At 42.2% G+C, this 71,421-nt stretch overlaps 6 protein-coding genes across 8 annotated transcripts in view; 2 read left to right on the top strand and 4 right to left on the bottom strand.

The window, feature by feature from the left end:
* The first annotated feature begins 40,762 nt into the window (after nt 1–40,762).
* Nucleotides 40,763–44,003, top strand: LOC127780459 (disease resistance protein RGA5-like). The gene is made up of 2 exons (XM_052307365.1): nt 40,763–41,592; nt 41,859–44,003. Exons 1-2 carry the CDS (start codon nt 40,763–40,765, stop codon nt 43,816–43,818), a joined length of 2,790 nt encoding a protein of 929 aa, XP_052163325.1. The 3' UTR covers nt 43,819–44,003.
* A 1,709-nt stretch (nt 44,004–45,712) lies between these two features.
* Nucleotides 45,713–47,080, bottom strand: LOC127778845 (uncharacterized). Its single transcript, XM_052305478.1, has 4 exons — nt 46,802–47,080; nt 46,270–46,428; nt 46,040–46,127; nt 45,713–45,852 (listed from the first exon to the last, which is right to left on the bottom strand). Exons 1-4 carry the CDS (start codon nt 47,021–47,023, stop codon nt 45,842–45,844), a joined length of 480 nt encoding a protein of 159 aa, XP_052161438.1. The 5' UTR covers nt 47,024–47,080; the 3' UTR covers nt 45,713–45,841.
* Nucleotides 47,081–49,739: 2,659 nt separating this feature from the next.
* LOC127780213 (uncharacterized) lies at nt 49,740–52,462 on the bottom strand. The gene is made up of 3 exons (XM_052307152.1): nt 52,450–52,462; nt 50,225–50,977; nt 49,740–50,156 (listed from the first exon to the last, which is right to left on the bottom strand). The coding sequence occupies exons 1-3, from the start codon at nt 52,460–52,462 to the stop codon at nt 49,975–49,977; spliced, it is 948 nt and encodes a 315-aa protein (XP_052163112.1). The 3' UTR covers nt 49,740–49,974.
* Nucleotides 52,463–54,233: 1,771 nt separating this feature from the next.
* On the bottom strand, nt 54,234–59,606 carry LOC127780954 (uncharacterized). 3 transcript variants are annotated; one of them, XM_052307947.1, is made up of 14 exons: nt 59,432–59,606; nt 59,193–59,318; nt 58,887–59,088; nt 58,578–58,652; nt 58,399–58,491; nt 58,261–58,301; nt 57,717–57,830; nt 57,151–57,265; nt 56,867–57,057; nt 56,679–56,795; nt 56,303–56,383; nt 55,933–56,168; nt 55,639–55,678; nt 54,234–55,504 (listed from the first exon to the last, which is right to left on the bottom strand). In XM_052307947.1, exons 2-14 carry the CDS (start codon nt 59,223–59,225, stop codon nt 54,929–54,931), a joined length of 1,914 nt encoding a protein of 637 aa, XP_052163907.1. In that variant the 5' UTR covers nt 59,226–59,318; nt 59,432–59,606; the 3' UTR covers nt 54,234–54,928. The 3 variants fall into 3 exon arrangements, with proteins under 3 accessions (XP_052163907.1, XP_052163909.1, XP_052163910.1); XM_052307949.1 differs by having other exon boundaries at nt 59,193–59,291; XM_052307950.1 differs by having other exon boundaries at nt 59,193–59,278.
* A 4,067-nt stretch (nt 59,607–63,673) lies between these two features.
* On the bottom strand, nt 63,674–65,584 carry LOC127778670 (uncharacterized). The gene has a single exon (XM_052305291.1). It carries the CDS (start codon nt 65,582–65,584, stop codon nt 63,674–63,676), a length of 1,911 nt encoding a protein of 636 aa, XP_052161251.1.
* Nucleotides 65,585–70,480: 4,896 nt separating this feature from the next.
* LOC127778580 (uncharacterized) overlaps nt 70,481–71,421 on the top strand; it is a 2,361-nt gene continuing 1,420 nt past the window's right edge. The window contains exon 1 of the mRNA XM_052305198.1: nt 70,481–71,421. This exon is cut by the window's right edge and continues 1,420 nt beyond it. Coding sequence (XP_052161158.1) covers nt 70,481–71,421 — 941 coding nt within the window.

Raw genomic sequence — 71,421 nt, 5'->3', positions numbered from 1 at the left:
CGGTTATGTCTTGAACTTGGCACCGGACTTGCGAGAAGCGACGCATGTACTCCCTTATCGACTCCCCCGGCCTTTAGCGAATGCTTAGGAGGTGTTGCTGCGTCTTCGGCTCCTCATAGGTGCCTCGAAAGTTAAGGACAAAAACATCGCGCAATTGCTCCCATGAGTAAATGCTATTGGCTGGTAAATTGAAATACCAAGAACGGGCAATGCCGTCTAGAGCGAGATGTATTACCTTCGCTTTGGTATTTTCGTCACCATGAGCCGCTTCGATCGCTGACTCGTAGATGGAGAGGAACTCCTTCGGGTCAGTTTCGCCTGAATAGCGCGGGACGGGTGGGAACTTGAACTGCGGTGGGATTGGACGAGTCTTGATTCCCCCACTCAGCGGTAGCCCCTTTTCGCCTCCCGCCCTATTTACTGCACTTTGCTGCGGGTATGGTGTGGCGAACGGCAAAATCGCAGCTTGTGCGTGAGGTTGCGCCATGGCATTCGACTGCCTGGCTCCAACTGGAGGTACTTGCTGAGCCGCCATGGATGGGTCAAAAATTGGCTGCGACCACGTCGTGGCAGCTTGGATTGGTGCTTGGTTTGTTCCGAAGCCTGGAGTTGGAGCTTGCTGCCAAACGGTTGGTGCCTGAGCAGTGTTGACGAAGTCGAACTGCGGTCCTTGATTCCATGGCGAAACTCCCAGGGCCGGCTGAATCGGTGGCAACCAATTAGGCGCACCTTGACTTGTATTCCCCTCCGGGTGGGCCGTTGGGGTTGTACTTGAAATGCAGTGGGGTTGGTTAAGTTGCTGAAGGAAATCTTGGAGTTACGCCTGCAGGGCCGAAGCCCCTTCCGCCACTGTTTGTGGCGCTTGGCCAGGTGGTTGATGGTGTACTTGGGCAGCGACTGGTTGAGCTTGCAGTTGCACGTGAGGGGCCGAATGCACTGCTGCGGCCGATTGCTGCCCGGCGAAGTACACCGGTGCCTGTGCGGCTTGTGGCGGAAAGGGCTGGGTCGTCACTTGCGGATGGACTTGAGATGGGACATAACCTGCCGAATACTGAAGGATTGGAGCCGACATGGCCTTGGTCCGCCTTGCCGCCTCGTATGCTTGTTGTTGTTCTTGCATTTGGCGAAGCATGTCTTGGAGCCGTGTCATGTTCTGCCGCATGGCTTCCATGTCGGCTTCGGCTTGTGCTTCGGGGTCAGGGCTGACTTGGGCCTGCACAGCGGCAGGCGCAGTTGGGGCCGCTGCCGGCTGCGATGGAGCGGCTTGGGGCACCACCAGTTGGCTTGTCGAAAGGATCTCCGCCCTGGTCTGGAGTGCCCTTGCCACCGCAGCCGCCTTCGCCACGTCGGCCGCGTTCGGCACTTGCACGGAGGTTGCAGGGGCCGAAGGCGGTTGTGATGGCGCTTGTCCTCCTCCATCTTCGGTCACGGGTGCCGAAGGCTCTGCTCCTTCCTCGGCGGCCATGTCCGGTCCGGCGTCGCTTTCCTTCCGCTTGGCAACCTTCTCCTTCACGACCCTCTTCGGTGGCATTCGCTCTCAGTGGTTTCGCTCGGAGGTCCCCACGGTCGGCGCCTGCTGTTGTCGAAATGACAACTGCATACGTTGAAGGACGTGGTTACTCAATAGTGGTTGGAAGGAAACGAAGTGTATTGAATTTTGAATTTCCTTTTGGGATCCCCACATTACATGGCCCTAGGGGACTATTTATAGCCCCATTAAAGGTTCTTACTACTAGGGTTTAGGTTGTACAGGGGAATTTACATGATTACCCTTACGAAAGGGACATTTACAGGGGTACATAATGTTATAGGGGCTCATAGGCCCCTGATGGGCCGTCTGGCGATCGCCGGCCCTGTAGCCCTTAGGCTTGATGGGCCGGAAAGGCTTCCTCGGCCCTCGCGGGGGCGAACTTGCCATGACAAAGTCGTCTTCCTTCGACAGATAGTCTTCGCTTTGCACCCTTCGCCTGAGACGCCTCTGGCCTGGCAAGGCACTCAGTACGACTCTTCGCCTCATGCCGTTCTTGCTCCATAGCCTTCGCCATAGGTTTCGGCAGATTTAGTCGAAGGGCCTCATGCCATCCGCCAACATTAACATCTAAATGAATATAGACAATGCTAGAAAGTCTTATATTGTAAAACGGAGGTAGTATAAAACTTGAAAAGTGGATTAATATGGGTTTCTAAATTTTTGAAAAAAATACGCTGTTTAGGCATAGTTTGGAAAACATATACATGGAAAACGAGGGACATAAGTTGAGAAGTTTAGGCTAAAGAACACAACCTTGGACTCATAACTACCAAACTACACATTTCTCATGTACTACATGTGGATCGAAAAGAATCCCTCCGCTGATATTTCATATAGCTTGGACTCATAACTTCACAGGAATATAGTCCTCTTTAGGTCAAGTTTAGTTCCAAACTATTTCTTCAAACTTTCAACTTTTTCATTACATCAAAATTTTCCTACACACATAAACTTTCAACTTTTTCATCACATCGTTCTAATTTCAACCAAACTTTCAATTCTGGCGTGAACTAAACACACCCTTAATTTGTATGTCCTATCAATATATTTTTTAAAAATGGAGACAATGGTTGCGTGCCTAATAGAAGAATATGGAGATACAGACCATTTCCTTTGTATAAAAAAATTAAATGTAGAAATACTCTACCTTTTGAAGTTTAGTTATGACATACTCAAAAGCCTATTCTACTGCAGTGAGGATATAGCTGCTGTTTTTTCTCTTTTTTTTTTTTGAAGTCTTGCAGAGCATCTATATATAGCTGCTGGTACCTATAGCAAGGGCATTGCCTCGTCATCAGTGGAGCAAATATGTGCCAAATTTCTACTTGAGAGTTGCAGATGATAGGGATTGGAGGTGTTGGGAGTCGAATTGCCTCCATGAGGCTAAGTAAGTGCTCAGAATTTGTTTCAGTGCTAGAAGATGAAGTATTGTGAGCATCGATCGAGAGTGGTGACTAGAGCACTGGACTAATGCGTGATGGCGACTCGCTTTCCTTGGCCCCCAGAGTCCTTCTGTAGTCTGTAGACACTTATGTGTGGATGGCTTCATCGCTTCCTCTATCGATTTAGTTGGGCAGCATATCGATCGATCATGCCACAGATATGGATCTCTGATCTCCTGTCCACAGGGATGTATGGAGGAGCAGAAAGAGCAGAGACAAGAGACAACTACTGAAACAAGGAGCCCGGTAGATCAAAAGAAAATTATCCCTTCGTTTTTAAATATTTAATGCCGTTAACTTTTTTAAATATGTTTGACCGTTCGTCTTATTTAAAAAATTTAAGTAATTATTAATTCTTTTTCTATCATTTGATTCATTATTAAATATACTTATATGTATACATATAGTTTTATATATAGCGGTGCCTTGCTCTATAATTGTCTCTAGGGCATATCACCAACACCTAGCTCTCCTTCCATCCCATTAAAAAACATAAAGGAGTGAGGGAAGGTAGTTCTGGTGAGTCCTAAGATACATGTGCAAATTGGCCTAACTATCTTCTCAATCTTAATTATCTAAAGGGATAAGAAAAAACTCTCTCCGTTAGACCATGTGACTTATGAGATAATAAAATACAGCTTCTAATAGCATGGGACCATAAGAACAATGAGCAAATTTTGTATCTATCAAGTTAGGCCATATGACTTGGGAGGTGTTGAGAATTGAAGTGTCTTCTCGCATAGCGTTTGCACTAAGAGCAAGGCTTACAAGCAAGCGAGATTAGCCACTACACATTGTTTCAATCTGACGTGGGAGAGAAAAAGCAGATGTGAGAGAAGGATGCCGGCACTTCCACAGTTGCCCACTCGGCACAAGGGCCTAGGCATGATGTCAACTTGGACCATCAAGAGAAAGGAGGTATAGGCTGTGTGTTTAGTTCGTGTGTCAAAATTTTTTTTAAGTATACGGACACACATTTGAAGTATTAAATGTAGACTAATAATAAAAGAAATTATAGATTCCGTCTGTAAACTGCGAAACGAATCTATTAAACCTAATTAATACATCATTAGCAAATGTTTACTGTAGCACCACATTGTCAAATTATGACGTAATTAGACTCAAAAGATTCGTCTCGCTATTTACATGCAAAATATGTAATTCTTTTTTTCCGTCCATATTTAATGCTCCATGTATGTGTCCAAACATTTGATGTGACGGAAAAGTTGAAAATTTGAAGAAAAACTTTTGAATCTAAACACGGCCACAGTGCAAATGAGTTGCATCAATGTCCCGATAGTGGCAACACTCTTAGCTCTTCTCTATATCATGCAAAGAAATATATAATTGTAATTTTGAGATAAGAGATTGGGGGATTATGAATTGAACTTCCATTGAGTTGGGTCTCAATGGCTTATATAATGTGTGCATAAGAGATGAAATACCTCAAAACTGTTATGTTTTTGATGGACCTGCTCCTAACTTGGCACGTGCTCTTTTGCATGCTGAGTTGTGGTGTTTACCCGAGGCTCGTGGACTATTTCTTTTTTATTGCACAAGAGCTGGGTGGTTTGTGCCGTGGTCATTTTTTTTTCTTTTGTGTGTTTGGGATTGCGTTTGCGGATACGCATGGTTCCTAGAATTCAATGTGCGTGTTTGGTTTTGTACCTGTGGTTCTATCCCATCTTTCTTCTTCTTAATATAATACTCCCTTCGTTTCTAAATATATATGTTTGACCGTTTATCTTATTAAAAAACTTTTATAAAATATGTAAAACTATATGTATACATAAAAGTATATTTAACAATGAATCAAATGATAAAAAAATAATTAATAATTACTTAAATTTAAATTTTTTAATAAGATGAACAGTCAAACATATTTTAAAAAAAATTAACGGCGTCAAATATTTAGAAACGGAGGGAGTAATACTCAGATCTCCTGCACCTTACAGAAAAAAAAATATCTCTAGTGCCCCTAGATACATATACATTTAAAAATAATTAGATCATAGATCATCACTTCACTGTCTTGGTAAGTTAATTTGGATAATCGGTAGGATATGTCTATTGGAATTATCGTTGTCACGTGATGTTTTAGTATCTTCCATATATGAAGCCTAAGAGCATTCCAGCAGCTCATTCAAATTTGATCCTCCATATGCTTATATGGATGGCCATCTAAAAAGATTCCTCATCCATATTCCTTCTCAGTCCAACAGATAATCTATACTGCATCTTCCATATCACACCCTCCTATATTTTACTAATATTTTTCAACTAACCATACATTGTATGTATTATTTTTTAAGAACTATATTTTAAACAACTAAATTTTAACAGTGTTATTTATTCCGATAATCTAAATAAGTTTATTTTAATGGTCCGGATATTTTTTTTCTCCTCTTCTCTCTACTCCTTTTCTCTCCTCTTCCCCATTCCTCTTCTTCTCTCCTCTTCTATTCCTCTTCTTCTTCTTCTCTCCGCCCAGCGTGGAGGCGGAGGCTGGCGGCCGCGGTGGCGCGACGGGCTAGCGGCACAACAGGCGCGGCGGCCGACGGGGGCTGCGGCGTGGCGGCATGACGGGTGCGGAGGCGCCACGGCTGACGGGCGCAGAGGCGCGACGGCCGGCGTCGGTTGCAGCTTCCAGATCTGCTATGTCTCTCCCTCTCCACCCTCAGTCCATAGTGAAAAATGCACATCCGGCCGGCGACGACGACGAAATCGGGGAGGTCGTGGCGGAGGGGAGGTCAATCCGGACTCTGGATGGGGGAGGGGGATGCTGGCGGTTACAGGATGTGGATGATGGTGACGTTTCTCTCTCCCTGGATGGAGGATAGCTAAATTTGGATGCTGGGATGGAGTATCTGCTGAAGCTCATTTTTCTTCTCCCAACCTCTATTTTGTGGATAGAGGACTGGATGGAGTATCTGCTGGGGATGCTCCAACTCAACTAGCCATAGTATAGAACCCGCCATTTGCTTTGTTTTGAAAAAATGGCATGACATTCTCATTGATTCGAGGAGTTTTTCTGCATGTGAAATCTCATCTTGTATAGAGTTCAAGCATGCTAATTTAATTAAGGCCATTGCCTGTTACTCCCTACATCTCATAATATAAGGCATGGTTAAATTTGGCACAGTCTTTAAAACTAATCTTTAACTTATAATTTCTCATATATTATAAGGTTTATTGCAACAAAATTATAACCATCTTAAAGTAAATTTAAATATCAATCAAATGATACTAATTTTAACAAATAAAATTTAATTTATATTGTAATAATTGTTGGTCAAATATTTTCAAAGTTAAATCTTGAAATGTGTGCACGCCTTATATTATGGGATAGAGAGAGTATATCTTTTTTTAATTCACATTGCCTGGTATATCTAACTAGAGATCAGAATTGTGGGGCGGTACAAACCATATGAAGTTCTACAAATTACCAAATTAAGGTTGATACGAATAGTCAGGTTAGAATTATATTTTATCTTTCCAATACATAAAAATGTACTTTCTGCCTCTGTAATTAATGATGTATGAGTTCTCCAGACCATATGTAGGTTTTTTTTTTCATACTAAACAATGCTTGTCCAAAACAAAAGGGCTACCCTGCCATTTGTGCATATATATGGAGGCACGCACTCCTTCTGTAGTTGGTTGAGTGTAGCTGGATATGAGTATTATCTACATTTCAACCAACAAAACGGGAAATTATATAGTCTGTTTGTGTTTTGTTGATCAGTTAGTTTGATCATATGGATTGGTAGATGTCGGCGATTGCAGACTTGTAGTGATTCCTTGATCCACATTTAATTTACTGTACGCCGACGTGTAGAGCCCACAGGCAACCTCCCTTCTGCTGATGGTTATGATTTCGGTTGCCACGCTATGGGCCAGTTTGGTCATATGATCTATGAGACTGCTTGCTGCTTTCTGAAAGTAGAAAAAAAATTGGAAAAATATTTTTTTTAATAATTTGCGTTTATAAACTTGCATGAAAAAGTTTCACACAAATATACCTCTCCCGCACGATGGTAATGTGGGATTGCACCTTAAGCGCGGCGTGGGTGTGCGGGATTGGAGGCCACGTCGGTCACGCTGGGTGGGTGCGCGGTACCGCGTGCCGAACGGGCGGCACCCGTTCGGTGGTGAGGAGTGGGCGAGCAGGAACGTGGTGGAGCGCGGGACCGTGTCGGTCCCGTGGCTCTGAATCACGGGAACGGAGGAACACGCAGCGCCTGCTTCACAAGACCTGCTCGGTACCGTGCGTTTAGCCGGCAAGACCATGCTGGTCCCGCGCCTCGGTTCTGCGGGATTGTGTTGGTGCATATTCGGTCCCGCGCTATACCCCACTACCGCACTTATGGCGTGGGACCGACCCGGTGCCACTCTCCCGGTTTGCAGGACCAAGCCGGTCCCACTCCCCTGTTCCGCCCCACCTAATCCGCAGCCACTTCCGCGCCCCCACGCTGCGCTTTTCTCGCGCTCCCGCGTGCCCAATGCGCCAGAGAGATATATTTTCACTAATTCTCCCCACTCATGTATATAAACGCAACTTATTAAATATATATATATATATATATTCAAATTTTTTCTGCTGAAAGTATATGCCTGAGAGCTACCTGCTCTTTAGTTTTGATAATATTTAACTGTCTCGCTGCCAGCTTGGCATGTTAGACATGGTGGTGTTTGCCGTAGAGAAAATGAAAACATGCATGATTAAGCTTTCATGATTGCTTGTACTACAAACTTATTTTGGACAAAAAAATATTATAGTGGTATGCACAAAATTTTGTTTGCGCCTATGTCATAATTAAATCACGCCTAAACGTCTTGCGATGATATGTATTCACTACCACCTTGATCTAGACAGCTAAATCAAGATGGGTTTCGTAAGATTAAATCAGCTAACGGAGTCAATTTAGATGAAACAAGGATAAACACAAGTCTCATGAGTAAGCGGAAGGTTTACGGGATAAACCTTCATAGAGATTTCGCATTCTCACAGTGAAGGCAGACGATTTAGACACAAATCAACAAAGATAGACAAAACAAGACTAAACCTAAGCAAAAAAGTAGTCGCGATATTGAAAAAGTAATTTAATTGGCTAATTGTGTTGAAAGTGGATTGTGTACTCAATTAAACTAGCCACTTAGTCGTGCGTTGCACGACTTTGGGTGCCCATAATGTACAATCATACTTAATTTTGATTTTTTTTCTTTTACAGAATCATACAACTTGATAAACTATTAGTTAGAACTATAGATTCAGCTCAAGCTATATTTGAACTGAAGGTTCAAATAATATGTCCAGGATCAACCTCTTCCCGTATACCATCAAAAGATGAGAATGTTTACTCAGCAATATGATGCATAAGGCATAAAATAGTCAAACCTAACGCAATACACATTAGCAAACTAAACGGCAATCTAGCCCATGATTTGAAACCAACACAAATTGCTCAAAGATCATTTGACCTCTGAGTATCCCAAGAAAATAACATAATAAACATCCCAAAATAAAAATGCACAATTTTGTTATGAAGTGTAGTAAAAAATCCAGAGTCATCACAATTAGTGTAGTTTGTCTGTTTGTGCATTGTTGCCAACCAAAAACCCTTCAGCCCAAAGCTAAGGAGGATTTCTCAACTCTTCCCTGTAGGCCTGAGAAAGTAGATATGATTGACATTTACTAATTACATAGGCTAAATGCAAAGTCAGAAATTACACTATTCAGGTGATTGGTGTACAACTAAAAAGGTGCCATCGATGTTTGTTGTTAATTAACAGGTTAAGGTTAAGGTGCCATCAGGCCTCATGAACACACCAGAGAACCAATAACATAGTGACCATGAGCTGTTTGCTTGGTTTTTAGCTTCAAAACTCAGAAGGCAAAAATATTAAAGTGAACAGGTAATAATAGATATTCTATCTGCTTAGCATTTAATTGTGTCCTAAACTTCTAATACATCGATGTCCTTGATTCGCATATGTGCACAACAAACTGACGCAGGGCAAGAAACCAAGTGTCTTTTACTGTCATCGAAGGCACATTAATGTCAAACCAAACCTTTAGATCATTGCTGATGATGCTAAAAAAAAACCATCGTCCAAGAAAGAATCATTTGAGTTGGCTATCCGCCTTTAAGATTAATATTCCCTTGCTGAACAAAACACAACAACAATCCTTTTTTTTAACAGAAACATAATTGTACATGTGTTTTTTAATATATTTTTATAGCATTGCTCTTTGTCAATCCATCCTATTACTGATATTTTTTTGACCTTATATGTAGTTCCCGGCTACAGTGTGAGAAAGCAAAGATAGGAGGTGATGGGATTATCTGAGTTTGTGACTTACCAAAATATTTAGTTGTGATCCGATGCTATTTTGGAGCTACGATTGGGATTGGGATCATGGGATGGGGATGGGGATGGGGATGAGAAAGTGAGTGGAGGGTGCGTGGAGGCGAGGAGGTGGCGGCAATGGGTGAGGGGAGGAGGCGGTGGACTGTGCGAGGAAGAAATGCCGGTTGCAGAGAGGGGGAGGGGAAACGACGCCGGGGGCGGAAAGGAGAAGGCGACATCGTGGGAGTCGGGGTGGATGGAAAGGCAGATGAGGAACTTCGCCGGATGGTAGAGGGAGGATCTGAGGCGGTGGGGTTGCGCAAGCGACGTGGATATGGAGGGGGCGAGTGGGCGCGGTGGAGGAGGAGGCAGAGGAGGCAACGGCAATGGGGAGGCGGCGGCGATGGGTTTCGGGAGGAGATGGGTTCTGCGCTATTTTTTTTTCTTTTTCGTATCCTCTTACTTGCTCCGTGATTCTCTTTATCTTTATATACGTACACGACGCTTCGGCTCCATGGCCCATGGGCCGTTTGCCACAATCTGGAGGATTCTACCATTGACCAGATTTTATTTTTCAACTCAACTTTACTTTGCATCTGATGGCAGCTATTGATTTCCTTGTGTATCCAACGGTCTGTGTTTAATTGATGACGTGGCACAATCAGGATTGGAGAAACTTTAGTAATTTCACTACTTTAGATTGGCCTTGGCCTTTGTAAAGGAGTTGGTCTTGCCAAACACTACGTTTAAGCTTAGTTCGTGGTTATTGCGGTGTGTAATATATGGCGATCCCATGCCTTAGTGGGACATATATAGTTTAGTACTACCCACGAAAGACGATTACTTTTTATGGCATACTATATAATTTTGTTCATGCACATTAAACAGTCCTCTTTTCTGAATTTAAAGAAAAGAACACAAACTGAGTCCTCATATAGTTTGGATTCACACATCGATGTGAACATATATAGTTCTTGGTTTGTGTCGCCCACCACATTGTGTTAATTGGAGACATTGGTTGGGTGCCTAACACAAGAGGCTAGAGATGCACTCCATTTCCATTGTCTAAAAACAGTAAATAGTGGTGTACTAGGTGCCTTTTGAAGTTTTGCAAAGACATAGTCAAAAGCCTTTTTTTTAAGGGCAGTGAACACGATAGATGGTGTTACTTCTCCTTTTAGTAAGGCCATCTATAAATATAGCTGCTGTGGTACCAAGCGGCGAGGGCAATGCCTGGATATCATTGGAGAATGTTTGATTGGATGATAGGGATTGGATGTGTCGGGAGTCAAATTGCCATCATGAAAGAAATTGATCGTTCGGTAGTTGTGCTAGAGCTAGAAAACTAGGAAATTGCACTGTTTCATATATTGGCGGTGGCTCCTATCTATTGATCCACTCATACTACCTCCATATTTCAATATATATCGTCGTTTACTTTTCTTTTTATCAACGTTTGAGCATTCGTCTTATTCAAAAAATTTTGTAAATATAAAAATATTTAAGTCATTCTTAAAGAACATTTAGTAATAAAACAAGTCGTAATAAAATAAATGATAACAAATGGTCAAACATATCTCAAAAAGTTAATGACATCATATATTAAAAAACAGATATAGTATATTGCACAAGAGGACCTTTTTTTTGGGGGGGGGGGGGGAGGGGGAGGGGGAAGCACGGTAGGGGAAGCCCCCACAGTTGTTTAAAACTTTATTAAAGAAAAGTAATTACAGCTGGTTCAACCAGTTTATAAAACTTGATCTCTCATCTAAACTTAAACGATGAACAAGAAGGGATAAATCATTCCTAAAAGAATGTCATCCAAGAAGGAACAAAAGGTATAATATTATCAAAGATGTAATCATTTCGCTGTTTCCAAATATTCCAGGATGCATATAAAACCTTCTCCAGGAAATGCGAAGATCGGTAGGAGCTCCTTGTTTGATTTAGCATATTTTCAAAAGACAAATAAATATCCCAAACTATTCCAAACTGTGCCTAACACACAGTACTAAAAGAACAACTGAAGAAGTGGTGAAAAAGAGTTTCTATTTGGCCAGAGGTGCACAGGACACAATTTAAATCACTTCCAGCAAGCGCACATAATTTTCTATCAAGCATATCCCGAGTGTTTAACCTGTCAATCATAAGGAGCCAACCAAAAACCTTAACTTTCATAGTACACTTACTCTTCCAGATCCATTTTAGGTAAGCAGGAGGCTGCACATGCAGAAAATTTGTAGCATAAACCTTTCTTGATGAATACTTATCATTACCCCAAATATAAGACCAAATATCAGGTTCATTAGACAGCTGTTGAAAAGGGTCATCAAAGATTAAAGAAAGATATTCCTGATATGCCTGTTCTGACAAGGTAAGTCCTTTAGGGAGGTCATATGAACTGAATCCTTTTGATTCTTTGCAAAAGAGAAAGCTCTAGGATAACTGGTCTGTCTTATCTAGTTGTTCCAGAGATCAACCCAAAACAAGCAGGTTTTGCCATCACCAACTGTGCATTGAGAGAGACCCCTAAAGATATCAACAAATTGAAGAGCATCTCTCCACCAAAAAGAACCTTTAAGGTATAAAGCATGTGGGACCTTATCAACATAGTAAGAGGACCTCAAGGTGACCCAAGGGATAGGATGTCTATTATAAAATTTATGCAGGTTTTTAATTAGTAAGGCATTGTTCTGTAGCCTGAGATCAATAACTCCTAACCCCCCTTTAGATTTAGGCTGACAGACTTTATCCCAAAGAACCAAAGATTTCTTGCTAGAATTGATATCAGATCCTCTCCACAAACAATGTCTTCTTACCCTATCAATAGATAGAATGATAGATTTTGGCAATGAAAGAGTACATATATAATATGTGGGCAAAAAAGAAAGCACTGAATTGATCAGAGTCAGTCTATCCCCATAAGAAAGGAGAGCAGAAGTAGCACACAACCTTCTTTCAACTCTATCCACCAGAGGACTGAAATCTATTACCTTGGGTCTAGAGATACCCATTGGTATGCCTAGATATGTAAAAGGCAAGTCTCCTACCATGCATCCAAACATTTTAGACAGATGCTCAACTTTCTCTCTGGCTGTACATTGAGAGGAATCATGCACGACTTACTGAAATTGATTTTGGAACCTGTTGAGGTTGTCCTCACCCATGTATGTAGCAAAAAATCAAGGATGCTAGAGTGCATATTACTTCCCGGGCTCCTGAAAATTCAAGCCCAACGTGGTGCTATAACTCTGCGAGACAAAGGAGCCTGATTGATACTCCCTTTGTCCCTAAATTTTTGACGCCGTTGAATTTTTTAAATATGTTTGACCGTCCGTCTTATTCAAAAAATTTTGTGAAATATATAAAACTATATGTATACATAAAAGTATATTTAACAATGAATCAAATGATAGGAACATAATTAATAATTACTTAAATTTTTTGAATAAAATGAACGGTTAAACATGTTTAAAAAAGTTAACGGCGTCAAATATTTAGGGACGGAGGGAGTATTTGGTAGTAAATGCTGTCTGCCAATTTTCTAAAAGGGTTACTCCATTATAAAATTCAATATTTGTAATAAAATTATTATCTTAGAAAATTGGCAGTAAGCAGACAATGTTAGGCTCATGGTGAGATGAATAATTTTGGGGAGAAATAAATGGCAGGTCGTATAATGAAAGATTCAAAAGGAGAAATTAAAAGAGGAGAGGAGGAGAATTTATATGCAATTGCCATTTTTTCCATTGATTTAAAGCTAGGAGTGACAGCCTAAAGCTAGGCAGGTTTTGCGTTGGGCTGAATGAGACACAATATACAAGGGCCAGCAAGGAGGCTCATATTGCTTGTTATGATGTGGCCACACTCCATATAACAGGTGGCAAAACTTTTGTTGTTTTTGTTTCGTTTGCGGTAGCAGCTCTTTGTAATTCAGCTACTTCGGGCTAGGATGATATACTTTTTTAGAACTAATAAGACTTGCTCCAAATAAAATTCAGAAGTGATTCTAGCTAGGGTTTTTTTTTGGGTGTGTGGCTCACAATAACTGTGCAGTTATCCTACTTGTTGAAGCATAGCTCAACAATTTGAAAAGATGGCTCTGTTTCATTAACTTTCAAAAAAAATAAATGTCTTTTCTTTTGAACACAAAGAAAATGAAAAAGTTTATATTTGTTCTTTACTGCAATTTACTATGTATATATTTTTTTTAGTTTCATATTGTATTTGCGGAGTATTTTTTTTACTATGTATATATTTATATATAACTCATAAATAGAGTTTGCACATGAAAATCAACGTACCAGAAAAACCAGATAGTATGTCATAAAATCATATATATCTATGCTTTCCTCATAATTTCGTTGCAACGCACGAATATAAGAATAGTATGGTCTTAAAGAGAGTCCCTTTTCTAGTGTAGCGAAGATAGGATAGCTACTTTCTTTTATTTATTTTTGAGAACACGTATAGCTGGACTTAGGGGTGAAAATGCATGGTACGGAAACGGACGGAAACCATCTTTATCGTTTTTGTTTTCATATTTTTTTCGGAATCGGAATCAGAATCGGAAACCCCGGATACGAAAACGGAATCGAATATTATCGAAATCGAAAACGGAGCGAAAACGAACTGGCGCGAATACGGTAACGAAAATTTATCGGAATAAAAAACCCCTCATACTGGTAAATCCAATTGAATAAATTATCTATGTTTAAAAGAGTAATGTTGTTGATAAATCCCAATGTAGGACAAAATATATTCTTATGTAATTTTAGATTTGCATAACAAATATTTTTTAAAAAAAAATAATAGCCAAACACCATGGTATTCACTATTCAGTGCTTAAGAAAAGAATCTAGGGTATTTCAGTCACAAAATTTCTGGTAATTCTGAAAAAATTTCCGGAAATTCCGAGAAAATTTCCGGAAAGTTTCCGACTGATTCCGAGTTCGGACGGAAACTGCCTTTATCATTTACGATTCCGTTTCCGAGAAAATATTTCCGAATGCGTTTCCGTTTCCGAAAAATTCCGAAAAAATTCCAACCGCCAGATTCCGTTTTCGAAAATAGGTCCGGAATCCGGAAAGTTTCCGTACCGTTCTCACCCCTAGCTGGACCTAGCTAACGAGGGCTTCGCTAGACATCATGGGAGAAAATTGGTGCCAATTTGTTAGAAAATTAGATAGTATAGGACTTGGAGGTGTTAGGAATCAAATAACACTGGACGTTCAGTAGTTGTGGCAGAGCAAGAAAAACTAAGAGATGTTAGGATGAAGGGCAATGGAGGCGTGTTATCCCTGTTGGACACAGCAACAGTAGCACGGAGTTGTCTCTGGCACTACTACACGATTGATTTCCCTGAACGCCCCCCCCCCCCCCCCCCCCCTTTTTTGTTTCTATGCAGTTCGTAAGTGGAACCGCACGGAAAATAAAGAACCGAGCGCTGGGGTGTCGCCCGCACGGGAAAATCGATTTTCCCGTGTGGGCGTCCTAAGCCAACCGCACACCCCGCACGGGCCCACCATTTAACCCACCTCCCACCGCCCGCTCCACCAACCACTCTCCCACTCCACTCCTCTCCTCTCCTCCCACTCTCCTCTCTCTCCTTCCCTCTCCCTCTCCTCCATAGCGACAGCATGGCGCGCGGCGGCAGGAGGAGAGCAGGCGGCAGTGGCCACCGCGGGCGACGGCGGCGGCGGCGCGCGCCCCTTCCCCTCCCTCCCCGTGCAGATCCGGCGGAGGGGAGGCTTGGGGGCGGTGGATCCGGCGGCGGCCGCCCCCTCCCCCTCCCCTCCTTCCCCTTGCAGATCCGAGGGAGGGGGCGGTAGCGCGCGGCTCTACTTCCCTCCCTTGCAGATCCGGCGGAGCGGCGGCATGCGTCGGCGACCGGCGACCGGATCTATCTCTCCCCCTCCTCTCTTTGTTACTTGTGTTTTTTGTATGTGATTTGTTCATGTGAGATGTGTTCTTCTTGATGTGTGATGTGTTCTTGTGATGTGAGATGTGTTTGGCGGCGGGCGACCGCGAGGGTAACTACGGCGGGCCTCGACTAGGCGGCGGCGGATTAGGGTTAGGGTTAGGGTTTCTTCTTTCTTTTTTTTTTCTTCGTGCGGGCGCGCCACCCGCACGCGAAAATCACGATTTTCCCAGACGACTGGGTGCGTGCGGGCTGCCTACCCGCACACGAAAATTGGCTAACCCGCACGGAAAAATTGGCGTTCTAGTAGTGCGGTGAGAGCGGCGTAAACCTGTCCCTGCTGGACACAGCTAAGGCATCGTGGGAAGGAGGCCGAAGCGCCGAATTCGTGCTGATGCGCCGGCACGTCGTGGACGACGGGAGCGTGCGACGCAGGATGGAGGCCGAGGTGCCGAGCTATTTGCCGCGACAGCGAATGGGACTTGGGGTTTGTTTTGTGTACAGCGCACTAAATGGGCCTTCGTAGGGCTTTATTTTCTGTTTCGGCTGTGAGATAATGGGATGCAGACATATGATGGTGTACTCAGGGCCTCATATGGGGATACGGGGACAAGGACCATGTGAACATCCCTAATCCCGCCCCCACACGATGAGAAGACTTTTTTGCCCATCAAGAACCCCGTGGAGACTGATTTAGTACTTATAGACCTTTAAGTAGGGATGAAAACGGTTAGAAATGGTCGGAATCGGTATATTATTTTATTACTTTTTTCGAAAACGAACGGAAATGGTTGGGAAATTTCCATATTTATGAATTCATCTATTTAGTGTCAACTTCAATGCCACGCTGACAGAAATTAAAAAAACTAAATTTTGAAAACGGTAACATCGGTAAAATTATTATTATTATATTAGTTTTGCGGAAAAGGTATCAGTACGGTCAGGAAATTTCCATACCGTTTTCACCCCTACCTTCAAGGATGTTTTTTTCCACCGGGTATATCGGGGTTATGGGCCCCATTATCATCCCTAGTCCTATCAGGAACATTGTTATTGATCATTTCTTCAATTCATTTGGCATGTCAGCATGATGATCCTCCTACCACTATATGACGACTTCCCTCATCACCCATGTATTTTTGAATTAAGCCCACATTGCCGCTTCTTAAATTGGTTTTAGTTGTAGTAAGCATGGCATGTGGTGTTAGCTCATGACGACATGAACAATTTTGGGGAGAAATAATGGGAGGTCGCATAAATGAACAAGAAGAGGAAGATAATCTATAAAAAAAAAACGTTGTTACTTTGCAGTAGCCCATTAGCGAAATTGTTAATTCTGCATTGTGTTTCAGCAAAATGGACATCCAAGTTAATTTGACGCGGCAGTCATCTGATAGGCAATAGCCAAATTTGCCATTTAATTATTTAAACGGAATTAATAAAGGGCAAGTGCATATCGTTACAGCCCAAAGTGGCGCAGGTTTAGTTAGTGACAAGCCCGAATGAGATTACTATATATAACCTGTTAGGATGTAGCCACACCCCCGCTTTAGATGGCAAAAGTTTTGTTGATTTCGTTTTGTTTGTGGTGCTAGGCATAGGAGTTGTTGGGAATTCAGCTAGTTCAGGCTGGGGATTGTCTGCATCTAACAGTAGAATTTGTTTGGTCTGGCCTACCACAACTATGCAACATCCCTCCCATGTGCTCGATGAACGTCCGTAAGGGCTCAATGCCACTGTTTTCTCTACTCACTAGTATGGACTTGGGGATAATTCAACACAAGCTATATAGAAGGTCATTACGAGTTTCGTTGATCATATCCAAACTGTAGACTACTTGTACAGATGATTATGAAAATAATAGTACTAATTAAGTTTTCATGTATTGATTTGGTATTCTTTAGCATGAAATATTTGTTTATTGGTGTTTATGTATTTTATAGGAAATTATTTGGATGTTTGAAATTCACCAATTTTATCTTGTACTACATCCAATTTTCTGAAATATTACTTAGTACATAACATATAAAGGTTCAAATTGTGATATATTTCACGTTATATTTTCTGTCAATGTCCCAAGGTTGTATTTTGATACAAGGTAGTAAATGATCATTGACATATCATTTCGAGAAATACGGACTGAAAGATCTTTTTTATGCTGAAGGTTCTATCTATCTATCTACCTTATCCTTATCCATCTCTCTCTGTCTCCGTCATTCGACATGCTCCTTGCCTCCTCCACCTCTCCATCCGCCTCCCCTCCATTTCCCACGCCCCCCCTCCTCTCTCTCTCTCTCTGTTGTGTTACAGTTGGTGTGTGGTTTTCTCCTTGGGTTGGTGGGAAGCATGGTGGCGCCATGATCCAGCGGCTTCTTCGTCGAAGGGTGACGACGACAGGAAGCATGGTTGGCCACGACGACGGCGACAGCGAGTGAATTTAAAACCAGTGGGTGCTTTAACCCTAGGAAAATAAACCTGTCAGGGTTACAGATAAGGCATACCTCCTATCCTACCGACAGAGTATACCTTCGTGTACACGGATCATCCCTATGAATGTCATAAGGAACCCGTTCCAAATTATGGAAAATATCCCTACGAGTCAAGCGATTTCCAAAGTCCTACTCGGAAGGGATAGAATTTCTGTTATACCATATCAGATCAAATATCCTCAAATCTTTCTTGGGGTCAAGATGATCCACGGTATAAATGGGACCCCCAGGAGGGGTGAAAGGCATCCAATTCTAGCGCCAAACACACCCACCAAAGTTTATGGAGCTGGAGTATGCGGAGCCAAGTCGCCGGGAGATCTCGTCGAATTCCTCGACTACGATCTCGTCGGTATCGTCTGTTTCGACTACTCTCTTTGTAATTTGTTCTCATCATCATCAATTCCATATAAACTGGACTATGGCTATTACCTAATAAGGGGCCTAAACTAGTATAATCTTTATCTTTTGTTTGCTTGATGTCGTACTACGTAGACCCTCGTTCCAACGTACCCCAATACTCTACTCATCCGGTCCGCGAGTATCACTCGTCGAGAGAACCATTGGTACAAACTCCTAATGGGCGTCAGCTCATAGGTTTTGATTTATTTAAAACCGGCACTTATGAACCTTTTCCCACCTTTCAACAACTACAGGTGTCGGTTCTAGAGGGAAAACCAACACCAATACTATATGTGTCAGTTTTCAAAAAGAACCAAGCCGAGCCGGCGTCGATCTTATCTGACCCTCTCCCCATTCACCCGATCGACCTTATCCTTATCCATCTCTCTCTATGTCTCTGTCGCTCGACATGAACCTTGCCTCCTCCACCTCTCCGTCCGCCTCCTCCTTCTCCTCCTCTCCATCCATCTCCCCTCCACTCCCTTCTTTGCCTCCCCTCCACCCCTCGACAACGGCGACTCCTACCGATGCATCAAGCTGGCCTTTTTTGAATTTCTAGAACATCAAAGGTGATCGGTTCCTAAACCAGTATCTTTAATTCATCCTCATTAGTGCCACCTACGAGGTGATGGTTGGGAAATCCGATACCCATGTGGGGTTCCCAACCGGCACCTATTACCATTTATGTTGTAGTGAACGTAGGTATGCCACTGTATATTACCATGAATTGCTTTTCATGTGTGTGGTATATATGTTTGTGAAAATGACATGGTCGATCCCCATCATTTACTCTTGTAGTATTTGGTTCTGACCTCTTCCTAGAGCATTAATTTGCCATGCATAACGCTCAAACAGAACAGTATATATATAGCACTATAGCAGGCCATTTCTCTTTGGTTGGCCTCCATCTCCTCCAGAGAGCTCTGTCAACACTCTTATGTATCTATGCTAATTACTAGGCATCAATGAGTTAACCTGTCGGTGTTATCCTCCTCTTAGATTCTGTCCATAGATGGAAGAAATTTTGATCAACTGAGAATGGGTGGCATATGGAAGATTGCCACGATCCTGGGAAGATCAGCATACGCCGGGGCCATCAGTTGCACCTGTAATGCTGCTTACAGAAGAAAGATCTACCACTAGTACAGTATGCACATTGTAGATAGTTCTGTAACTAATTAACTCTATTTGCATCGTTCAGTTGAAATTCACAGCTCTTTGCTGCTGGTGAGTCCTACACCATACTTGTGTGAATTGGCCCAATCCGTTGTTATACGATAGCTATATGATTATGGGACATTGGGAATCATATATAGAAGTCGCCTCATGTACATCTTCTACTGGTACTGGAATTTAATCTGAATCACCACACCACCTTTGGGCAATGAAGAATACTTGTCAAGTTCATATTTTTCCGGTACTCTATTGGATCTTGTCCAACCATGTATATTCAAATCGAACAAATTTATTTAGTCATCTATTATCATGAAAGAGTGTCATTATTTGGATGTTCATGTCCCCCAATTGTGTCAACTGACAACGTTAGCTCTGCTATGCTGTATCATCCAAAGAAATATATAATTAGATCATAGGACATCATTTCACTGTCTTGGCAAGTTAATCTGGATATATAATCAGTAAGAGAGAGATGTGAATGTAATCCTCATTGTATGATATGATGGGAGGTGTTCTAATTGGTGAGATGCACTCCTTCAGAAGTTGACTATTAATATAGCCTACGTCTCAACTTTCCAAACCCTTCAAATATGGCACCACACAGTCTCCATCTCTAGCACACGCAAGGTGACAACAAGGCTTATAAATCAATCTACAGGTTACTGATCATCATGGTTGGTTCTTGTTCATATGGATTCAGAGGTGTCGGGAATTGAGGAGGTTACTAGATCTAGATTTTGTGTACGCTATGAGGAAGATGTGGAAAACAAAATCAAAATTACTGGACAATCACTAGGACACCTTGCAGAGTCCACTGACTACCTCACTTCTGCGCAATGCTGCAGGTTTGCAAGCCTGCAATGCTCTGTTTAGGAGATGACCAGAAGAGAGTGCCTGAATAAAATGCATGCCCAGGAAAGAGCCCTTCCGGATGAAAATATATGCCATCGGAGAGCTATTTTCTTCACGGTGGAATATTTGGCTTGAAAAAAATAGAAGTATTTTCCATCAAGATCACTACAACGATATATCTCTAGGTTGCAAATCTTATTGTGATTAAGGACATAGACCAAAGGCACTCTAGCATATTTGAACCACCCGCCTGACGTACTCTTTCTTTTTTCACTTGTCGTTTCTATTTCATCTGGACTGTTATAACTCGTTAAACCTGCTTTTTTTTGGTTTAACTCTTTTAATCCTTAATATATCCGGCATAGCTCCTTTTCGGCTCATCAAAATATAAAAATAAAAATGTATGCCCGAGAAAGGACCTGAACTTTTGATGATTTCTCTTTGCCTAGTTAGGCATTGTGATAGCGTTTAGTTGACTCCCCCCCGGAGAAAGTTCATACATGATTGAACTTTCATGGTTGGTTAAACAATTAACTACATAATTATTTTCTGAAAAATATAATAACGTTAAAAAATAGCTACACAAATCTTCTTTTACCCTTTTGCCTGAATCTGTTGGTTTTACATTTTGTGGTACAGACGTACCTTGTTACAGTGCTACCACCCAAATTAAACAAGAATAATGTAAGATAAGCAAATCATGGAGAACACATCATGTCCTACACTAGTACAGAAATAAAATGCTGATCCCTAGCCAAATTAATGAAGCATACCATAGCTCATCCTCCTCTTTATCTTGTCGTATTGCCTTCTCTCCTTATCATTATAGTCGATCATTCTCATTTGTTAGTTTCTCCGGTCAATCGACGGTTGGATATTTTCTAGTTAGAAATCCACTATTATTTTGTAGTGAAATTAGTTCATGCACTGGATTGATTAGCTCGAAAGTTTTTAACTAAATTGCACCTAATCATCATATTATTGCATTGCAATGCTTCATTAATTTGCATGTTGCTGCACTAAATCACATCTAATTACCAAATTATTATTGAATCCACGATGCAATTGAAAGAAATTAGAGAAACTAAAATTTACAGTTGAAAATAATATATTTTTTATTATTTTTGGAATTGGTATCGATATTGTCAGAAAACTAGTAGGTGCAGTTGGTGTGAGATTACGTGGAAATCTTGCAGATTTATCCACTAAATCATTATTGATATCTTCTCTTGAATAAATATATCCGAGGAATCAGAATAATGAGACTTAGATAAACGCAAAGTTCATGGGAGAATTTCGCTGACTCATTCTAAAATCTTTGATATAGAAAATCAAGCGCCCAAAATCAATGTAGAAAAATTGAACCAAAAATTGGGTGAATTGTACTCTTTTTTCCTTTGATAAATTTTACCCGCAGTTTCTTATCAAGGTTTTTAATTGCAAGCGTATACTATGTACTTTTTTCTCCAAATATTTCCTACTAGGTATTTATAGAGTTTTTATGAGAGATAGGCATCACGCAATAAGAGTCCAAGGAGAAGTGTTAGGAAACCGGCGACCCACGAAAACCTAGCCCGGTTACTCACTAACTGGGTTGGTATGCCTACAGATAAAGAAGAGGATGAGCTATTGAATACTATTGAATAAGAAGAGAATTAATGAAAAGAGTGTCTCACCCCTATATTTTGGGTCTCTGCTTTTCTAGAATTGTTGCGATCCCTTTTGGATTACTCTCTCTAGTAGGAGTTACATGGTACTATAGTCCTATGGAGTAGAAAAACAAGGGAAATAGTGCATATTTTTTCTTCGCTGGATTCTGTAAATTGAACACCTACTCGGTGCTAAAACTCTGTGAGACAAGGGAACCTATATATGGTAGAAATAAAATGTCTCTGTCGTTTTTTTTTTGTACTTTATTTTAAAATCAAATCTTCGTAAATAATATAATTATATTTTAAGTTTTGCTGGGAATATTCGAAGTAAGACGAGAATAATAGGCTCATGACAGCATGAATAGTTTCAGTAAATACAAAATAAAGGGATATTACACTATAAAAGGATTCAGAGGGAGAACAAGAGAAGAGGAAGAGTATTAAAGGGAGCCAAAGGCAAGAGCATCTTGTCACAGCCCAAAACTGCGCAGGTTTAGGCAAAGCCTCATTTGGCCTGAATGTGACACTATATTTGGCAAGGTGCCTAGGCTCATATTGCTTCATTGCTTGTTATTAGGGTGTGGCCAAACTCCCTACACATCAGGTGGCAAAAAAATTATTGATCTTATTTCGTTTGTGATGCTAGGAATAGGAGTTCTTGGGAATTCAGTTACTTCGGGCTCGGATGGTAGCTTGACTTGTCTGCAACTAACAATACTTGCTCTGATTAAAAAGGGGAAATCTTTGGTTCGATGCGTAACCAATGCAAAGTCCAATCTATTGGCTAAAGGATAGCTCAAAGTTTGTAAAAGGTTGCCCTGTTTTTTTTTTCTCCAAAATGAGAAAGAGCATTAATTCCACATGACATATAGATCAGGGCCATTATGAGTGTCATCTGCCGGAATTTTAAGTTTACAAAAGAGGACTTTGAAGCCAAGTTATCGTTTTTAGCATACAAGCTGTGAACTCAGGACTGAAGCAGAGTTTTTGCAAAGTGAGGCAAAGCTATATGAACTATATATATATATATAGACAGCTTGTATCGTTGGGCTATGTGAAAAAAATAACGCCATGTGAACGATAATTAGGCAAGAGGTGGCAGATCGACTGGCAGACTGAAAATAAATGCCATTTAACTCAACAAACCATTTTTCTTTTTCTTTTTTTTTTCACATCTCGATCACATTCTGGACATTTTGAAAAAAAAATCATTTCCCGTATCTTCATACGTGATCGAACTCAAAATTATATCATAGTTACATTTAAAAGTTTTTTACCCAGAAAACTTGCAACATGTATCTTTTAGCAATTCACTTAGAAGAAACTACTGCTCTCTCCCATCACGAGAGTCTTGTTTTAATACCGATGTACTGGTTATGGACCAATAATTTCTAATAATACCCCAGCGTTGCACGGTACATAACATGAAGAATTGCTATGGACAATCCTGCCTGGAAATAATTAGGAGAAAAAACAAAATCAACTTTAGCAAATCCAATTAAACCTGTGTAAAAAGAAAAATAACAAATAATTACAACAACTATGATCACCATCACAGAGTTTCTTATGCTGCTTGAAGGCTTTTGCACCATTGCCAATCACAAACAATTGTGTTTTCTCACTGCTTCATAAGCTTTGCAATTTTTTTTTTGTTGCCAATTGGATAGCGCAGATGGGATTAACCGAGCAATGCCATGTCTGCCATGAAATTGATTGGCCATCTACTAAGGTCAGACTGATCTCCGTCGATTCGAGGATAACTTTTAATTCCACTGGGAGTTTTGGTTTTTAGGTACATCAACCATTCACCTCACATGTCCTCTAGTTGACTTAGTTCTTGTTGTGCAATCCTACAATAATGTTACCAGATTTGGTGACATCACCTTACTCTACTTTATATCTCCAAAGATAGGACGTTTTTTTTACTATATATCTTGGTAACTAAATTCAGATAATCAGTAAGATATGTAATTTGGAATTATACTGGCATATCATATTTTAGTATTTACTATTTTGAAGCCTCACTCGCTCAGTATGGTATAGTGTAGGAGACATTATCTATTTGATAAAAATAACAATACACACCTCATTAATTCTAATTGTTTTAAAGAGTTTGTGTATGTGAATTCTTCGGATTTTATGCTGTCCACATTAGAAAGGTCATTGACTGGTATAGCAAACTAACTCTAGAGATCAGAATTGTGGATTGCTTCATCCCTACATCCATATGAAGTTGTACAAATCACGAAATTAAGGTTTATGAAATTATCATATATACTTGCTTAACGAGGTTGAATATAAATTACTGTAGCTGCATGACTGCATCTCATGATGCAGAGGTCAGGATTTTTGTTCCCACTATTTATGTAAAATGGTGCCCCCTGCCTTTCTATAAAGATCTTCCATGAGAATATATAGTTTTGATTTCTCAGACTAAACAATTCTTGCACAAAACAAAAGTACTACCGACCATTTGTGCATACTAGCTAAATACACGTGCTTTGCTACGGATAAAAGAAAACGTATTAATGTGTTACTCATCTTTTTTGCTATAGGGAATATTCATCTTGCTCTAATTTTTATGTGGCTATCCATTTAGATTTAATCTTTTTAATATTAAGAAGTTCAGGGGTTAACTTGCAAATTTATAATGGGAGTAGGTGTAGTGACAAATTCACTGTCACCATCACTGCCTTCTTTTAAATATGTATATATGTATGGATGTAAATGTGATCCTCAACTCCTCATATTGTATCTTCTCATGGGAGTATCTCAAATGAAGAAACCTGAACTCCTTCTGTAGTTGGCTATGTGTACCTCTACATTGGAACAAACAAAACATCTTCAAATATGGCACCAGGAGAGGGAGTCGATCCATTGCTAGCGCTTGCAAGGTGACAACGTACTTCTAGTGAGAACAGAGAAGTCCGTGTGTTTTTTTGTTACTTAGTTAGTTTGATTATATGGATTGGGAGGTATTGGGAAATGAAATGATTCGTGGCAAAGGAATCATAGTAGATCTTGCCTGAACTGGGAAGCGAAAGCAAAACTCCCCACGGGCTATTACAAGGCAATCACACATGCAGTCTACTGCCTACCTCCGTTCTCCTCGAGACTGCGCTTTTGCTTGCCTCTAAAGTCCTATTTGGCTGCAGAGGCCAGAAGAGCATGCCATGCCCCTGATGAAAATGCATGCCAAAGAGCTGCCTGCGAGCCTGGCCTGACATAGTAGTTTGGGCAGTGCTCGGTTCATGCCGGCGTTGAGAATACTAAAGCTCGATTGAACTTTGAATATTGCTATTGCTACAAATTATCTATTATATACTAAAAGTCCATTAAATTTCCTATAAACGCTCCTAAACCGCCAAGTGGCACCCTATAAACGCTCTCAAGTCGTCAAGTGGCACCATAATAAATAAGAGAAATCTGACCATCTATTTTTATTTAAATTGGTGGACCCATCATTTTGGATGGTTAGATTTACTTATATCTTAAAAAAAAACATCCGAACCATCATACGGAACAACGTACGAACGTACGTACGTATGTACTGTATACGTACTTCCCTTCTGTCCTTCCATATTTTCATTCATGTGTTATTTTCTATTTAATGAGAAAATAAAAACAAAAATACTTTTACTGGAAAAAAAACATAAATAGACCAACAACTAGCTAGGTCTAGCAGCTCTCCCTGCTTATAAATCGCTACGTGGTACTGAAAGTACTGAAAATTTTAAAAAATACAAAGCAACGGACCATCGATTTCTCCTTAAATTGATGGATTTAGATTGTTAGATTTTTTAATAAAAAAATTCCAAACCTCTCTCCCTCCCTCCCCACCCCCGTGCGGTGTTAAAATCCATTAAATATTCTATGAACACCTCTAAACTACTATATCACATTCTTAGATTAAAGAAAATCTTAGAAATTTCAAAAAAAAAAGACAATTATATACTAAAAGTTCATTAAACATCCTACAAATACTTTTAATTCGCCAAGTGGTACCTTACAAACGCTCCTAGATCGTCAAGTGGCACTCTAATCCAACCATCGATTTTTATTTAAATTGGTGGATCCATTTTTTTATATTAGAAGGTTAGATCTTTTTTTTTTTAAAAAAAAGAACACATTCCGAACCTCCCGTCACATACGTGCCAACGAGCTATGTTCATGAGAAATTATAATCAAAATTATTTTTACATTAAAAAATCACAAAGAGACTTCCACCTATTAGGTCTAGCAGCTCTCGCTCTGTGACTCTAAATATCCAACGAACGCTTCAAAACTGCTACGTGGTGCTATTAAATTAAATAAAATACTAGAAAATATTAAAAAAGAACAAAACATTTGGCTATCGATTCGTTAGTTTTCTAATAAGAAAAAACCCAAACCTTTCTCCGTCCCTCCCCATCCCCGTGCGGTGTTATAATCCATTAAATATCTTATAAATGCCTCTAAACTGCTATATGACATTCTTAAATTAGAGAAAAATCTTAGAAATTTTGCAAAAAAAACACCCAACCATTAGATATGACATAAATTGATGGAACATTATTTTCAATGGATTAATTGACACATTATTTTAGGTCATTAGATATATTTTTCTTTAAAAGAAGAGCACCCTAAACCTTCTTCCCTCCCTCCTTTGCGGCATACGGTGTTAAAAGTCCATTACACATCTTACAAATGCTCTTAAGACAAAGAAAATCCTAATAAAATTCTGACAAGAAAACAAAACATCCGACCATCGGTTTCAACATAAACATCTGACACATTATTTTTTGTTAGATTAATCATTTAGAAAAACATCCCAAACCTCCCTCCCTCCCTGCCCATGTACAACGTGCGCCATTCTTTTCTCTCTATTTTTTTATCTCTTTTACAATTAAAATTAAAATTATCTATATGGGAAAAAAACACAAATGGACCTCCATCTATTAATTATATCCTTTTGGGCATTTAACGACTTTCTGCCAACTTAATTAATTTCTCTTGACATACCTATACAAATTGACCTTGATACGTTTAATATGATGTTTTTAGGACATAAATAAGTATTTTTAAGAAATATGATCATAGCCTCCGAATTACACATATGATCTACGAAGTTACTAATCATAGCAGGTATTCATCTAGCAATATAGATAATAGGGTGAGAATAAAGGTGTGGTTGGTTGAACATCATACCGATAAGCATGTGGGTTGTACCCAAAGATTTTAACAGTGGAACAACCTTGCAGTGGCCTTAACAATAAATCAAGTCAGTTCCATATAGGAATTAATGACTATGTCCTGTTTTTTATTTTTTTTATAAAACTTGCTACAATACATTGTAAAGTCTTGACGACAATCTAGAAACATGTATTTGTTATAAGACAATACACTTTAGTGGTGATTCGCTAAATACATTATGACCATTACTTAAATATTTCAGGAGAGAAAATTTAGAACGTATGCCTTTACCCCATACTAGGTTATGTGTTCTTATATTTTTGTCCAAAATTGCAAAGATCAATCATTTCAAGGATGAATCATAGAATGAAACTATCCCCAAAGAAAAAAAATAAAAATGGATATGAAATAAATTGAAAATTGAACAAATGTTGTTGGATTTAAAACCAATACTTGATAAAAAAAATTCAAATATTTTACAAGGATGGTTAGAATGAAATATGTGTATATATATATATATATATAATTTTAAAATATAATAAAAAAATGATATTATTGGATTTCTTTTGAGGTTGTAAGATATTTTCTAATCAATTCAAAACCATATGGTCTCAGGTAATTTTATTTTAGAATTTATATATTGCAAGGGTGGTTATAAAAATATAACCAGCTTTCAAAGCACACAAAATAAGTTTAATTTTAGTTTAGAACATAATACAAGATATTTTAATAAAAAGCCACCTGCACATAATATATTCATAATAAAATTTCACTCACATTATACAAGAAGGTGCCCGCGCATGTGCGCAGGCTACCTTTCTAGTTTTTGTAAATAGTGGTATCCACAAGATAAAAAAAATGCATGTCCTAAATCATTTAGTTTTATTTTTAATACTACTCTGTGGTTGTTGTGATGTGTTACATTGTGTTTATTTTTGTTGTGGAAATCGAAACTTATAATCATTATACTTTTTTATATATCGAATTATGACTAGATGAAATATGTTATGCAACTGTTGTGTCCCGCACAATTGTTTCTTTTAAAACATTATTACTGCTAAAGAACAGACTCTCGTTCCAAGGCACGGAACATGCTCTAAGTATACCCCCTCCCCCTCCCCACACCGCATGTTGAAGACGCGCACGCTTGCCGCTGATTGGTTCGGCCGGTGAGCCATCTACAGCAGCGCCTCCGCCTCCTGCATGCACCTGCTCCGCAGCCCTCGTCCTGTCCTCGCCACACTCCTTAGATTCATCCCTACCACTGCAGACACCTCCCCTATGTTCACCTGGTGCCACCACCCTACCTTCACCGCAGATGAAAAGCACGAGCTAGAGGAATAGTGAGTGTAGCATGATGTTAAACCAAAGTAGTGTCCTCGTTACAGCACGAACCAGAACGCCAAAGGCTATGAACTCCAGTCTCCATGCGACTTTTCCCAGCGCCACCAATGCCGATCTCCATCCACATGACTTTGACCTGCTGCTCAAGGCGTCACTCCAGCTCAACCACCTACTCCCTCCGGCACCCACACTTTTGTCGGCCCCATGCCCGGACCGCCAGCTAAGGCCATTGTCGAGCCCCTTCGCCTCATCATCCATTGACTGCCACCATCGACCGTACGTTGTACAGCCATTGACCACGACACCACCCAGACTTACAATTGTTTGATGTAGGAGCAACTTCTATCTGTCAGAGGTGCAGTGTAAGACCAAAATTGATCGGTACCATGCCTGATACAACCTGGTGCCAACAGGGTTTCGTCTGGTGTCGATAGGTATCAGCTAGTATCAACGGGTATTAGCTGGTACCTACGGGGTACTAGAGCTGGTACCTACCTTGTATCATCTCGTCCGAACAGGATAACTTGGTGCAGTAGCCCCCTAATTAAAATCCATTATCTTTAAAAAAATATGACGCTAAGGTTGATTGATGGCGCCAAGTCTTGGCACGGCCCCAGCGGCGCTTCAAATTTGTGGTAGGTAGCGACAAATTGGAGCACGTGTTTAGGAGGCATGCCATGGTGAGTGCATAGTGATTGCGGTGAATACGACACTCCTATTTGCGTGCATGATGATTGCGGTGAATGCGACACTCCTATCCGTGTGCATGATGTGCGGTGAGCGCGTAGTGAGATCGCGTTTGGTGGATCATGGGATGGGACGATTCCGGTAGTTTAGTTGGTCTTTTCATTTATATGCAGAAGAGGCGTTTACTTATGTAATTGGAGCACTTTTGATTCTGAGGAGTAGAGAACCCAACAAAATTGCCCAATTTTGCTTTTGCAGACTTAGTTCTTTTGCTCCCCTGTTTTTGTTCTGTTCTTGTGCGTGCTAGCCAATTGCTTTTGTCAAATTCGCTGCAATTTCTGTGAGATCCTGCCAATTGCCAATGATGGTACCTACTTATCCATAGGAATTTAAGAATGGGAGGTGTTGAGAATTCATCAGTCTCGAGTACACTGGGATGAACTTAGCATGTGCACTTCCAACAGGATAGATACTAGATACTAGGAGAGTTACGGTCGTCAGCCCTTATTATGTGAGAGCCTCGAGATGAACGGTAGTCTCTGGTTGATCAAGACCCTGTTAGATGGTCCCTATTACATCAGATGTTTGAACACTAATTATAAATATTAAACATAGACTATTAATAAAATCTATTCTATAAACCTGGACTAACTCGCGAGACAAATCTATTGAGCCTAATTAATCTATGATTAGCCTATGTGATGCTACAGTAAACATGCGCTAATTATAGATTAATTAGGCTTAAAAAATTTGTCACGCGAATTAGCTCTCATTTATGTAATTAGTTTTACAAATAGTCTATGTTTAATACTCCAAATTCTTCCGAATTCATCCGATATGACAGGGACTAAAGTTTAGTCCATATATCCAAACACTACCCAAGATACACGCACCGATGATTCTTGTTTGCCGGTTTCTCCGTTTGATTCATGTCAGGACAATTTTCTAGTTGAAAATCGACAACTTTTTTTAGTCTCTGTATGATTTCCTTGAGTCGATGAATTTTCTGATTGACAAGATATTCTAGCTCAGACGAAATATGAAGTTGTGGCAAATCACCGAGCTAACCTTTATTTATTATAGTTAACTCCTTGCTAAATACGTGGATTATAATGAGAGGTATGGATGTATTGATGAGGGATAGAGGGGAGATTTTAAGCAAAAGTGCTTTACAATATGAGAATGACAAGTAATTTAGAAAAAAAAAACATGTGAATACTTGTGGGGGCACCCCAAGAAGGTCAAAGTGCCCCACGTATACGTAACTTCCAAGGAAGTTCATTTGCGCAAGTTGGTATAAAAGCACAAACTTCAATTATACATTATTCAAACCACAGAGGTCACAACACAACAGATAGAAATATAAACTATAAGTCTTATTCTCACAAACAGTTAAACTACTAGACCTGAGCATAGAAACAACGTGAGCATAGAGTGACCTAGAAACCGTAAACATGGGTCCTTCTAACAGATCATAGAAATCACCAACATCTACAGCATTATTCTCGTAATTTAAACCCATTTACGAGTACAAAAGTACTCAGCAAGCATGCTTGTAATAACAAATATAATACAGCAATTTAAAGAGCTATCATATTTAAATCGTAACCTTATTTACTTCGGAATGATCATCTTAATAACCATTTGATTTAAACATCATTATTAAACATTTAATATAAACATCATAATAAGTAACTTAAACAAATCTAATTACCTTTAGTGATATTATTAACCATTTTATCTGATAATCATTTCAACCATATAAATTAATAGCTAATTAGTTTAACTTGTGCCCTTACTCTGGAGTCACCCACATATCTCCATTAACCGGGAACATGTCATATTCGAATACAATACGACTCTGCAGCGTATCCCCATTTTTATCCACACGATACCCTAGCTGGCCGGGCTAAAAAGTAAGAGGAGCAATACTACTCCAAACTTTTCTCCATTCCACATAGTACGTCAAAAAGGATGTAAATATTGGTACTTGGCCCAAGGTGATCCTGGCGCGGAGTGTGTCCTTGTTAAGATTATAGGCATATAATGATTTAATATATTCCATAATAAATCATGGCATGGCAGATGTATACTAGCATTAACGCATCATTAGATCTACACATGTAAACTAAGCAGTAAAACATGAACAGATCAAATATGCGCAACATGTCGAACACGTACCGAGGTAGTGGAAAGACCGGTTGCTCGGCAGGAACTACTCGCGGTTGCGAGCGTCGACGAAGGCGCGCAGCACGCGAGCGGAGAGGAAGGCGAGCCGTCGCGGACGAACAAGGAGCAATCGCGCTAAGCGCTTCCCAAAAAACCTTATTGCTGCCTTCTCCCGGTGCAGGACGTCGAAGGCAGAGGTTCCGGAGACCTCCCGATCGCCGGTGCACGCCGGCGAGCGGGATGGAGTAGTCTACGAGCGACGGCGCAACACAGAGAAGGAGGCAAATACTAAATTGATTTCGCGTGTGTTGCATGAAGACAGTGGCTCGGTTTATATAGAGATAGGTCGCTTGATCAGGGCGCCCGCATGAGCTCCACTCCGCGTAACCGAACCGGATAAGTCATGCGTAACTTATCCGAACTCCACGTCGTTTTCACGCACCGGATTTTTCGGAATGTTTCCAACAAAACAGATCCGAATTTTCCTGCAGCAAAACAAAACTGCAAAAGGAGGCTGCATCTGCGCAAGGGTGAAGAGCCAATTTTGCGGACCATTTGACGCGTACGTCGTGCACGCGCGCCTGCCCTGCCCTGCCAGGCCAGGCGAGCAAGCGCGCGTGTGTTCCCCCTCTTCTCTCCACCACACATGCTTCAAGTGGCTAGGAGGGCATCCTCCCTTTTAAGGAGGTCCCCCTCTCCTAGAATAAGTAAGGTAGTACTAAAGTCCACATGCATGCCATCCTATGAGGTGGACTTTTGTGATTTTCCAAAGAATTAATCTTCGAGTGGGCTAAGGCCCATCCATTAATTCCAACAATCCCCCACCAAATCTCAAAATCCCACTGAGATTTGCCTTTTCCAATGTACTGTTTATATACCAGCGGTTCGATGGAGACCAATTAAGGTTGAACATCCATCTAGAACTCCAAGCTACACTTACTCACAACTTGAACAATGGACTACGCCTTGAATTGCAAGTCTTGTGCAAACAAGTTTCACTCAGAGTCTTATCTAGTACTAGACCGTCTGTAGACTACCCCTCGGGTGGAGCGTATAAGTCATACTCCTAGGTCTTTAGTAAGCTTCCTAGAAGATTCACCCAAAATCTTCATAGACTGCGACCAACAGTCAAGCTCACAAAGGTGAGTTCTTTCAAGAATGCTCTGCAGGACAGCATCTTCGCTAATTAAAGCCAACAGAACTCATTAAGGTATAGCTAACCTGCCTTGCAGCTCATAAGAGTACATGCATCTTCACTTAGAGAGGGTATATATTGGTACTCTCCTCTAGTTTACTAATGGTTTGTTCTTCCCAGGATCTAATTCACGGGATCTCCGATCACATAGACTGGGTTACCACCATAGTATAACTCACATGGGTCTCAAACCCATCTCCTTCGATGCATTGTCTATCACATTTCGTGATAGTCCCTTCGTGAAGGGATCTACCAAGTTTCTGGTTGTTTGGATGTAATCCAACGTTATAACTCGGGAGTTTATCAATTTCCTGACAGACTTCAATCGTCTTTTCACATGTCTAGACGATTTCATATTATCCTTAGAACTATTCACTTTGACAATTACCGTTTGATTGTCATAGTTCATAAGGATAGCCGGCACCGGTTTTTCAACAATAGGCAGATCCATTAATAGATCACGCAACCATTTTGCCTCAACAGTAGCAGTATCCAGTGCCGTCAACTCTGCTTCCATGGTTGACCTCGTCAAAATGGTCTGTTTGCAAGACCTCCACGAAACAGCACCACCACCTAGTGTGAAGACATATCCACTAGTGGCTTTGATCTCATCCACATCAGAGATCCAGTTAGAATCACTATATCCTTCCAGTACCGCAGGATACACAGAATAGTGAAGCCCCAATTCCATAGTACCTTTCAAATAGCGCATTACTCGCTCAAGCGCACGCCAGTGATCATCTCCTAGATTAGAGGTAAACCGACTCAACTTGCTCACTGCAAAGGAGATATCAGGCCTAGTTGCAATAGCCAAGTACATCGGCGAGCCAATGATTTGGGAATATTCCAGTTGATTCCTAGCAATTCTCTTGTTCTTGCGAAGCAACAAGCTAGGATCATAAGGTATTGGAGAAGGCTTACTATCAATGTAGCCAAAGCGATTCAAGATCTTCTCCACATAATAGGACTGCAAGAGTGTAATCTCATTCTCACCTCTAATTAGCTTAATGTTTAGGATAACATCAGCTACTCCCAAATCCTTCATATCAAATTTTTGAGACAAGAATGATTTAACCTCATTTATCACCTCAAGGTTTGTCCCAAATATCAGTATGTCATCAACATACAAGCACAGAATAACTCCCTCACCCCCACCATGGCAATAGTATACACATTTATCTGCCTCATTGACTGGAAGCCCGCAGATGTCAATGTTCTATCAAATTTCTCATGCCATTGCTTAGGAGCTTGTTTTAGACCATACAAAGACTTCAACAATTTGCACACCTTGTCTTCTTGACCTTCAACTATAAACCCATCAGGTTGATCCATATAGATCTCCTCATCCAGCTCTCCATTAAGAAAAGCTGTCTTAACGTCCATTTGATGAACGAGAAGACCATGTGAGGCTGCTAGGGAAAGTAGCACACGAATTATGGTCAATCTGGCAACAGGTGAGTAAGTGTCAAAGAAATCTTCGCCTTCTTTCTGAGTATATCCCGTAGCAACAAGCTGAGCCTTGTACTTTTCAATGGTACCATCAGGCCTCAGCTTCTTTTTGAACACCCACTTGTACCCCACAGGTTTACACCCATAGGGTCGCTCTGTCACCTCCCCAGTTCTGTTAGCGATAATGGAATCCATTTCACTACGGACAGTCTCCTTCCAGTAGTCTGCATCAGGAGATGCATATGCTTCTGAAATTGACTTAGGAGTGTCTTCCACGAGGTACACAGTGAAATCATCACCAAAGGACTTAGCCGTCCTTTGTCTTTTACTCCTTCGAGGAGCTTCACTGTCATCCTCCTCAGTGATATGTTCATGTATATGTTCAATTTGTTCTGGTGGTGTGATTGAACTGGGAATTATTTCAGAAGGTTGACTAGAACTACTATGTGTATCCTTCATTGGGAAAAAGCTCTCAAAGAAGGTAGCATCACGAGACTCCATAATTGTACCAACATGCATGTCAGGTACCTCAGATTTAACTATTAAAAATCTATAGGCAATGCTGTGGTGAGCATATCCCAGAAAGACACAGTCCACAGTCTTAGGTCCAAGTTTGCGCTTCTTCGTTATTGGTACATTGACTTTCGCCAAGCACCCCCATGTGCGCGAGTAAGAAAGTGATGGTTTTCTCCCAATCCATATCTCATATGGTGTTTTGTCCTTATTTCTGTTAGGAACTCTGTTTAACACATGATTCAAGGTCAACAATGCCTCCCCCCACCATGCCTTAGGTAGTCCCGCAGTGTCCAACATGGCATTCACCAAGTCAGTCAATGTGCGGTTCTTCCTTTCGGCAATCCCATTAGACTCGAGAGAATAGGGATGCATCCTCTCATGTATAATGCCATGTTCCTCACAGAATAAGTCAAACTCGTTTGAGAAAAACTCTCCACCACGATCAGACCTAAGTCTTTTTATCTTTTTGTCAAGTTGATTTTCAACTTCTGCCTTATAAATTTTAAAATAGTCTAGAGCCTCGTCTTTCGTTTTCAACAAGTACACATAGCAAAATCTAGTAGCATCATCAATCAACGTCATGAAATATCGTTTTCCACCCTTCGTCAACACCCCATTCATTTCACAAAGATCTGAATGTAGGAGTTCTAGAGGTGCCAAGTTTCTCTCCTCAGCAGCCTTGTGAGGCTTGCGAGGTTGCTTTGATTGCACACAACTATGGCACTTAGAACCTTTGACAGTGGAAAACTTAGGAATTAAACACATGCTGAAAAGCCAAGACATCAAGCCAAAATTAATATGACATAAACATGAGTGCCATACATTAGCCTCATCATCCACACTGCCACAAATATGGTTCACAGACTTATTGCAGAAATCAGAAAGGGAAAAACGGAACAGGCCTCCACACTCATAACCTTTACCAATAAAATATCCATGTTTAGACATGACTACTTTATTAGACTCAAAAACCAACTTAAATCCGTCTCTAGTCAGACGGAAGCCACTAACAAGATTCCTATCGATAGAAGGGACATGCTACACGTTCTTCAGCTGCACGATCTTTCCCGAAGTAAACTTCAGATCTACCGTGCCAACACCATGAACAGAAGCATGTGACCCATTCCCCATTAGGACGGTGGAACCCCGTGCGACCTGATAAGAAGAAAACAATGAGATGTCAGCACAAACATATACATTGGCCCCTATATCAACCCACCAATTAGTAGACTGATTAACTGAAAAAACAGTAGGTAAATTAACATATCCGCTTCCATCTCCAGTGTTGCCAATAGTCACATTAGCAGACTTAGAGGTCTGCCCTGCAGGTGCCTTCATCCCCTTGCATTGTGGACACTTCCTGGCCAGATGGCCAGGTTGACCACACACAAAGCAAGTCCTCTCATCCTGATTAGGATTATTGTTGTTGTTCTTCTTCTTCTTGAAGTTGGTGGTTTGCTGATCTTTGTATTTCCCCTTGCTCTTGTTTTGGGCCTTGTGCACAACATTGGTAGTGGACTGCCCACCATTGCCCTTAGACGCGGCATCTTTTTCCCGAGCTTTCTCCTCAACATCAAGAGACGCTATCAACCCCTCAACGTAGTATTTCTGTCTCTTGTGTTTGAGTGCAGTACCGAAACCTCTCTAAGATGGAGGTAGTTTCGCAATAATGCACCTAGCCACAAATTTGTCAGGTAAGACACACTTAAGGAGTTCGAGTTCCTTAGCCATGGTTTGTATCTCATGAGCCTATTCGACTATAGAACGGTTGTTAGCCATCTTGTAGTCATGAAACTGCTCCATGATATACAGATCATTGCTAGCATCAGTAGCACCAAATTTAGTATTCAGTGCATCCCACAACTCCTTAGCGTTGGTCATATGCATATACACCTCAACCAGACGATCGCCAAGCACGCTAAGAATGCATCCCACAAAGAGAGTAGTGGTCTCATCGAATTCTTTCTGCTGATCAGCATTAAGAACGCCCATAGGCTTGCCAGTACTCACCTAGAAGCATTTCATAGCTGTCAGCCACAGAGTGACCCTGATCTGCCATCTCTTAAAGTGCACACCAGTAAATTTATCCGGCCTCAATGCATCGGCAAAACCAGCCATAGTAAAATCACAGCGCCTACAATAAGGTTTTTGGATTGTTGAGATTATAGGCATATAATGATTTAATATATTCCATAAATAAATCATGGCATTGCAGATGTATACTAGCATTAACGCATCATTAGATTTACACATGTAAACTAAGCAGTAAAACATGAACAGATCAAATATGCGCAACATGTCGAACACGTACCAAGGTAGTGGAAAGACCGGTTGCTCGGCAGGAACTACTCGCGGTTGCGAGCGTCGACGAAGGCGCGCAGCACGCGAGCAGAGAGGAAGGCCAGCCGTCGCAGACGAACAAGGAGCAGTCGCGCTAAGCGCTTCCCAAAAACCTTATTGCCGCCTTCTCCCGGTGCAGGACGTCGAAGGCAGAGGCTCCGAAGACCTGCTCTCCCGATCGCCGGTGCATGCCGGCAAGCGGGATGGAGTAGTCTACGAGCGACAGCGCAACATAGAGGAGGAGGTAAACCCTAGATTGATTTCGCGTGTGTTGCGTGAAGGCAGCGGCTCGGTTTATATAGAGATAGATCGCTTGATCAGGGCGCCCGCACGATCTCCACTCCGCGTAACCGAACCGGATAAGTCGCGCGTAACTTATCCGGACTCCACGCCGTTTTCACGCACCGGATTTTTCGGAATGTTTCCAAGAAAACAAATCCGAATTTTCCTGCAGCAAAACAAAACTGCAAAAGGAGGCTGCATCTGCGCAAGGGTGAGGAACCAATTTTGCGGACCATTCGACGCGTACGTCATGCGCGCGTCGCCTGCCAGGCCAGGCGAGCGAGCGCACGCGTGTTCCCCCTCTTCTCTCCACCGCACATGCTTCAAGTGGCTAGGAGGGCATCCTCCCTTTTAAGGAGGTCCCCCTCTCCTAGAATAAGCAAGGTGGTACTAAACTCCACATGCATGCCATCCCATAAGGTGGGCTTTTGTGATTTTCCAAAGGATTAATCTTCGAGTGGGCTAAGGCCCATCCATTAATTCCAACAGTCCTGACATACCTCAACATCCACTTACCATTGCAAGACTCAGGTATCCCGCCACCGGAGAAAGCGCTGAGAGCATTGTGGCTGCCTATCGTGTCGCCGCCGGATAAGGCGGCACTCTCTCGTGCATGCGTGGAGAACCCGTCACTTGCCGCGTCGCCACCAAAGAGGACGCTCCCCTATCTCACGACTCTTCGAATGTTGTGATGGCATTAGATGGCATGTTTCTAGCAACTGAAGGATGTGGTTGTGTTCAGTCACCAAATCATATAGCTCATAATTTCCTTCAACTCTGTTTAATGTTATTCCCATACAAACATTGCAGCCAGTTCTTGTCTCTACTAGGGGATTTTTGGTTAGATAATCTGTTCTATGTTTCCCTCGATAACCAGCACTTGAGCAAACAAACCATCTACATGGGCCCATCTATTGCACTTTTGTTATTATACTGCTTCCTAGCTAGCATCAAAGCTAATCTTACCACCATAGCTAACCCAAAATTTCCTCGTCTACACATGGTGTGCTATCCATTCTACAAATAAATTAAATAAGAAAACCATCTGTGACATATGTTTGATTGGAATATGCCCCAAAAACTGCTATTGAAAACCAATGAAATAATAAGAATAAATGCAAGCAACAAACCTTCACTTACTTCTCTGCATTTTGGTTGATCCTACTTTCCTCCATCTCCTATTAGCTCATATTTGTGGAAGCATCTTTGGCGCTAAGAGAAATTGGGAGATAAGTATAACACATGAGAGAGAGAAATATCCCTCAATATTTGTTACTGGAAGCCAAGAAAACCATAAAAAAATAGATGCAAGCAGCGATCTTCACTTACCTCTCTAAATTTTGGTTGATCGTACTTCTATCCATCTCCTGTTCATTTATCTTCATAGATCCACTTCAGTGTTGAGAGAAATTGGAAGAGGTATGGCATGAGAGAGAGAAAATGAAAAGACTCGTAGGAAGCAAGTCTGTAGAAATTGGAGGAAAAAGGAGTCCTGCTGCCAAGGTTTTGGCGCCTAAAATCAACCTGGGCCTGCTGCTCTTCCCCTTAAGGCCTACTCCCTCCGTCCCAAAAAAAGTCAAATTCTAGGGGAGGGAGTTTGTCCAAAAAAACCGACTCCTGCGCACAAAATGAGAAACGTCGTCTCAGAGTACATCGATGGGCCCACAGCCTCTCTCTCCTCGCGTTCACACCGCTCAATCCTTATCCTCTCCCACCCAGGCGGTTCTCCCCATCTCTCTCTCCTCTACTCCTCCGCCTTCTCCCGCTCCACCATCACACGGCGGCGGACGCAGCGTCGGCGGTGGCGGTGGCGGCAACAGGCGGACGTGGCCTCGTCGGCGGCGGTGGCGGCGGCGACAGGTGGACGCGGCCTCATCGGCAAGAGCGGGGGCGGCGACAGGCGGACGCGGCCTCATCAGCAGCGGCGGCGACGAGCGGACGCGGCATCGGCGACGGCGGTGACGACGAGCGGACGCAGCCTCGTCGGCGGCGGCGACCAGTGGACACGGCATCGGCAGCGGCGGCGGTGACAAGCGGATGCGGCCTCATCGGCGGCGGCGACCAGCGGACGCGGCATCGGCGGCGGCGGCGGCGACGACGAGCGGACGCAGCGTTGTCGGGGTTCTTGCTAGTTCATGCGTCAGGGTTCTTGCTAGTTCTTGTACCATCTCTTTTTCTCTGTTGTTGGTTCTTCTCTGTTCTTGGTTCTTCTATGTTCCTTGTACTTGCTAGTTCACGGCTTCATGCACGATGCAGCGACAGCAAAGGCTTGCTGGTTTTTGGTGTTGATGCGTTTGGTATTTGGCGTCATCGTCAAATGCAGGCGACACCATTACTCAGTGATGCATCGACGGCGAACATCCGGTGGTGGGAGGCCTGGGTATCGAGGAATGGGCTGGGAATGATTTAGTGTACCTTCATAGGGATTTTTTTTTTCGAAACAAAAGTGCTAAACATGGTTGTACTTGATGGGGGTGTTTTGGTCTTTCACCGCTTGGACTAAAAGTGCCTCGGGCTTCTAGGATTCGATATTTTGTGAGACGGAGGGAGTATTTCATTTTTGCCTTATCTAATCCAGAGGAGATGGATGGACAGGATTAGAGCTAATGCCACCCTCTGCATTAGCTTCTCTAATGCAGAGGATCCGAATCCCCAAACTAGCGTTGAAAGGCCATATTTTGAGCATCGGTGCAAAAATAGGTTGTGGAGGATAGATTGCAAACTCCCTACAGTGACCACATGAGCAACTGCTTGTTAGTTGTGGTAAATATAAATACATATATTAAAACATTGTTTCGCGGTTGAGCTTTGACGCACCAGTCAGACTGGTGAACCAATGAAAGCACTACTGATTCGACTGTTGGTCCGGTTATTTTCACTATGCTTGCAACTAGTAGCATCTTATACCCTGTTTAGATGGGACTAAAATTTTTAAGTTCCTATCACACCGAATGTTTGGTCACTAATTATAAATATTAAACGTAGACTATTAATAAAACCCATCCATAATCTTGGACTAATTCGCGAGACAAATCTATTGAGCCTATGTGATACTACATCTAATTATGGATTAATTAGGCTTAAAAAATTTATGTCGCAAATTAGCTTTTATTTACGTAATTAGTTTTGTAAGTAGTCTATATTTAATACTCTGAATTATTGTCTAAATACAGAGACTAAAGTTAAATCCCTGATCCAAACACCATTCATAATGTGTAGTAGTATGCATGCCTTTTGTGACCTTTTAAAGCCATGGTTCTCTCTCTTTCTCTGACCATTTAGGGCTTCAGTAAATGCTAAGTACTTAGGCAGGCAGAGGTACAAAAAGGCAACATTTTTTTTCTAATAATGGAAAGAATAAACAACTCCTAACATTTAACATCTTGCACTAGTTATTCCTTGAGTCCACTCTAAAGGAGATCCTCCACTTTCCCTAAAGTATATCTGTTAATTTTATCTTGTACTGTATGCGTGTAACAGAAAACAGAAAATTGTTAAGTTAATCATGCACCAATCTAGAGGCGTATTAAGCTAAGTTTTTGGGTACCAAATATGTACTTGTCCAAAGTCAACAACACTAAAGAAACGTTAGCAATAACGTGTTTGCAAAAGCTACCAGGGCTCTCTGGTCAAACAGGCTGGAAATGGTGTGCATCTGAAGAAGAGAGACTTGCATAGTCTCTTCTAGTAATCATATGGTAGCACTTGCTAGGACAACTCTAACAGACCACCACCATAACATGCATTGTGCCTACCTGCAGAATATCTCAGCTCAGCAGCGAATATGGAGGGAGCCATGGTAAGCGCTCTGACCGGGGCACTGAACTCTCTTCTCTTCAAGCTCAATGACCTGCTCGGAAGCGAACACAAATCTCTCAAAGGGTTAAGGGGGGAGATCGGGTTCCTCGAGAGCGAGCTTCGCAGCATGAACTCGATGCTTCGGAGGCTCGCAGACATGGAGGAAATCGATGCCCAGACAAAGGAGTGGAGGGACAGGGTGCGGGAGATGACCTACGACATCGAGGATTGCATCGACCTCTTCGTGCATCACCTCGGCTCCCTAACCGGGAAAGCCGGGGTCATCAAGAAGATGGCATGGATAATCAAGGGGCTACAGTTGTCGCATCGGATCAGCGGGCACATACAAGAGCTGAAGGCTCGTGTCATGGACGAGAGCGATCGGTACAGAAGGTACGACACGATGAACATCTCCAGCATGAGCTCTGAAGCACATCTGCACAGAGATGCCTCCGGTTCTAGAACTAGATCAGTTGATCCTCGATTGTCCGCTCTCTACACGGAGGCGGAGAGACTTGTTGGAATCGATGGACCAAAGGATAAGATCATCAAATGGCTAATGGATACGCAAGGAGGCATCTCACAACGGCTCAGAACAATGGCGATCGTTGGGTGTGGAGGTTTGGGCAAGACCACACTTGCAAACCAAGTTTACCTTGAAGTTAAAAATCAGTTTGATTGCAGCGCTTTTGTGACCGTTTCGCAAAATCCTGACGTGAAGCATGTTCTGGCAAAAATCCTCTCTGATGTTTCCGGGGCCATTGGTGGTGCATTGGCTGATGAACATCACTTAATCAACAAGCTAAGAGAATACCTCCAGGATAAAAGGTATGTTGGGTTTCAGTTTTGGATTCTAGAACCAATGTTTTCTTACGACAAAAGGAGCATAAATTAATCAATTTCTTTTACTATTAATTTTGGTGCCTTTTAAGTATTGAGGTACCGAAATGTAGAAACGATACAATTAGCATCCTTAGAAGATAAGTTGTAGAAACAATACAGGCTCAAATGATGTTCCCTTTCTATTGCTTTTTGGAACAAACTTTTCTGTATCAATACATCCTTGGTTGATAATTAAAAGTCATGTGAAACAGATATTTTCTTGTCATTGATGATATATGGGATGCACAAACTTGGAGAATAATTGAGTGTGCATTGGTCAAGAACAGTCAAGGTAGCAGAATAGTCACCACAACACGTATAAATGAAATAGCTAAATCTTGCTGCTGCTCTTATGGTGATCAAGTATATGAAATGAAAGCTCTTTGTGCTACTGACTCCAAAAGATTGTTTTTCAGAAGAATTTTCAATTCTGATGAAAGGTGCCCTCCTCAATTGAGGGAAGCTGCCAATAACATATTGAGAAAGTGCGGTGGCTTACCATTGGCTATTATTTCTATATCAAGTTTGCTGGCTACCAAACCAAAATCATTAGACCAGTGGGATAAGGTGAAAAGTCGAATTAATTATACACAAGAAAACAGTCCAGATATTGAAACAATGGCATGGGTTTTATCTCTCAGCTACTTTGATCTTCCTCATCATCTAAAGACATGTTTAATGTATTTGAGTATATTTCCAGAAGATTATGTGATAAAGAAAGAGCGTCTAATAGGTAGATGGATTGCTGAAGGATTCATTCATGCAAAACAAGGGGAAAGCCTATATGAGATAGGAGAGAATTATTTCAATGAGCTCATCAATAGGAGCTTGCTCCAGCCAGTAGACATAGAGGATGATGGTCAGGTGCATGCTTGCCGAGTGCACGATACCATCCTTGATTTCGTCGTGTCCAGATCAAATGAAGAAAATTTTGTTACTATGGTTGGTGCTTCAGATCTCACATCTACTCCAACTGGCAAGATTCGTCGCCTATCATTCCATAAAAACAGTGAAGGAAGTGTCACAATGCCAACATACCTGCTCAGATCCCATGTCCCGTCATTGACGACATTTTTGCACGCTGGACAGGTGCCTCCTCTTCTGGGTTTTTATGGTCTGCGTGTGTTGGACCTTGAAAATTGTAGTGGATTGAAAAACCATGATCTTAAAAGTATAGGAAGACTAATTCAGTTGAGGTATCTGAACATCAAAGGGACAGATATAAGTGATCTGCCATGTCAGATACGGGAACTTCAATATCTGGAGACATTAGACATCAGATCAACTCATGTGAAAGAATTGCCTTCAGCAATTGTTCAGCTTCAACGGTTGGCGCATCTGATTGTTGATTGCCATGTTAAACTACCTGATGGAATTGGAAATATGCAAGCATTGGAAGAGCTAACAGGTTTCTCTGTTTTCATGTATCCTTCAACATTTCTGCAAGAGATAGGAAAGATCTCCAGTCTAAGGGTGTTGAGGGTAGTTTGGAACTACGTCGACTTTCAAGGAAATGCAGAAACTTACAAGGAAAATCTGGCCATTTCTCTCACCAAGCTAGGCACATGCTACCTTGAGTCTCTTTCTCTTGATATCCATGGACATGACGAGGAAGACGATTTCTCACTACATTTGTGGACCCTTGCTCCTTGTAGACTCCGGAAATTATACATTGGTCGATGGCATCCCATTTCCAGGATACCAAACTGGACTGAATCCCTTGCAAACCTTCAGTACTTGCATATATATGTCAAAAGAATTAACCAAGAAGATCTGAGGATGCTTGGAAGCATACCTTCTCTCCTCACTCTATACCTATTCTCCGATGAGGCCCCTAAAGAGAAGCTCACCATCAGTAGCCAAGGATTCCAATCTCTAACATTCTTTAAGATTCACTGCTATCATATGGGATTGGTTTTTGAGGCAGGATCTATGGCAAAGCTCGAGTACCTTCATATCCTGATCAGTGCATTTCAAGTGAAGTCTTGGGATGGCAGCTTTGATTTTGGGATTCAGCATCTCTACTGCCTCACCAAGGTGTATGCCTATATTAACTGTTATGGCTTGACCGCTGAGGAGGCTGAAGCTGCAGTGAATGCCATTATGATTTCTGTTGACACGATCCCTAATTGTCCCAAGCTGCAGATTGATAGGCGATATGCACCCTTGTGATGAAGAATAAATTTTTTTTTTTTTGCTAACTGATGCACATACTGCTGCTGTGATCTCAATTGTTACATCTATTTTTCACTTCCATATATAGCTTTGCTCCTGTAATTTCTTTCAGCAGTATCAAATTAAAGGGCTTGAGGTTTGGCAATGATTTGGTCCAAAGACTTCATTTCATTTAAATGGATGTTCCAATTAATCTTTCTTGCATATATTTGTTCAATAACCAAAGGGAGAGAACGGTTACAAAAATCAAAAAAGAAAAAAAAATCAAACTACCAAGCCTGAGTTAACTTGAAGACCCTCCTTGTGGTCTGACCACAGTTAAACTTTTAAAAGTTCAGGACCACAATTTAGTTCAGCTAGACTAGCACTAGACAATTAGACCACCAGCCTAAAAACAGTCATTTATAACTCCAGTTGACTCAATATTTAGACTATAGAGAAAAGCAAGATGAAATGTTCAAAAACATTTCTGGTGTGGCGGATATCATTTGTACTGGATAAGGGGGCATCCGTTTGTTAGTAATTGTTTTTTTTCCTTACCTATCAACCTCATTTTTTAACTTGTATATCAACATTCAACATCTTACATGTCGATTTTTTTTTGGGTTGAAACAACTCAAGTTACTTTTCTGAAGAATTGGTACTTTATTGTAGATCATGCTAATAAAAAAATTATAACATTTTTGGTAAAATAAAATATAGCCTAGATAAGCATAAAAATGCATCTAGATTAATGTAGTAAATGAAAAACAAAGAAATTTAAAAGTCACACTCAATTGTACTAAAATTTGCAGTTTTTTTTAACATTGTGCGTGTGTAAGGATGTTTGTTACACAAGATTAATTGACTAAGGCGCAGGGATTTGTGGCTAAAGCGCAGGGGGCAGTGGGAAACTGCACAAGAAAGAAAAGTTGCCTGAGAGTAAAGGAGCTCATTGGTGTGGGAGAACGGAGAAGAGGACCACACCTCCGACTCCTCCCCATCGAGCTAGTGTCATATTTTATCTCTTAGTCCTGCCGACACATGGCTCACTGGTTCAAAGTGCAATACATTGGTACCAATACCTAGCCATAAGTGAAAATTATTGGTTAGGGGTAGCCCAAAATGAAACTTTGGTAAATATGCCTATCCTTACATACAATTCACTCTTAGAACTTCTGAATTATTACTCTTTCCTTAGCCATCCACATGCATTCGTAGATTTTCTGATTCTTCTTTTGATATTTAAAAAGGCTACAAACATTTGCATCATTTTCCTAATCTTTAGTTATTCAGCCTTGCTTTTGAATTTTTTAAGAGTACCCTTTTTCTCAGATGGTTATGGTGTATTGGCATAAAAAGAATGTCCAGGACATATCATGAAGATTATCCATATTCAGCCGAAAACTAGAAAATACATGTGTGGAACTCAGAATAATAGCACTTCTCATAGCCTAACTGAAAGAAGGGTAGAAAGATATGTCATCAATCACCGCACGGTCGTTTGGTGTCACTGAAAAAAGATAGTTGACATTATTGGTATGTACTTAGGCCTAAAGGGAACAATAATTCTAAGATTACATCATCTTATTAACCACATATAGCACACTGATTTTAAACAATTTGGATTGTGAATAAAAAACTCCTACGTGTGAAGAAGCAGCAGTAAAGTGGGGAAACAATTAGCATGTACCTGAAACCCTAAGAAAGTTAAGACATCAAAGTCATATGCAATATTGCAGCATTATATAATGAATGGATGGTGAGCGGCGCTGCCAATGTACCAGTTCGAGAATAAGCTAACCCTGTAATACATCCGATGACAAACAACTGGAATGAATTATTTATGGAGAAGTGTGCTATGCTGAACATGAGTGAACTGACAATTACGGCATCCTTCCATTTCATTGAGGATGACAGGGCTGTTAGGAGGAATCCACGGTAAATGGTTTCTTCTGACAATGGAGCAATCACACAGTATAGGAAAACACACAATAGCCTAGAGGTTGGACTGTCAGAAAGTATTTCCCTTAACATAGGATCATATGTATCCTGCAGTAGAATCGAAACAAAGAATTAGCACCTTACTAATTGAAATATAAAAGTATGGTATTGTAATTGAGCAAGCCTGATAATAGGCCTGACGTGGAACTTCTTGAATTGCATCTGACCTCAAGACCTATCAATCTGTTAGCTACTACGGTTGTGAGTGAAACCACGGTCATCAGAAATATCAAACCTAGCACAGTTTCTTTTACCCAGCTGTGTTGTGGATAAAGCTTCCCTTGAAAGAAGGCCCAAAGTTTATGATCCTTTTTCGTGGAGTACTGCAATAGTGCTAAAGCCAAAGTAAGCTCTGTCAATTGAAGAACGACCGTGGAAGAAACCTAAAATGAACTAAGCAGTTAAAATAATGTATATTAAGATGAATCAATCAAAACGAAGTACTAAAAAATCGATACCACTTACTGTGGTGAGTGGATCAAGTGAAGGGCAATGTAGCAGTTCGGCCACTACACCAAGCCCTCCAAAGCTGAAAGGGATATGAAAGATAAAGAAATAAGCTGCAAATGTTCTCCATATATCCTCGACCTCCCAAGGAATATTTGGAGAGAGCACCGAAAACTCCTGAAATATCATCACAATGCATCATTTTACAATGATTTCTAGTTTAGAATCACAACTGCAATTTCACATCATAATTAATTGCAGATATCATAGCCTGGAGACCAAATTGAAGTTGTCAACCTTATAGAGGAAACTGGGCAACCAACCAGGCATCGGGACGTGTCAATCATACTAGACCAACAGAATCACGAATTTCACTCCAAGATCATTTCAAACCACAAGTATATCTCTACCATCCTATTTTTAGATGTTCATAGAGAAATTCTTCTAATGCGGTAAAAGCACCTCAAGGAGATGCCAAGAACTACCAAACATGATACGCCGGTATGCAAGCAAAAAAGTCGATCATGCAACTACCCGAGGGAGGCATTACATCGAACAGTTGGCGGGCACCGTCCTCGTCGCCACCGGGGGAGGGAGAGGGAGAGCATGAGCAGCCGACAAAGCGACGACGCAGGAGCGGGAGCGTGGTCGGAGCCCCGAGCTCCGCCGCCCAGATACGAGGAGGAGCCCCGCCGCCGCAGCCTCCGGGCCTGCAGTGGGGAAGGCGACGCGACGGGGCGTGAGCTGCCGCTGCCCCGGCGGCCATGAGCATCTCGCAACTGAAGTGGCGCGCGCGCGTGAACCGCTCGTCTCTGAAGTCTAATCCTTCATGTCGCTGCTACCAAAGGTGGGTCTTTTTTATAATAAAAAAATCAATTTGGGCTATATTTTGATAGCGATGTTTTAGTTTAGACCATCGAATTCTTTTCTCAAGCATATAAATAATCTCAAATATGTCGGCTTATAATCGTCAATGAACTTTCATAGCTATATGTAATATCATTTCTTCTGCGTATGACAAATAGGGTGTAGATGTATAAAAGAGTTGAGTGGTCTAAGGCCCCGTTTGCTAGGGCTCCAAACTCCAACTCCAGTAAGAGCTAGCTCCTATTGGAGTTGAAGACTCGTTAAAAAGTGTTTGGCAAGTTTCAGCTCTAAATCTGAAAAAAAAAGAAAAAAATGAAAAAAGAAAACCCAGCCGCCGGCCGCGCGTTGCCAGCCCGCCGGCCGTTCGCCGTCCCCAGGCGCTCCGCCGGCCGCCAGGCGCCATCATCCCCAGGCATGCCGCGCGCCGCCGGCCGTTCGCCGCCCCCGCAGCTAGGTTGGATCGGGAGGAAGATGGGGGATGAGAAAGAACGGTAGGAGAGGAGGAGTGAGGGGTAGCTGAGTGGAATTTTTGTGTAAATAGACCAAAAAATTAAAGGGTAGTGGGTTTTTTGGGGTGGATAGAGTTGTAGAGCAGCAAAAACCCAGCTCCATCCACGTAGTTCATTTTCTAGGAGTAGCTCTGCTACCTCCACTCCAAAAAAGGGAGGATCTGGACTGTTTGTCACAGTTTCGGCTCCAGGTAAGTTGGAGTTGGGAGCTAGAGCTGTGCCAAACGGGGCTTAAAGTGCCACAAAGGTTAAAAATAAGATAAAAAACATTGGTTAAAGGGTGATTCGAAGCAAAACATCAATAATAAAAGATGATTCAAAGTGAAATTTACTCTTTTTCAGTGGAGCAAAAGGTGGTTATTTGGTTGGCTACTTGGCTCATTTGGTTTGAGGCAATATTTCTCATATTTGACACTTAAGAAATTTCATTGGAAAATGGCTACACTCGGTACGTTTGGCAGAGTACTAACGAGAAAAATAACAGATAGATAATTGTCAAGAGACACTTAGTCCTGGACAAATCGGGGATAAGCAGGAAAATATTTTTTTCCCACCTATCCTAAGAATGAGATGGGTTTGAAATGTAAAGTCTAATATATGGTGTCGTATTTTGATATGAATAATGTGGATTTGCTGAAGACCTAAAGTTTATTTTAAGACATGTTGTCTGTGCATACTCCCTCTGTCTTAAAAATAGTGATTCCTGATGCCAGAGGCAATTTTAGCTACCATTATCAAAGACCAAAATACCCTTGTATAAGTACAACTTCCATTCCATCATTCAAATAAAAAAACAAACTTCCGTGCACAAGTACTACTCTCGTGCAGAGTGCGTGTGTGAATGAGAGGGGGAGTAGACGAGAAAAACGAGAGAGAGAGAGAAGTTTGCGTGAACAAGTGGGTAGACTGCTATCCTGGTTGCTCTGCTGTGACTGTACTGCTATCTCATTTAATGCATCACAAATCGCTTTTTTCTATGACAAATGCTCCTCTCCAGAAATTGATTCTTTCTGACACGGAGGGAGTAGGTATTTAGGAGCAATATGAGGCTGAAAAGTTGTCTTGCACATGCTGTGGCATTACTAATATATATACTTGATTGAATTATGAACAATTCTTTATAAGGATTATTAAATAATATATATTTTAAAATTTAGAAATAGCTTCAAACAAGTCATCTATGTAATATCGGTGTAGAAATTTACAGATAGTATTGGTACCAGGCGCGGCGTCTAGGATAGCTTGGGAACCAACCATAAGTCATAAAGCTGAAAATAACATGTTATCCACTCAAGGAGCATCCCACCAATCTAGAGGTGGTGGTAGGATAATATACTCATCACCACCAAGGGGGTGTTTAGATCCAGAGGTGTAAAGTTTTGACGTGTCACATCGGGTATTATATAGAGTGTCGCATGGGTATTCGGGCAGTAATAAAAAAACTAATTATAAAATCCGTCAATAAACCACAAGACGAGTTTATTAAGCCTAATTAATCCGTCATTAGCAAATGTTTACTGTAGCACCACATTGTCAAATCATAGAGCAATTAGCCTTAAAAGATTCGTCTCACAAATTAGTCGCAATCTGTGCAATTAGTTATTATTTTAGCCTATATTTAATACTTCATACAGATGTTCAAATGTTCGATGTGATAGGGTGAAAATTTTTGCGGTGGGATCTAAACAGGGCCAAGTTCTTTCATACAGTAAAGATTGAAATATAAGTAAGAACACATCCATTTTCTTTGGGATGCTGAAAGCCTGAACTTACCAGCCATGTTTCTATCTCTTTTCAGACCTTTTCTTGGTGTTAACATCGTAAACAGAAAGGAACAGCTTTTAAAGTCTACTTCGTTATTAACCAGAGGTTTTGGAATCCGGTTACAGCAACAAAAATTCGGGTTCCACCAAAATGGACGAATTTTGGAAATTTTGGCTGAAATTTGAACCAAATGTGACAAATTTGACCAAAACCAAACCAATTTCAGATGAAATGGGAGTGAAATGGTGTCTCGAACCTCACAGAAATGGGCGAAATTCGCCCAAATTCGGACCTTTCAGTCCAAATCCCAGAACCGTTAAGAAAACAGGAAAGTTCACCGCAAAAACATACTCAAGACATTTACCACAAAGGGACAATCTGTTCTCCCACAAGGTACCGCATCAATCCATCACACAAATTAACAAACATCACAGGCAAATTATCTCCTTTCAAATCTACTACAGATGCCAAGTGCATCTTATTAAGTTTTCCCAGCTAATTTGTTTTAGAAGTAATTTCTCCCAGCTAATTAAGCAGATATGAGTTGCATCTCCACTTCATCCTGTAATTTCTTGCAGCTTTCCTAGGGGACAGAAGATCCTGCAATATTTGTGATGCTTTGTCTGAAGAACTCTTCAACTTCTGCGGCATCCTCAGGAAGTGGCATCTCATCCATCAGCAGCTTGACAGCAAATGTGATACACATGTCCCATTCGGACGGCTCTCCGTATATCGATGCTAGGGCTGCTTCTGCACCTGAAACACCTGAAACAAGAAAATTTTTACCAGGACTGTTTTGATCCAGAGCTGAAGTTGTTCAGTGTAAAGCTTACCATTGTCTGCTTTGTTCTCCATAGGATTGGTGGCACCAGTGGCATGCTGATCAAGAGCACTGGCAGCTGCACCATTGCTGTCCTTGAGGCCAGCTCCAGCATCATCAGCTATCAAGGCATCCTCCTGCTTAAATGCATCTGCACCTGAAAGTTTCTTGTCCATTGGAGTATTGAGAGTTGGCACACCGTCCTTCTGGTTTGTATTTTCACTAGTGCTGTTCTTCACCTCAGCTGAGGTATCAATCACTCGGACACCAGTCTTCTCAGTAACATCGTTACCGGTGCCGGTTTTCGCCTCTCCCTTGGAAGCTGTCTTCTTCCTCTTCCTTGAATAAACAGCCTGTTCATTACCATTCCTGTTCTTCCCAGTTTCAAATTTCTGGAGCTCATCCTGTGATGTCCACAATGCAGGCTCTTTTACCCTGTGGCGCGCCGAACGTTTACCGCGTGTTTTCGGGTCTATGCGTTCAGTGATCTCTGTTTTTATTTCTAGAAGTTTGTATTTAGTATCTTCACCATTGTTGTCCTTTAATTTAGGTGCCGTTTCAGATGCACTGCTTGACAGGCTGTCTCTTTCAGTTGATTTCATCATCTTTGAGCCAACACTCCGATCATTCACATATTTTCTTATATTCCTTACAGAGTTCAGAAGCCCCTGAAGTGGTGCCCAAGGTGTATGATTCCTTCCCCTTGGGCGGTCCGAACGCTTTCCATGAATCTTGGGAAGCATAGGTTCAGAATCTCCTGATGATCCTGACAAAAAGTAAACTACATTCAATTCATTGACATTGAAACAAGGTTGTTGAGATATGCATCCAAATTACAAATTACTAATATCAAGGGGGGAAGTAAATACAACAGTACTGACAGAATTCAACTGATTTTTAACATGAATTCATTGCCCTTCTGCTTGGTAAACTAAGATAAACTGTTACTTTCAAAGGGGGAAGAGGTGCAGGCAAATGAATGACATATGAAAAGATTTCCCTTTTGGCATGATCTTCCTTTTGAGAAATTATTTCCCTCTAGTGTTTCTTCCGGTTATTCCTAAAACATAAATTAGATAGCTTTTCAGCACAATACCAAAGTAAATTAGAGTGGATAACTCATTAAAAAATACCTTAAAAACAAGAATGAACTAGTAGTGAAGAATATAGAAATGCAAGACACTGATCATCCAATAGAATTTCAAGGAATGGAAAGATGGATTAACACGCATCCAAAACTTTTCTATATATGAATTTCTTATTATGTTGTTTTAAATCTATTTTCTAACTTCATAATATTTAATCCGTTAGCTTGTACCCTCAAATAATCATCACAAACCATTCAGTTATTCAGCCATTCAGCACAGAAGAACAGGAGAATGCACAGCTTGGTATTTAGCACTATGAAATATATTGATTAATAATCAATAGTTTTAGTTGGAGATAACTGCTATTTAACAACCTATGTAAGGCATATTCTATTTGGCAGGAATTTTTCACGTTTTCCTACTGGAATTAAACTGTTTCTTGTAAAGTTCATGTATTCCAAAGGAAGCTTAAGTGATGGCTTTCATGTTTTGTCTTGATTATTGGAAGAACCATTATCATAAGTTTGTAAACAGCACAGGGATACACATTGTAGAAAGCCTGTGCACTGTTTTACTGCTGATTTCATGTTCAATAATAATCTACTGTTTAGGAGAAGGATATTTACAGTTTGCTGAATAATATACATTAAAAATGAAGTTTGTGTCTTCATCATTTTTCAATAAATACCTAATGCAATGATATGATTTACTCATACCATAGTCCAAAACAAATGAGAAAAGTTTTGGATGCGTGTTAATCCATCTTTCCATTCACCCAGGCAAAAACCTATGAAATCTCATTTGTTTTGATTGATTTTTAGTGGATTCATTATGTCCAGATAGATTAAAACAAAACAAGGTACAGGTTTCATATTGTCAGGATTGAAGCTAATTAAGCACCCCTATCGATGTAGTTGGACCATGGGTACGTAATCCTCAACCCCCATCCCTACCCTCATGAGAAAAACCATCATTCATTAGGTGATATATATATATAGTTTTTCTTTCTCGAACACACTGAAGATCTGCGTATCATTTTATTAATAAGAAGAAGAAGATACACACAGGGAGGGAAATCCGAAAAATCCCCACCCTAAACATTAACACAAGTTACAAAAAACTCAAAAACAGGTAAACAAGACCATTTAACCCGCAAGGGCCATCGACCTAGCCAAGACCTCTCAGAGCTTTGAAGTTCTAGCTAAGCACCAAACTGTGCCTTCATATGCTACTAATTGAAGCACCATTGAAACCCTCGGAATTGAGCCACTAAAAACACAATCATTCTGTAATTCCAAATTTCCCAATAAGCCACCAAAATTATAGGCGGGTTTAGCCATTTCTTCCTTTCTTTGTTGGTGTCATTCACTGCCCTAGACCACCAGCTTGAGAAACGATGTGTGTCAGGGGTCGGGGTGAGGCCAAGATATTTATAGTTTGAGGTTAGCTTTTGGGGTAGAGGAAAGTATGGGATGGGCCAGAATTACCTCTTATGGGGCCATGCCAAACCAAGTGGTGATTTTTGCATGCTAGGACAACTAGCCAAGTCCATCACACCAAACCATGTGGTGTAGCAACTAGTCGTGTTAGCCTACTTGGCAAGGATGGAAGGCAAATTCGCCAATCAAGTAGGCAGCTAGAATCATGAGGCCAGTTAGGCTGACATTATTTTCCTGCAGAACTCCACCAATTTTTCTTTTCCCTATAGTTAAGGCCACAAGTACGGAAATACCTAACCATGCCCTTAAAAATCCAGGATCTAGTATATTTTAGTTTAGTTATGGGGTTGCAACTTGTAATTTACTATGCCACATTCCTTTCTAAATTACATATGGAACATAGGTCTCATCTATTTCATCAACTTACGGAAAGAAAATCTAAATGAGTATACCAATTAATCCACTAACTATGACTTAAGCTATCAGACGAAACAGAATTCTACTACAAATCAGTTTACCTTATGTCGTAATCACCCTTTATAATAACTAGCTACTTACACAGATTGAGAAGGAGAGTGATATGAAGAAATTTCTCTTACCAACTAGATCTGCGTGCATGTAGATGGAGATGTTGTCGAGGATATCGTAGAAACACAAGCGAAGATTCAAGAATATGTTTGACGAACCTAGAGATCTTCTCTTGAATTTTATCCCCTCGAAGACCAAGAAAGGAAGAGGAAAATACTAGAACTTGCTTGGGATTCCTCAATAGTAGCAAGGAGAAGGTTTAAATAAAATGTATATGGGGAATGGACTATTTGCTAGAATAAGGGTGAGGATCCCCTCGCTTCGTAGGTGAGAACTATTTATTGCGTAGAGATATGTCTATTCCCTTTCTATCTCTAAAATTAAATGACAAATATGGTTACATCTACACGCTCCCCTTGAGACCTCTAACGGGCATGCGAGTTGCTTTTAAGGAATTGCGTCATCCATCTATAAAGTGATAAAGGTTCAATATAGTATGAGTTGGTGTTATCGCTATCTGTGGTATGTACCAGGTGTTTGGTCTTCTACTTAGTCACTCTGCACATGTGTATACCCAGGTGACTTGAAGTGTTTATCTTCAGTTCCGTGTTGGGTATTGTTATGATAAATCTCGACTACTTTTCCTTCATGAACCGGACTCTTTATGATGGTGAAACACCTCTCTATTTCTCTTTTTTTGAGTGGGGAAATATTTTTTTCCCCATATTGTAGTAGCATTGAGTTCTCTCGCTCTCTTCTAGCTTATTAATACATCTCCCACACTATAGTAGGATTGAATTTCGCTCACCCTCTCCCAACATATTATTTTTACTGGTTAATTTCATCATGTATGTGTATAGAAAGTGGAATGGTTGAAACAATGTTGATCTGGACTTGTTTAGATCAAAACAACACTTCTTTTTGGATGGTTTTCCACAACCTTTTGAAGATAAGTTTAGAATGTGGTCCCCACATTATGGCCAGTGAGCAGCCAGCCAGCAAAACACCTTATATTGTGCTATCAAATGATACTGTTACCAGGATGTTCTGTAGTAACAGATTTCACCGGCGAACAGCGTGCAATATATTCCAAATGTTCCAGCTATAGCTTTCTCTTTTCTTTTCTTTTCTTTTCTTTTCTTTTCTTTTCTTACTATATATATAGCTTCTTCTTTTTTCTTTTTCTTTTTTTTTTTTTGCGGCGAGGAGTTCCAGCTATAGCTTTCATGGCAAAACAAAGAGGCTGTGCTAGCTGCCAATTGCCAAAAACAGTAGAAACAAATTAATGGCAACAGCAGGACGCCAGGAAGAACGTAGCAACAGCTGAATTGATTTATTAGCCAGCTCAATCCAAACGGCATTATTCACAAACTCGATATCAAAGTAGAGTTGACTAATTTGGAATGGTACTTACTAATGAGAGATGACATCGAAGATTTGTTGGAACTCATTAAAATCTCATCAACTAATATAGCAACCAAGGTATGTCTTGGAAATGCACATACTTGACGGTTCTTGGTATTTTTCTCATGGTACATACAATAAGCGAATGCAGCTTCATGAAGGTAAAGGGATCGGTTCACCTCTGGCTATTTGCATGCCAAATTTTCAAGCTTCTAAAAGCCCCGGTCGGAAGCTACAGAACCAGATAGATATCTGCGATCACGGAGGCAAGACAACATTCTGGCACAAGATGAGATCTGATAGAGTTTTCCCGTGCCGATCAATCCTTCTCGAAGAATTCACACCGCCATCGAGGATATTCCTCACGACAACGTTCAGGGAGCTGATTCCTGGGACATCATAAATCTCAATACTTACATTCTCGAGCGGATCATACCAAACCTGATTTGCTCGATCAGCGGGAAACGAGGAGGAATCAAGAAGGGGTGAAACAGCATTCTTGACCCAATCTCGAGTGATCACTGCCCTCAGCCGACCAATGTCATCAGGGAAATGCGGAATGATGGAGAAATTCAAATCATTCCCTTTATCACCGGCCCTGCTGTGAGCTACGTGGTATAGAGGAATCTTTGTTCCAGATGGAGAAGGAACAGCAGATAGCAGTGTGTCCATGTTTGTGTTCAAGGGAAGAGTGCCCATTGCACACCTTCTTGGGCACTTGTGTTGTTGTTGATCACACATTTGACCCTTGTCAGCATTCGTAGCCTGATTCTGCGGAGAAGGAATACTTGATTTCTTCATATTTACTTGCCAAAAGATCTTCTCCCGATCAACCTGTACAAAATACAAATCTCAGTGTCATCCGTAGAAATCTATGTGTTATAATCTCTAAATGTTTTCTCTGGTAGAACCCAAAAATATGAACATTTGTAATCTCTCCTGGAATGAAGTACAGTGATTATCCATACCAGTATTTTCTGCAGAGTTATTTCCTTCTTCTGCCCAGTGCTGTAAATCATGAAACAAACATGTCAGATGGTTTTGCAAGTTCAGAAACAAGAGAAAATTGCAGACACCTTCTCCATTAAAAGTGCAAATACAGTAGTTTTCATGAGCTCTCACATGATTAGCTTTAGTATAGCGGTATAGCTCATCCATCTGAGCGGTGCATAATTCTGTGCATGAACTTATGCTATTCTCAACTACAAGGCAGCATCTAGATCTGAGCATTGTTGATAAAAGCAAAGAATACTTGTAAATACCTTATGCCGCCACCACCAGCCGGCCCATTTGTATAAAGTGCAATGAACTCTTCAACAAATTTGATAGCATGTTCTTCCAGCTCAAATAGCCCATCCATCCGGAACCTGACATCCATCACTTGTTTGGCAGAACTGTCTTTGTTATCTCCAATGACTTTCAAACTATCATACCCTATTATGTATGAGATAATTTTTCCTTCAATGCCAGGATATGTTTCATCCATCCATGACCTAACCTAATTCCAGAAGAAAAGATGCAAGTGGTTAAACTGCCTTTGTGTTATCACTTGTAGTGTAAAACATATATTTCAATTCTTAACACATCAGGGGTTATTTGAAGAAAATATGGGAAGTACTTTCATGGACTTACGAGGTATTCTGCTGCATGAGCTCGCTTCAAACATTCTTGGCCACCATATGATATCTCTCCCCAGCCTTTCCATCCGCTCTCCTATATAAAATATGTGGATTAAGTGACCCACTTGACAAACTATCTGTAGCTGATGTTAAAAAGTACTATTTATCCAAGCCATTTCGGAAACACTATTGTTTACTTCAAATATAAAAAGACCATAATCAAATTTCAGCTATACGACAACTAATTCAAATACTACGCAAACCTCAAGGCAGTGCATTTATGGAGTTTAAATATTATGTCACATGTCAATACTATGTGTTCAGATGCTAAGTTGAACAAAAAGTTAAATGAAAAAATTCAAATAACTGACAATTAAAGTAAAACATACAGTAGGAAGCAATTGGAGGAGTTTCTCGGGCCAGCAAGGATTGGATGGTTTTGCTCCTTTGCACTGGACCTTGTCTTTTGATATTTGCTGGAACTTCACATCACGGAAATCTACAACCTGATCCAAGAAAATATTATAACTGTTCAGAAAAGAAGCTTCCTAGAACTGAAACCGGCATTTGGTCTCACCAGATCAGGAGTGATATAGTTTGCAGGATCTCCAACTTCGTACAGAAGCTGTTCTGCACATGTGCTGTAGCTTAGAAGACCTCCACTGCCCTCTGCCTTTCCAACAAACACTTCTCCTTTGTAACTGACTTCGGCATATGGAAGAGACAAATCCAGAAGCTGTTCAAAAGAAAAATCTCGATATGCATCTCCTGCTCTTTACCACAAGTAGAGCATAAAATGAACATGAATCATAACTGTAGTGAAAAATCATCATCCTAGTGATTTTGAAAGAAGAACTGTACCAGGGTGCATGAAATACCCTCCAGTGAGTTGGCATCCACATTCCAAAAGATGGCTAGCCAATGTCCCTTGTGACAACTCCTCAAAGTCATTCCAATTCCAACCTAATTCATATACCTTATGTTGAAAGGGAGAGAGGAAAGGATTAACTAAACAAATATGGTATTGGAGAAAATCAGCCTTAATTGCATTACTACTTTGCATAATCTAAAGAAAATGAGCATAACAAAAAGCTGAGTAGCTGACAAAATGACAGGGTCAGCTTTTATATATCAAGGAAACCAGAAGAATCTCCAAACTTATGCATCATGTTTAATTTGAGCCAGTTACCATAAAACATATGTCAAATCTTTGTGTATTTATCCGCAGGATAGACATGCTAATAACTGAGCTTTCGAGATTTCCTAATCACATATTTTCTTTTACATGCATGTTGCAAAACAATTCAGAACACCCTGTTCCTGAAGCAATATCCACTTTAACATTTACATTGGCACAAAGAGAGTTAAAATAGTCATTATATTGTTTGCGAACATAAGAACAACTGAACAAGCTATTCAAAGCATACCATAGGTGCTAAGAACAGCGCAGCATCAGCAACCCGAGAAGTAATAACAACTTGTGGTTTGCCATTTTCTAGGCAGTGTACAATTGAGGCCACACCAAGATATGTGCTTCCGCCCTTCACATACAACAAAACTACCATCAAATAGATAACCAAAATAGGAAATTTTGGTTGAACATAAGCACATTTGAGTGAAAAATGGTTAAAACAACACCTGTATCAAAATAAGGCAAGAGAAATATATGTTAATAATCAAAACTAGGGCATAGCATCTCCTGATGAGTAAATTTCTACTTGATTAAGTTTATCTACATCTCCCAGTAATAATCAAAAGTCCACCTCATGTGACCAAAGTTTTCTATGGCTGAACCACATGGCACGTACATTAAAAATAGGTAACTCGCATAATGTAACTTCAAAATTTTGGATGCTACTGAATACTGATCAATTGTGGGTAATTGTCGTATGTTTAAAAAGCATTAAGGTTGTTAGAAGGAAATGGACTAACATGATGTCAAAACGTGTCAGAGAAATCAAAATAGATTACCTGTCGCACCCCAGTTGATTCATTAGAAAATACAGAATTTCCTGAAAAAAGAGCCAAACTAAGCTTGAATCCAGATTGAACGACTGAATCATGTAACCCATGCTAGGCCTTACTAGCACAAGAAGAAACCAAAAGTACCTGAAGATGTTTCATAAGCTACAGCGACTGTTATTTCCAATCCCAAATTAGATGCCAGCTCCAGAACTTCTTCTTGAGCTCCAAGTGGATCCACTGATAAATTCCAAAGGCACATACATTATCTAAACAAGCAAAAGAACAAATTAGGCAATACCAAACTATAGTTTGCAATGTCTTACCAGCGCCCATGTTAGTTATTATGCAAACTCCTCTATCCAAGGCTAAGGGTAGAAGCACAGACAGCCACTCCTTAACTGCATGTGACCATATTAAGAAAAGGTGCACTAAAAAAGAAATCTTATCTAAAATACTAAACACAACACAGTAAAATAAATTTCTAGTCTTCTCCTCCAGAGAAAAATACACAAATAAGCTATACAGTACAAAAATCACATAAGCTTCTCTATGATTTGGGGCAAAGTACTCTCCACAATCTCAAAAACAGAGAAAACAGATACTGCATACTTTTAGAATTGAAAAGTGTATACCTCGGGGATCATATCCTTTTCCTCCCGACATCATGATTTGGTAGCGATCCACGAGAGTTCGCTCGGCCAAACACTCGAGCACAAGGTAGTTAAGTTCCTTGACTCTCTCCAGCAACTTGAGAGCAGCCATGGGCCGGTCACCCCCAAATCCAGCACCACAGCCAACATAAACGGTGTCCCTGCACCGCTGAGGATTGCTCCTCTATCAACCAATAGCAGTATCAGCCGAACTGAACCATCCATTTCACTAACTCGCATAATTAACATTTAACAGATTTTTTTTCAAATTATATAGCAAGCACTAACCAACTGGACCACACAGTCATGAAGTTCTTCCATTGTTACTGATGCATCCCACGGCCAATTATTCCTCAGTGAACCCAGGAGCGGAACTAACAGATTGCTCTTAATCAGAGAAAAATCCGGAAGAAGCTGGATGAGAAATCAGTCCATGTAAAGGATGGAATTCTCAAATCTATGCCACGCCGAGACATGAAGTGGCGTGGAGTAGGGAGTAGGAATACGAGAGAGGAGTGGATATATACCTCCGATTCGATTCGAGGACTGCGATGGGGGGGCCGGCCGCGCGCGTCGCTGCTCCAGACCTGCTCGCCGGCGGCCGTGCTCGCGAGAGAGGAGGCAAGGGGGCGGGGCCGTCGCCGGCGGGGAGCGCGCGGAGGCGAGACGACGCTGGAGGAGGGGGGAAAAGCTGCACGTGCGTGCCTCTCCTCCGGCACGGCTATGCTGATCGGAGTTCGGAGATGGTTGGAGCAAGGGCATTTTTGACATTTACTATTTTTAAGTCTATTTTTTAAAATATTAAAATGTACGAAACCATTTAATTTCACGTAACATTTTACACGTTCAATCTTATTAAAAATTTAGTTTAAATATGTAAAAATATAAGCTAATTTTATATTTTCTTTTTATGATAAAACAAGTAAAAATAAATAATATTTATGTTTATACTTTTAATAGAATAAACGGTTAAGCGCCGGGTTAAAAATCAGTAGTGTTGTATATTAAAAATAGGAGGGGGTAATATTGAAATGTTATAAAGGGAAGATTTTAGTCATATGGTCCGTGATAATTTAAATGCTATGGGCAAAAACAACATAAATTTCTCAATTAGTAAATAAGGATTTACTCGTGAAGTTATGTTGAAAGAGTATGAAGGAGAGAGATTTTGGGAGAGAGTACGAGGAAGGAAATAAAAATAAAAGAATTACCTATTAATCTATTTGACATTTGGCGGAAACACACAATTTTTTTTTATAAATTTGAATCGTTTTAAGATTTATACAGTACCACAATCTTAATTTCTATCTCCTTCCTCCTAACTCTCACAGTCCCACATGCTGCCACTTCTCCACCTCCGCTTCCTCACTAGGTCATTGTGTGTGGCCTCGCTAGTGTTAGCAAAGCTTATGTGTGGCCTCGCTAGTGTTAGCAAAGCCCATCATACATTCTCTCCCTCGTCCCCGCCTATCCTCCTTAAGCCGGTGGTGCATTTCTGTTGCCTTCCTCATCTTTGACGGCTCCCCTCGCTTGTTGCATCATCACTGTCTCTGCCTGCTAACCACTCACCCTATTTTATCCCTATTATCAATACCGACCCACTATAACACCACTCGCAGTCGACTCTTTGGCTTAATCATCACCGCTGTCTCACCGCCCACTACCAGGCTACCGCCTCTCACCGCTATCTCTCTAAATCCGAGTAACTTTCTCTGTCTCCACCTATACCTCATCCCTGATAGCCAACCGGTCGGGGTCGCAGTCGTTGAAAATCAACGAGCTTGCCAGAGTGGAAAGAACGATGTAATGTGCACGAATCTCGGAGTGTCTAGGGTCGAAAATCTGCCGAATCGGGCTTAAATTCAAAAGAAAAGGATAAAAAAGAAGAAGAAGAAGAAGAAGAAGAAGAGAGAAAATGGCGATTACCCCCGTCGATTCCCCCTCCCCTCCATCTCCGATCAGCAGAGCCAACCTGCACTTCTCCCGCCTCCTCGCGCTCCCGGCCGGTGACGGCGAGCTGGCTCTCGGTGTTAACACGGCGACCCCCCACCCTAGCATCCTCCTGTGTGTGCGGCCTCCTTGCGAGCAGGTCTGGAGCGGCGGCGCGCGCGGCCGGCCCCCCATCTCGGTCCTCGAATCGAATCGGAGGTATCCATTCCTCTCTCATGTGACGGCTTGGCATTGGTGGGGATTTTGTGCTCTGCTGATGCTAATTGGTAGTAGTAATTTGGTACTGCGCACTGAACTACTGATGATGATGTTGGAAAACCATGACGGCAGTTTTATCACTGAATTGAACTAGTAGTGTGTGGCAACTTCTGCCAATCTACCTGGAATGTGAAGTTTCTGCAGATAACTAATAACTTCGCTTCTGCCAAATTTCTTACCCTCACATTGATTATATTTGTTTGCTTAATTGTAGATAGTACTTCAGTTTGGAAAAAATGTCAGGAGATTAAAATTGGTGGAAGCCACTTGGCGCAAGTGCTACTCTTCACTCTTCAGTCACTGAATAATGAAGTATCCCTGTACAATGAAAAGGTATTTCTGGCATTATATGATGAGAGGATAATCACCTTTTTTCAGGAATAAGTAAAAGATTTGGGCATCATTGCATCAAGCCGAACAAAAAGGTTTATAAAACATCAAACACATCCTGTGTGTTGAGCACAATGGTCAAATGACTGGAACAAAGGAAAAAAAAACCGACAATTCGACCTAAGCTACTGACAGAAACTAAGGAATCAGACTACTAAATGAGGCAAGCTCTTACTGTGCGACCCACTAATTCGCTTCTTCTGCAATTGACGCAATGATCCAAGAACAAGCACTTTTGCAGAAGTGGAGGTGAGACATCTTTGCAGGGGTTGGCCTGTTGACAGGAAGCCTATTGAGTTTACAAAATGGTGGCATGGTGTAATGTTGTAATATTTTGCTACTCACTTCAGTTTGCAGTTAATGAGTTTTGGAGTAATCATAGCATTAGCCAAATGTTTTCTGACATAGCAAAGGTCTCCAAGGTCTCAGGCTCTCAGCTTACCATGGCAGACCTGGTCTTACTGATTGTGCACTATTTCCTCATAGATATTCCCCTTCTAGCAGTAATAGCATAATTCCCTTCTTTCTGTGGAATTTCGTATGTTCAAATTATTTCAATATTGCCTCAGTTTTATACTTTGCTGGTGTTAATTGCTACTGAACTACTGATAATATTGGAAAACCTGGCCTTATATGGAATTACTGAAGTACCTTCCCTTCGATCTCAGTTTACCATGGGAGACCTGGCCTTACTAGATTGTGTACTAGTTTCTGGTCATAGATGTTCCCCTTTTATGGGCAGTACCTTATTAATAATCCCTTTTCTTTCCTTTTGACACTGACAGTCTTTAAATTACTTCAATACTAACGAATTTGCTAGTGCTAATTGGTACTGACAATGTTGGAAAACCGCAGCAGTAATTGGTGTGGCATGTTCTGCCTGAGATGTTCAGTTAATAACGTTGTTCCAGTCTACTTTGTTACACTCAGATTGCCTTTTTGTTTGTTTTACTTTAGGTAGTACTTCAGTTTGCAAAAGACGATGATATTGGATTTGGTGGAAGTCACTCGGCACAAGTGCTGCTGTCAAGAGACAGGAAGCTGACCCCTGTACAATGTAAAGTCATTGCTGCCATGCACAGGAATCCTGTGCATATATGATCCAAGATGCAACACTTTCGCACAAGCGGAGATCAGGATTCAGGAGATAAGTTCAGCTTACTGAAGACCTGCTGAGTTCAGCTTGAAGTTGACAAGTTTTGCAGAAATAGCTGACTCTTTTTTCACATTGGAGCCTGTGAAACTGTTGTAAATTCTTGATGACGCTAGATCTTTTTGTTTTGTATATTCTCCAGTAAATGTAAATATAATGTAAGATGCACTTTTAAGTACGAATCCTGATATAAGGGGCACAGCAGCTCTGTTTTGCAGCTGCTAGTATGGTGGTCATGTAAATCGATGCAAGAAAAGCACCAGGGTGTCAGTGGCACTCGTGCTATAGTTGACATTTGCAGTTTAATAAAAAGATGAAGATTGTTCTATATTCTCAGTCATACCATATGTCATCCATTGAGGTCAAAAATACTTTTGTGATGGATGATTGTGAGCCTTTTGTTGCATGTGATCACTTCAGTCAATAATTCATTAACAATGGTGCATGCTTATAACCATTGCTCATGGTGAATCTGAAACTGCTGTTTTTGGAGCCTGTTGTCAATTCTTGCTCATATGTAAACCTGAAGGATGACAACATGCTGGCTTGTTTGCTTCACAACCTGCTGATTATGTCCATACTGGGGCAATAACTGATTGTGTACTTCAGTACTTCAGAAGATACAGATAAGGAAACAGAGAAAGAACTCCACAGCAACTGTATTTGTGACTGTCCACACATACAGAGAATCAACACTTCATTGAATCTGAAAGAAAGAACTCCAACTGAATGTGCACCACTCAAGAAGTCTGACAGATCAATGAATAGAATTGGGAATATATTTATTGAATAGGGAATATCGTTACAATAATGTTACTTACATTGAATCCAACCAATCAACAAATAACTCATCTTTGCATAGATTAGTCAATAAACTAAGGGACATCTATCTACTCTGCCCTACATACTACACAAGAATATCAACAAATATCGCCTCTGCACTACAGATTACAGCTCTTCTTAGAAAGACAATGTCAATGCCAGTGTTCTTGGTGGCTAGCTATCTCCAGGATGCTAGCTAGTCTGCAAGATCGAAGAGGTCGTCCATGGAGAAGTCGATGCAGCTCGTGTCATCGGTGCTGACGTCGATGTAGCTGAGCACCTCGTCAATGCTCTCCGGGAAATCCGAATCACACCACGCCGGCGCCGCCTCGCCGTCCATGGAGGAGGAATACTTCTGCTTGTCCATGAGGTTCACCGCCGCTGCTGCACCACCTCCGGTGTCAGCTTGCTCTAGTGGCAGGACGATCGGTTCGGCGTGATCACGGAACACCGTGTCGATCAACGGGCCGGAGGAGCTCTGATCGGCGCCATCAGCATCCATCGGCAGAGGATCGTGCTGTGGCGGAGACCCCAGCTGCTCGAACATGGCGGTCTCTGACACGCCACCGTCGTTGTCAGTGTGGGCGCCGGCAGTGAAGTCGATGTAGCTGAGCGCCTCATCAGTGCTCTCTGGAAAATCAAAATCACACCACGCCTGCGCTGCTTCGCCGTCCATGGAGGAGGAGTATTTTAGCTTGTCCGTGAGGCTCACCATTGCTGTGGTAGTCTCTGCTCCGCCTCCGGTGTCAGCTTGCTCTGGTGGCAGGACGGTCATGTCGGGGAGATCACGGAACGCCGGGTCGATCACGCCAGAGCAGCTCTGATGATCGGCGCAATCGGCATTGCCAGGAGGGAGATCCACCATTGCCACGGGCGCGAGCGGAGGCTCCTGCTGCTCGAACGGGGCGCTCTCTGACATGGGAGGCCAGCGCTGTTGCCAGGAGGGCTCCATGCCGGCGGTGAAGTCGACGTAGCTGAGTACCTCCGGAAAATTGAAATCACACAACGCCATGGAGTAGTTCTGGTTCACCACTGCTGCGGATACGGTGGTCTCTGCCTCTCCGGCGTCGGCTTGCTCACAGAACGCCGGATCGATGACACCGTAGGAGCTCTGATGATCGGCGCAATCAGCATTGCCAGGAGCGAGCGGAGGCCCTTGCTGCTCGAACAGGGCGGTCTCTGACATGGGAGTGCAGGGCGTGGCGCGTTCCATGCCACCGTCATCTGGCTCAGGTGGCAAGACGATCAGGTCAGCAAGATCGCGGAACGCCGGATCGATGACACCGTAGGAGCTCTGATCGTCGCCATCTGCTGCTAGCGGAAGAACGGGCTGCTCGGACATGGCGTCCGTGAGGTTCACCACCGCTGCGGTAGTCTCTGTAGTGTCTCCGGCATCAGCTTGCTCCGGCATCATGTCGGGGAGATCGTGGAACACAGGCTCGATCGCGCCGGAGAAGCTCTGACCAGCGGATTCGGCGCAATCCACGGCGCTCGGCTGCACGAACAGGGCGGTCTCTGCCACGGCGCGCCGGGGCGCGGCGCGTTGTCCACCGTCGACGTCGTCGTCATGGACGCGGGCGCCCAGGCGTTCCGGCTCCCGCTTGCGCTTCTTGCCGTGGCCGCTGAAACGGACGCGGTAAAGCCGGATCGGCGACGAGGCGAGATCATCGGGCGCCGTGATGGCGTACTCGTGCATCACCCACCCCGAGCTGCCCCTCTCCCCCTCGGCGAAGAAGCTCAGCATGTACTTCCGCCACTCGATCTCCAACCCGCCGCCGCCGTCGCCGCCTGGGACGCTCAGCCTCTCACCGTCGACGCAAACCCGCTGCCCCTGCCAGAACCCCCCACCCTCGACGGTACGCTTCTGCCGCTTCCCCTTGACGTTCTTGGCGCGCGCCTCGGTGAAGAAGAAGGCCTCGTCGCCGCCCCGGCCGTGATCGGCGAGGAGCATCCATGGCGGCGCGCCGAGGGGATCCGCCTCGTGGATGACGCCGTGGAGCGGGATGGGCTGCTTCCGGAGGCGCCGGAGCAGGTAGCGGGAGACGAGCTCGTCGTCGGCGGGGTCGAACCTGACGCCCGGCGGAAGCCCATCCGCCGCCGCCGCCATAGCCGCCTCGATCGCTCGAATTCTAGGGTTTTGGGGGTGAATTCTAGGGTTTGGGGGGAAAAGGAGGGAAGGAGGCGAGGAGAGGCGGAAGCGTGTGTAACGGGGCTGGATTTGAATTTATCAGATGGGGTGACGTCAGCGCGACGCGAGGCCAGCGTTTTTCTCACGCGCGCGCCTTCTCCTCTGCCGCGCGAGCAACTTCAGGGCTCAGTTTGATAAAATTTGAGCGATTTGGTTTTGGAAGAAAGTTTCTAAAATTCGAGCAGAGGTTTCAACTATCGCTGATGCTATGCTCCGTGCGCCCTGCAAGTACTTAGTCCTGAACTTCTGAAAATTTGGTACATGTTTCTCAACTTCTGAAGGATTTTGTCCCTGTTCTGATCTTCTGAAAGTGAATTTGGATAATTGAACTTCTAAAGACAGTCAAATTACAGGAGAAAAAACAGAGTATTCCTGGAGATTTTAACAGAGCATCTCTTGAAGAATAAGTTTGATTTTGAGCGTGTGTTCTTTTTTAACTAGGACTCCCATTTCTCTTACTAGAAATGAGATAGCGATTACAAAGGTCTCGTAATATTTTGAGCGTGTGTTTTCATTCAGTTTCAAATATATGTCGTGATGATATGATTGATCCGACGAGAATAGCCTTGCTCTCAACATTGTCAATGTCCCGCTATTTTTACCCTTGTCAGGACCAAAAAGTTCAGAAATGAAAACCATTCAGAGTCATCAGAATTCAGAGAAGTTCAGAGACATTTTGTAAGGGACAATTTCTTATTTGACCCTGTTTTGATCTGTAACTGCCAATTTAACCCTACTTTTTGAAGTTTGCTTATTTAACCCTCCTTTTTGAAAACGAAGCTGCCGTCTGACCCCTTTCCACTACTCCGTTAGGGTTGAATAAAAGAAAAGAAAAGAAAATGCTACTAATATTCCTAATGCCCAAAATACCCTCAGAAACCCTATCCATCTCTCTCGTGTGACACTCTCTCTCTCTCTCGTTCGAATCGTGAGTCGGCGGCGATCTGCTCCTGCGGCGGCGGTGATCTGACGGGGCGGCGGAGGAGCTCATCTGAGGGGACGGCGGCGGCGCTCAGAGTGCGCTTGGAGGAGCTCCGAAGGGGGCGGCGGCGGGCGTCGGCAAGGGGGCGCTCGGCCGGCGTCGACGAGGGGGCTGCGAGGGGGCCGCGACGGGCGTCGGCAGCGGAGGGACGCGGAAAGAGCGGGTCCGTGCCGGCACCGACTCGTGGAGAGAGGAAGCGGCGGCGGCGCACGGAGGGGACGACCGGCCGTGCCGGCTCGTGGGGGACGGTAGCGGCGGCGGCGGCGGAGGGGCTCGGAGGGAGCGGATCCACGCCGGTGCAGCCTCGTGGGGGGATAGAGCGGCGACGGCGGCGGAGGGGCATGGAGGGAGTAAATCCGCGGCGGCGCCACCTCATGATGGGAGGGATCGACGGCGGAGGGGCACGGAGCGAGCGGATCCTGGCCGGCGCCACCTCGTGGAGGGAGGGAGAGGCGACGTGCGGGAGCTCGGCGGAGGAAGCTGCGGCGGCGTGCGGAGGAAGTTCCGGCGGCGGTGATGTGGCGGATCCGGCGACGGCTCGATGGCGATGAGGCGGATCTGGCGATGGCTCGACGGTGGCGGCGGCGGCTGCGCTGTTCCTCGATCTGGACGCGGAGGACGAGTTGCGGTGGCGATGCTCCTTCTCGCTTCGAAGAGGACAGAGATGCGGTCTTTCTTGTTCCGAACAAGGAGGAAGACGACACAAACGTGTGAATAAGAAGGGCACAAACGTCATTTCTTGTTTAAGTTAACACCGTTACGTTGATTTAACGGAAGGGGGTCAGATCTGATCTTCAGTTTTGAAAATGAGGGTCAAATAAGCAAACTTGATCTTCAGTTTTGAAAATGAGGGTCAAATAAGCAAACTTGAAAAAGTAGGGTCAAATTGGTAGTTAGGTTCTAAAACGGGGTCAAAAGCGCAATTGCCCCTTTCTGTAACGGAGTGAAATCTGCATGCATTTCACCGGTTCAGAGATTTCGATTCTAATGGCCTCATGGGCACTTTACACATACAAGATGAAATGAAGGGCAGAGTCTATTAGTGCTCACTTTTCTCATGTTCCTTATCATATTTCAGCTATAAGGGTTTGATATGTTAATGCAATATAATACTACCTCATATGTCATTCCTATTGCCCAACAGAAAACCTCTCTTTACATTAAAAATGCAATCTGCTGTTTATTTGCAAAAACTATCTTGACACACTATTGCAAGTCAAACAAGATCAGCAACTCAAACGTGTTTGCAAGAATATTATTTATGATTAATAAAGCTCTCTCTTTCTTATAAAAAAAATCTTCGCTCAATGGAACAATAATTTTTTGAAAAAACCTTAAGTATTCGAGACCATTTTCATCGTATGCACTTAGCCTTCCTTTTGGAGAAAAGATTTTCTTTTCAGTTTTGCTATTTCACTTGCGACGGATCTTTAGGCTCCTGTCTTTCAATTTTTCTTTTGTAGGATCTTGTATCAAGATTCGTGTTCACGTATATTCAACTTGCAGTTAAACATAGTTACAGTGCACCAAAATTAGATTTTACAACTGTTGTCTCTAGATTTATGATTTTTTTACATGTTTGTCCTTTTTTATTTGATTCAAAATGGGTTGTATCTATTGGTTGAAAATTCTACAAGATTTGAAGTTCCAAATCCGTCGAAAGATCATAGTCCCTTTTTTTCCCTCAAAATCGTTCTCCATTCACATAGAAAATCCTCCAAATATCACCCTTTCCAAAGGACGCTTGCTGGTGCCGGCCTACGTTGTTGAGGCGCAGGTGGCAGGAGTTAGAAAGGGGGCAGAGGGGTATGTGTCGCGAGAAGAAAAGAGTTCTAGGGCTGTGTTCGGTTGGTAGTGTTGGGAACTAATCTCTCACGCACTAAAAATGGAGTGACTCTTTAGCGCATAATTAATTGAGTATTAGCTATTTTTTTGAAAAATTTATTAATATGATTTTTTAAATCAACTTTAGTATAGATTTTTTTTTACAAAAAAACATATCGTTTAGTAGTTTAAAAAGTGTGTACGCAAAAAAGGGGCCCGGGACTGGTCGTGCCCAGGCTTGGCCGGGCCGGGCTGCCCATTTGGCTACAATCTCATTCTAGAATTGTGGGCAACTTGATCCACGCAATGAAACCAAATCAACACCCTCTAGGAAGATGGAAGAATCTGTTGGCCCTTTGGATCAGACGACACCTTGCTGATCTTGTCTGACCTGCAATAGTGTATCAATATAGCTTTTGCAAATAAACAGCAGATTGTATTTTTGGTGTACAGAAAAGTTTCCTGTTGTAAAGCACAAAAGGATATAGTTGCGCAATAGGAATGACATATGAGGTAGTATTATTTATATTATGGACCTGTTCACTTTGATGCTAAAAAAACCTTACCAAAATTTGGCAATGCCAAAATTTTGGCAACTATACCAAAATTTTGGCAGGATTTCTTATATAGTTATAAAAATTTGGTAGCAACTAAATGTAGCTATTTTTTTGGCAACTTTACCAAAATTTGTTAAGGTTGAAAATGGCATCAAAGTGAACAGGCCCTACATTAGCATATCAAATGCTTATAGCTGAAAATATGATAAGGAACATAAGTTTTTTGTTGTTGTTGTTGTCGTCGTCGTCGTCAAGAAGCCTTCTTTGAACTTCTCTGAATTCTGATGTCCTTGAATTGAAATCGCCGAACCGATACAAGTCTGAAGGCTTCATTCCATTTCTGAACTTCTTTGAATTCTGATGACTCGGAATGATTTCCATCTCTTAACTTTTTGGTCCTGACAAGGGTAAAAATAGCAGAAGGACACTGACAATATTGAGAACAAGGCTATTCTTCGAGAGATGCTCAAGGCTATTCTTCGAGAGATGCTCTGTAAAAATCTTCAGCGATACTCTGTTTTTCCCCTTCCATTGAATTATCCCAATATAATTACCGAAGTTGAGGACTTGGATAGGATAAAATCTTCAGAAGTTAAGGAATTGGTACTTGCAAGGTGCACCGAAGCATAGCATCAGCGGTAGTTCAAATCTCTAGTCGAATTCAGAAATGTCTCTGAACTTCTCTTCGTTAAAAACTTACAATCCCTGCAGACTTCACTTCATTACAGAAAGATAGAAATGTCTCTGAACTTCTCGGAATTCTGATGACTCTGAGTGGTTGAGATCAGAAGTACTTCAGACAATACTCTGTCCCCCCTCTTCTTCAATTACCCTAATTCTACTTTCGGTATCCTTCAGAAAGTTCAGAACATGGACAAAATCTCCATAAGTTCAGGACTTGGTAAAAACAGCAGAAGGACACTGACAAACCTATTCTTCAAGAGATGTTCTTTAAAAGTCTTCAGCAATAGTATATACTTTTTCTCCTGCAATTTGACTGTCTACATAAGTACTAGCAACACTCTTGTCATCCCTCCAATTGAATTGCCCCAATGTATTACTACTATTTTCAGAAGTGCAGACTGTACGGAGCTTATCAGCAGCAGCGATAGTTCAAACCACTGCTTCGATTTTAGAAACTAATCAAAACAAGTTCCAATTCCAAAACCAAATCGCACAGATTTCATCAAACTTCCAGAAGAAGAACACAAAAAATCCGCAACCCAGACTCAAATCCCCTCAACCGTTGCTCGCGCGGGAGGGGGTAACACGCGCGCGTGAGAAACACGCTGGCCTCGCGTCACGCTGACGTCATCCCCCCATCCGATAAATTCAAATCCACAGCACCGTTGCACACGCTTCCGCCTCTCCTCGCCTCCTCCCTTCCTTTCCCCCCCAAACCCTAGAATTCCCCCCCCACAAAACCCTAGAATTCGCGCGATCGAGGCGGCTATGGCGGCGGCCGCGCATGGGCTTCCGCCGGGCGTCAGGTTCGACCCCGCCGACGACGAGCTCGTCTCCCGCTACCTGCTCCGGCGCCTCCGGAAGCAGCCCATCCCGCTCCACGGCGTCATCCACGAGGCGGATCCCCTCGGCGCGCCGCCATGGATGCTCCTCGCCGATCACGGCCGGGGCGGCGACGAGGCCTTCTTCTTCGCCGAGGCGCGCGCCAAGAACGTCAGGGGGAAGCGGCAGAAGCGTACCGTCGAGGGTGGGGGGTTCTGGCAGGGGCAGCGGGTGTGCATCGACGGCGAGAGGCTGCGCGTCCCCGGCGACGGCGGCGGCGGCGAAGTCGGCGGGGAATTGGAGATCGAGTGGCGGAAGTACATGCTGAGCTTCTTCGCCGAGGGGGAGAGGGGCAGCTCGGGGTGGGTGATGCACGAGTACGCCATCACGGCGCCCGCTGACCTCGCCTCGTCGCCGATCCGGCTTTACCGCGTCCGGTTCAGCGGCCACGGCAAGAAGCGCAAGCGGGAGCCGGAACGCCTGGGCGCCCGCGTCCACGACGACGACGTCGACGGTGGAGAACGCGCCGCGCCCCGGCGCGCCGTGGCAGAGACCGCCCTGTTCGTGCAGCAGTCGAGCGCCGTGGATTGCGCCGAATCCGCCGATCAGAGCTTCTCCGGCGTGATCGAGCCTGTGTTCCGCGATCTCCCCGACATGATGCCAGAGCAAGCTGATGCCGGAGACACTGCAGAGACTACAGCAGCGGTGGTGAACCTCACGGACGCCATGACCGAGCAGCTCGTTCTTCCGCTAGCAGCAGATGGCGACGATCAGAGCTCCTACGGTGTCATCGATCCGGCGTTCCGCGATCTTGCTGACCTGATGGTCCTGCCACCTGTGCTCGCGCAGCAGGAGCCTCCGCTCGCGCCCGTGGCAATGGTGGATCT

The sequence above is a fragment of the Oryza glaberrima genome, chromosome 7 (genome assembly GCF_000147395.1).
Source record: "Oryza glaberrima chromosome 7, OglaRS2, whole genome shotgun sequence".
Taxonomy (NCBI): Eukaryota; Viridiplantae; Streptophyta; class Magnoliopsida; order Poales; family Poaceae; genus Oryza; species Oryza glaberrima.
This window is presented reverse-complemented; position numbering and strand designations above follow the sequence as displayed.

What these genes read in the sequence shown, in the direction of transcription:
- LOC127780459 (XM_052307365.1), top strand. Translation starts at nt 40,763, where the DNA reads ATGGTAAGCGCTCTGACCGGGGCACTGAACTCTCTTCTCTTCAAGCTC. An exon ending in GAATACCTCCAGGATAAAAG is followed by an intron (nt 41,593 to 41,858) that starts GTATGTTGGGTT and finishes CATGTGAAACAG; the next exon opens with ATATTTTCTTGTCATTGATG.
- LOC127778845 (XM_052305478.1), bottom strand. Translation starts at nt 47,023, where the DNA reads ATGCTCATGGCCGCCGGGGCAGCGGCAGCTCACGCCCCGTCGCGTCGC. An exon ending in GTGCCCGCCAACTGTTCGAT is followed by an intron (nt 46,429 to 46,801) that starts GTAATGCCTCCC and finishes ATGATATTTCAG; the next exon opens with GAGTTTTCGGTGCTCTCTCC. An exon ending in CACTTGATCCACTCACCACA is followed by an intron (nt 46,128 to 46,269) that starts GTAAGTGGTATC and finishes GCACTATTGCAG; the next exon opens with TACTCCACGAAAAAGGATCA.
- LOC127780213 (XM_052307152.1), bottom strand. An exon ending in GGAGAACAAAGCAGACAATG is followed by an intron (nt 50,157 to 50,224) that starts GTAAGCTTTACA and finishes TTCTTGTTTCAG; the next exon opens with GTGTTTCAGGTGCAGAAGCA.
- LOC127780954 (XM_052307947.1), bottom strand. Translation starts at nt 59,225, where the DNA reads ATGGAAGAACTTCATGACTGTGTGGTCCAGTTG. An exon ending in AATCAACTGGGGTGCGACAG is followed by an intron (nt 57,831 to 58,260) that starts GTAATCTATTTT and finishes TTGTATGTGAAG; the next exon opens with GGCGGAAGCACATATCTTGG. An exon ending in AGGGTATTTCATGCACCCTG is followed by an intron (nt 57,058 to 57,150) that starts GTACAGTTCTTC and finishes GGTAAAGAGCAG; the next exon opens with GAGATGCATATCGAGATTTT.
- LOC127778670 (XM_052305291.1), bottom strand. Translation starts at nt 65,584, where the DNA reads ATGGCGGCGGCGGCGGATGGGCTTCCGCCGGGCGTCAGGTTCGACCCC.